At 41.0% G+C, this 62069-nt stretch overlaps 3 protein-coding genes and 2 long non-coding RNA genes across 7 annotated transcripts; 4 read left to right on the plus strand and 1 right to left on the minus strand.

Moving 5' to 3' along the window:
- The first annotated feature begins 6242 nt into the window (after positions 1-6242).
- LOC118157123 (cyclin-C) lies at positions 6243-23095 on the plus strand. 3 transcript variants are annotated; one of them, XM_035311364.1, is made up of 12 exons: positions 6243-6391; positions 6883-6989; positions 10749-10833; positions 11071-11140; positions 12553-12604; positions 15330-15385; positions 16657-16692; positions 17882-17973; positions 18615-18682; positions 19005-19084; positions 20974-21092; positions 21762-23095. In XM_035311364.1, exons 1-12 carry the CDS (start codon positions 6360-6362, stop codon positions 21814-21816), a joined length of 852 nt encoding a protein of 283 aa, XP_035167255.1. In that variant the 5' UTR covers positions 6243-6359; the 3' UTR covers positions 21817-23095. The 3 variants fall into 3 exon arrangements, with proteins under 3 accessions (XP_035167255.1, XP_035167257.1, XP_035167256.1); XM_035311365.1 differs by having other exon boundaries at positions 6374-6391; positions 10757-10833; XM_035311366.1 differs by lacking the exon at positions 10749-10833 and having other exon boundaries at positions 6360-6391.
- Positions 6997-10348, plus strand: LOC118157124. The gene is made up of 2 exons (XR_004746546.1): positions 6997-8166; positions 8229-10348. It is a non-coding gene; the product is annotated as an uncharacterized LOC118157124 (long non-coding RNA).
- A 4889-nt stretch (positions 23096-27984) lies between the features above and the next one.
- On the minus strand, positions 27985-31866 carry LOC118157126 (thiosulfate sulfurtransferase/rhodanese-like domain-containing protein 3). The gene is made up of 4 exons (XM_035311369.1): positions 31766-31866; positions 31485-31655; positions 30721-30880; positions 27985-28369 (listed from the first exon to the last, which is right to left on the minus strand). Exons 1-4 carry the CDS (start codon positions 31851-31853, stop codon positions 28306-28308), a joined length of 483 nt encoding a protein of 160 aa, XP_035167260.1. The 5' UTR covers positions 31854-31866; the 3' UTR covers positions 27985-28305.
- On the plus strand, positions 28699-29845 carry LOC118157127. Its single transcript, XR_004746547.1, has 2 exons — positions 28699-28748; positions 29772-29845. It is a non-coding gene; the product is annotated as an uncharacterized LOC118157127 (long non-coding RNA).
- Positions 31867-34897: 3031 nt separating the features above from the next.
- LOC118157125 (ubiquitin carboxyl-terminal hydrolase 45-like) lies at positions 34898-60183 on the plus strand. The gene is made up of 9 exons (XM_035311367.1): positions 34898-35056; positions 42824-42933; positions 44392-44561; positions 46154-46257; positions 47045-47145; positions 55975-56120; positions 57399-57494; positions 59713-59903; positions 59946-60183. Exons 2-9 carry the CDS (start codon positions 42834-42836, stop codon positions 60004-60006), a joined length of 969 nt encoding a protein of 322 aa, XP_035167258.1. The 5' UTR covers positions 34898-35056; positions 42824-42833; the 3' UTR covers positions 60007-60183.
- The last annotated feature ends 1886 nt before the right edge of the window (positions 60184-62069 follow it).

Below are 62069 nucleotides of genomic sequence, written 5' to 3' on the forward strand. Positions count from 1 at the left end.
AAAAAAAAATAGAACTTTAGCAAAAAATCCAACCATCAGAAACTGTTCATTACACTCTGGTAAACATCCCCTCGTGGTGAAATTGTTGGTGGAAGGCAGGGGAAGAAAACGCATCTTCTTCTAGTATAAGCAGCTCTCTAATTAATGAATCTGACAAACTGAAAGGTCTGCCCCTGGTTCCTGTTTCAAATGACTTGACTTCTTTTTTTCCTTCTTCTTTTTTTTTTCTTTCTTTTTTATTTTTTTTTAATTTTTATTTTTTAACCCAGTAAATATATTCGAAAGTACATACAGAATAACAGAGGTTAAACCCACGCTGCCTAGGACTTATTTTAAAGTACACCACGAAGTCCACCTCTTCCTTTCGACACTGTATATTCCGATGCTGAAATGTGCATCAGTTCCCACAGACTCGTTGTTACGAAACCGAAGAAACTTGTAGGTGTCATCTGTCGGAAACCATTTTTTCGTTACATTCATTGTTTGTGCTACTAGAATGAAATCTAAATAAAACTATTCCGAATTTTTGCCTTATCGCCCGTGGACCGCTGCCCTCAGCTTCCCCAGTGTCAGCACCTTGAAGTGTAAATATTCAAATGTGCGTTTAGAAGAAGACGACGGATTAACCTCAAAGTTTCTCTCTCACACGGAAAAAATACGGGCACACACACGTAGAAAGGATTCTCTCTTTCAAAACTAGCAGGAAAAAAAAAATCTCTGACTATTCCTATCACGGTTTTTTCCATTATTTTTTTATTATTTTCTGGTAGCGGTGTGTTTTTAATAAATTGACCTATTTAAATTATTGGCACAATGAATCCTTCTTAAAACCGGGTTTGAATAAGCGGCTCTCAGAATATCCGCGTCCCAATAGCTCCGAGTCACCTGTTTCACAGTCGCGATGCCTGCCGCATGGGTCCCTCTGCCCGACCACCGTGATTTGTCACTACTAAACCCTTGCTCAACCCCGTGTCCGAGGTATTAGAAGCCAAAATCGGGTGTGCACACTCAGAAAAAGCTTTCCCCCAGCCCATGTCAGCCTGAGCAGCTCTCGGACGTGCGCAGGACCCTGCCCTCCTTGCCCAGCAGGGCCCCCTTCTCCGGGGGATGGAGGAGCCGGTTTGGGGGCGAGCCTAGAAATCGCCCTTCCCCGGGGGCTTTCACGCCGGGAACCCGTCGTTTCCAGCAGGGAACGTGAGCCCGGTGGCCGCCAAGGGCCAGCCGGTGGCCGGCCGGGGCTCCGGTGCAAGGAGAGCACCAAAGGGACGGCAGGCTGATGGGTGCTCCCCGTGTTCCCGCTGTGTGCTGCGCTGGGAGGAGGTGGGGTTAAACGGCGGAGCCTTCGTGACCCAGAAATGAAAACCCTCTGAAATACTAGGCTGCTCTTTGGGGATGCTGCTTTGGTTTGTTTTATTAAATGACTTTAAGTGCAGGTCGGAAGGAGGTGGCTGAATTAGCAACCCGATCAAGGAGTTGTCGCAATAAAGCTGATAGTTTTAATCACACCTCTGTCTCTTGTTATTTATCCTCATGTCGTAAACTGATCTCTTGTCCTCACCTAATGAATTTATTCTGAATGCCTTCCACACAAAATACTAAATAGCTGCCTTTGCAAGATTCTTGTGTGTATGTGTTGAGGGTGAGGGCACTTCAAATAAAAAAATCTCCAATACAAATCATTTTCCCCTAAAATGTTGATCAAGAAAACCAGGATCCTTGTGTTCAGATATTACTGAGCAGCTGTATTTTCATTTAATATATATAAACATTATTTGTGGATACTTACTACCGGTTTGGCATGGGGTCACATCCAGAGTCACCATTACTCGTGTCCACCTCCCTCATTGCAAAACATAGCCTAAAAGACCACCGCTACTGGAAAAAATATCAGACAACTGTCACATTACCTAACTTGGTGAAATCACAACAAAGGCTTCCATTAGAAGTGACATAACATAAGCTGGAAGGGGTTTTCAATTCCACTTACACTTCTTTTGCAGTTCCCCTCTCCTTCTCTGAAATGTCTCACATTCTCGGCATGTTCTGTGGAAGCTTGATTAAAGTCAGGAAATCTGGTTTCGTACCACTCATTCATTTCCTGAGGGGATATTAAACAGAAGAGGGCAAGCACGAATGCTTATTGTCAGATCTGCGAGAAGATACATACTGTTTTCAGCTATTAGATGAATATGTAAACATGCAGAAAAACACGAGAGTATTGCTGACTATTTTTTGTGTACAGCTGAGAGAAAGGGCTAAAGGAAATGTTGTATGTGTTACTGTGGAAGACCTATGAACAGAAGCAGAATGTGCTTCATCCTTCACTCATTTTTATGCTATTTATAACATCTGGATTGGAAGAAGCACTTACTTTGTAAAAAAAGAGTCTGTCCAACTACCCCGTGTATATTTATATCTAGTGATGGACTAGTTAGTACATTCAATATGTTTGTGATGGGTTTTATTAGGGGGGGCAGAGAGGGAAGAGAGCAGCAAGAGCTGACAGATAATTTCATCTCACAGATACGATGAAGTATAATTTTACCTGCAGGTTCTTGGCTGTGATTTTTTTCATCCTCCATCTGACTGTCCCTCAGAGCAGCAGCCAGGTCCAAGGCTGAGCAGGAGACTTCAGCACACGCAGCGGCACTGCACATCTGTTTCATGAAATCTTTGTTTTCCTGCTTTGACAGAAACACACGGAGAGGACATGGTAAGTAATGTGATGCTCTGCACAGCTCCTGGAAGAGAAAGGCTACAAAGCAATGTCAAGGGAAAAAGCATTGCCCTGCGTGCCCCTCGCGATGCCCCTGCCCAGGAATGCACCTCCCGGCTGGGCCTCCAGGGAGACGGAGCCACAGCAGCATCCGTGTCCTCCAAGAAACACGGAGAGCCTCTGTACACATCTGTCAATCGCCCCCACACCATGTAACATGGCCCCACGGCTCCGCAACAGCCACAGGACTCCTGTCTAGCAGTGGGCATCCCCAGCACGCCCCGGTTGAGAGCAGACTTTGCTCCTTTGGTGGCAGGACCCCCCTAAGCACTGGGAGCCCCCTGGGTGCCATGCTGCAGGGAGGCTTTCCAGCATGGCAGGGTGTCTCTTTGTAGGGCAGCAGGAGGGTGGCTGAGGGGGGCAATGGGTATTCCAGGGTTTTTTTGTTTGTTTGTTTGTTTGTTTGTTTGTTTGTTTGTTTCTACTCCCTGGGTCTGTGGGGCAGGATCCTCCATAGCTCCATGCTGGCATGCTGTGAAATGGGGTGAGGCAATGCAAGGCTTGTCCTACTGAGAAAAGGAAAGTCTGGGAGAAGGGCTGGCAAGACCTTGCAGTGCCAAATATTCCTGTTCCTGCAGTATTATATAGCCCCTCCAAAGCCAGGTGCAGGGTAAGCAGAGCTGTCCCCTATGCCCTGGGTGCAGTGTAGCAGCAATATTTATCGAAGCTATGCTAAGCCTCCTGCCCAGTCGCTACTATTTATTTCCTGCAACACTGCAGCATGCAGAAGCACAAATCACCAGCATGAGGTAGCAAAACACAGGTATCGAAGCAGAGTAAAAGGCAACCGGGCAGGTAGAGAAGGACGGTGAAACAGAGATGCCTGCTTGACATGATAAGCAGTAGCATGAGGTCTGCTACAGTTCTGGTTTCTCTATTGTGCTAAGCAAAGCAAAGACACTTTTTGTGCAGTGGCTTCTCTTTCTGTGCTGTCTCCTGGGTGCTGTGCTAGCTGGGTGTGATGTAGCTGGGGGGGGGGGGGAGCTGTAATGAAAAGGCAGTCTGCTTCCCCTCATTGTAGCTGTGACACCAAAATGGTGGAATAAAGACTTTCTCCTTTGTGTTTGCATATGCTTAGCAGCTTCTGCAACGTCTGGATGGCTTTTTTGAGAAAGGTGTCAGGTCAGAGAGCCTCCATAGAAATCACACAGAACTTGTCCTTCAGACTCCACCATGTCTCCTTGCTCTGCAAGGAGAAGTAAGGTACACAAATTCTTACTTCCTCACCCCTCACTTCACATTCCTACATATTAATAATGCCTCAAAGCTAGACTCTCTCTAACAAGTCAAGAAGAGTGCCTCCTTCCCCCAGTGAAGCCCAAAATTTGGAAACACCACTGTCTTCATCTTATCCCATGCATCTTCATTCTTCACTTCATAGCTCCTTATGAATCTCCAGCATCTTAGCTATATCATCAGCAGCAGCAGATCACTGCACAGTACCATGGGACTGAACCTGAAATGCCTTTCAGGAGTAACTGGTCAGTCTATGGACAACCATTGGGTGCTTCTCACGGTTCCTGCTACTCAGTTCTTGGTTTACTGTTCCCAGTACCTAGCCCCTGTTAGTTCCAATGCAATGCCCAAACAAAGGACCCCTTGCGTGCTGCTGGGGCAGAAATGGACATCCATGGGGCATCTCTACTGTGACAGCATTCAGGTTCCTCTACATGAACAGATACAGGTATTATATATGTATTTGTATTTGCATCTATGTACCCTCTAGGCTCATCTTTGCTTAAAACAATACCAAACAGAAATATATGTATACACATATACATATATACATACAGCTATGATTTTCCACAAAATACCCAGAACTTCATTTACTACGTTCTCAATGATTTGGTCATTGAATATGTAGAAAGTTCCTAGGTTTTCTTGAATTAAGCCGTTTCCTGATTATAGGTGGTGGTGCTGTGGGTTACCTCGCAGTGGTGTTTACCTGTGGCTTTGCAAACAGCCTCTCAGATCAGGTTCCTGAAGCTGAGGGAGAAGTCTGAGGTGGTGGATGGAGTTGGAGAAAGCATGCTTACTATGAGGACAACCCCTCAGGTGCACGGACAGCCATGGAATGCTTACATTTTTGAACAAGTAAGTTTTGCCAGACCATGCAAAAATAGTCGTCGTGTGCTGACAGGTCTTTACAGCCATTAGCACCAAGCACTGTCTTCCTAGCAGGACAAACCAGGAGTTACACCGCCTTGCCAAGGCGCTGTCATGTGGGTGCCTCTTGCTGCCACCACCACTGCTGATGGAAGCTCTGATGACTTCTGTGGGCACGGGGACAACCCCTCTGCCAGGGGGTCATGGTGGCCTGGGGAGGCCATGGGGGTTCTCCCATGGTCTCCCATGGCTGCTGACAGCTGCTGTCTGTCTGACTTGTGTCCAGGCATCCTTCCCCCTTGCACCCACACTCAGCCCTGACACTTGGACTTGCGGGAGGAATGAGTACTTATGCTCAGCTGTGTATGACAGTGTGGGCATACATGCATATTGCGTGAGGAAGGAAATATCACACAAAATACTGGATATCTGTTCTGCCACGATAGGGTTCCCATTTGGTGTGACTAGGTCAGCCTTCATTTTACAGCAAAGGGTGTGGAAAGGGACAAGGTGTCCAGGAGTGGCCTATGCACCACGCTGGTGTCACATGCAGCTCCTGTGGAGGACGGTGCGAGGAGCAGGTGGATGCAGCATCTGGCACTGCAGGGCATGGGCAGAGCTCACCTTCTGCACCCTGAGAGTTCCTCTTTTTTATCTCTCGCTTAATTAGCCAAGTGTGAAACTGCTCCGAAGGTCTGAGACAACGAAGCGCAAAATCTAATGATTCAGAGAGCAGGTATAGTGGCAAACATGTTGGGGTGCAACACTGCATCTTGTAAAACTACGAGGTCCCTTCCACTGCGTCCACATTGCCACACGGGGCACCTGCCCCACCTGCCAGGCCCTGAGAGCACCCACAGCCCCCTTGTCCTTGTCCTTGTCCTTGTCCTTGTTCTTGTCCCTGTCAGTGGGTGAAAAGCAACAGAGTGTGAAAAGGAAGGGACAAACAACTTGGGGCCTGATCCTTAAAATGAGCTTGTCCCAGAGCCTCTCCCCAGATGAGGACAACTCCATCTCAGAGCAGGCCGAGCCCTGAGCCATGGGGACAGATGAGACACGGGGACACACAGCTGAGGCGGGGACATATTATTTATTATTTCTGTATTTATCACCCAAACACAGCGGCTTCGGCGCTCTCCCAGCACCCGCCGCCCTTCCCGGGCACCCTGCGGGACGGGAGCAGCGCGCTGCCGGCCGAGGGGCGCCCCCACGCTCGGGGCCCGTCCCTCCGCTCCGCACCCCAGAGCTCGGCGGCGGCGGCCCGGCCCTGCCCGGCCCTGCCCGGCCCCGCCGGGCGGAACCTGCGAGCGGGGGAACGCTTCGCAGCGCCGCGTGTTGCCGTCCGGCGCCGGCGGCGGCGACGGGCACGGGGCGGTGGCGGCGGCGGCCGCCTCCTTCCTGGGGCCGGCGGCGGCGGTGGAGGCGGCGGGGCCGGGGCTGGGGCAGCGTGGGCCCGGGCGCCTCCCCACGGCTCCTCATGGCCGGCAACTTCTGGCAAAGCTCGCACTAGTGGGTGCCGCGGGTCGGGGGCGCCTCCGCCATTCATTGCCCGGACCGGGGCCGGGGGGGGGCTTATGGGGTATGGGGGGCCCGGGGCATCCGTAGGGTGCGGTGTTTTTGTCCTTGGGGTGAGGTGGTTCTGTCCTGTGCGGTGTTTCTATCGTTGTGGGCGCAGCAGGGGTTGAGCTGTGTCGCCATGTCTTGTAGTGCGCAGCCTGAGGTTTAGTTGGGGACCCAGGGTGCTACTAAGTGTAGCCCCGAAGCCTGGGGTAACCAACAGTTTTGTACAGTCAGCTTCATTTGCTGCAGGGAAAGGCTAATCTGCCCTTACAGGTCCCTGCCAGCGTATTTTCAGGCATCCAACTCTGCAAACCCCAGTGGATTTGCTTGAGATGATCCACGGCTTGCTTAAAGGCTGCTGCCCCTTTAGTGCTGAGGCACAGGAGCAGCTCGAGGTAGTGTTCATACAGAGTTACTGAAAGTGTTTTCCCTCCCTGTAGTTTACAATGGATTTTGGATAAGCAAGATCTATTGAAGGAACGCCAAAAAGACTTGAAATTTCTGACCGAAGAAGAATATTGGAAGCTACAGATATTTTTTACTAATGGTAAACTTGTTTTTATTTTTATTCATGCATAGTATTCCTTGTATAGTATCTGCCATGTCTAAATGCCATTTTTCATTTAGAGAAGGTGGTTTTCTTTATTATTTTACATATATTTCCCTAGCACGCTTTAACAAAGAGCCGGACTGTTGACCAAGCCGGACTGTTGTTCAGTCAGTTGTACTGAGTTTTAAAAGAACTTGAAGACAAACTGGCTGCATATGTTAAAACCTGTGGTAGGACAAATCACGGTACATTTTCTTATTTTCAAGAGGTTCTTACCAACAAAGTAGAAGGAAGAGAAGCAAGCAGAAACTGCTACACTAGCATATTAAAGGCTCAGCAACAAGCACTAATGCTCAAACTGTGCTCTTTGAGCTTTTGGTGGGTTCTGGCGTGACTATTTTAGGTGCTGTGAGCTGTACTCTTAAAAGGCATGGCCTACAAGCTTGCTACCTGTGTTTGGTTATGTTATTTGAAACCCGCACCACAGCCTGTGTCTTGCCTTGCAACCAGTTCCCAGCAGTGGGTGGCTCTCAAATTGCGCAAAGTTGTCTGCAGCCTGTTCTCCCAAAGAGTCTGGGGCTTGTCTGTGAGGTTATCTAAGACTATCCTGCAAAGTATTTAAACAAATGAATGCTGCGTTGGATCATACCAGATTACACAGGCACTTAAACTTTTTCCTGTGCAATTGTTCAGTATTTAAAAAGTCTCCGTAAGAGAAGGATGTTGCAAAGTAGTAATTTGTTTGCAGGCAGCTATTTAAATATTTTACATCGCAGTCCTTTAAAGTAACGTTTATTTTTTTGGCTATCTGGTCAGACATGCTTGAGACAGAAAAGTGAAGTGACTTTCTCAAGGCCACTGCAAGATCTTTGGTCTGTACGGGAATTGTAACTGTGAAAGATACTTATCATGGTGTCTCTCTTAGGTTAGCTGTTCTAAATTGAGTATGCTGCAAATCTGATTGCTGTTGACATACCTGTGTTATTGCTTATACAGGACCAGCAAGTCAAGCTAGCAATGATATATCAATTTGATAAGTTCCTGAAACTCCTTGAGGTTAAAACAAAGCATCATAGCTTCCTAGTGCAAAAAGAAAAAGTGGGATGCTGATATTTCTAAAACCATATTTCTGTGTAATTTTCACTAGTATTAATTACAAAACAGGCCTTTTTATGTTTCATTTTAGCATTTTTCTGGAGTAAACAAGGATTTACAAAGTAGATAAGTTGGGTTCAGTTTGGTTCTCAGGATCTTTTTCCTTGGCATTCCTTTCCTGACCTGAAAGAAGGGTTCAAGACCTACGGTAGCTGGAGAATGTCTCTGCTGCTGTCTCCTCTGCATGTATGTGAACACAGCAGACCCTGTAGGGGAGAGTGGTGCTGGACCAACACCTTTTCTGTGGCAATGAGATGTACCTGCATGGAGAAAACAGTCTGGGGCTGTTCTGTACTGGTGGGAGCTCATACAGCATTTGCTGCGTTGGAGCCCTCAATATGTGCTGTATCTCTTCACCAGCCTCTAAATCAGGGGCTCTGCTTTGGATATATAGAGCCCTTTCCATGCCCTATGTTGTCTGGATATGGCTATGAGCCATGGTATGGCTTGTAGTGTTCAGTTTCTGCCCCAGGAGATGGTCGTTCCCCAAAGCAACCGGAAAGTTACCCGGAGAGAGGCAGTTTCTTGCTGCCTCCCATTTGGAAACAATTGCTGTAGATAGGCAAGTGATTGTGTGGCCATTCAAACTGTCAAGAGGGGAAACTATAATATTCCAAAATAGTTCAGAAAAGAGAAATGAATGTTGACTTCTGTCTTTGGATCACTGAGGTTTTAATTGAGTTTTTGGTTGAAAAGCATATTAATCGATTTCTCTTTCTGGTTTAGTGCAGAAGCTGTGAAGTTTGTGTCATAGGATACTCAAGACGTTTGGATTTGGAACAACATTTTTTTACTTTAAAAAAAAAAACAAAAAACACAGCAACCTGAAACTATTTATTTTGTAAACATAAGGGAATAAATAACCCAATAGCTTCTTTAAAAATATTTCAAAAATGAATTGTGAGTATTGGAATTTTTCCCAGCGTATAAAAGCTTCCATTTCATTAAGTCTCTCTAGGCTTTTGTCCATTTTTTTCCGTAAACCTCACTTGATTTTTCTCTGACAGCAGATGGCCTAACTGCTCCTGAAAATCCCATGGGAGTGAGAAACATATTTGGAAAATTCTGTTTCGCTTGATATTTGGATTTTTCTGATGCCCTAGTATTAGGACAGCTTTTTAGCCCCATCATCAAATCAAAGAGAAAAATTCTTTCAAACCCCCCAAGACACACTGATAGATATTTTAATGCTTGTGCAGACACTGTTCTGGACGTGACCTCCTTTCTGGCAGTGTTGCCTGTGAGTCCTACAGTTACTGACTGGCAAACTGGTCCCAATTTGGCATTCTTTATCTGTAGGAAAAGAGTGATATGACATGGAAAGGGACTTAACAAGGCTTTGAGTAATCATAGTGGGTGACAAATTAGCTACCTTTCTGTGTTTAAAAACAAACAAATAAACAAAAAAGTATGTTGTCAGTCATCAGTGCTGGTCAGAGTTGTTTTCTCCTGCGTTGATTTGTTTTCCAGCCAGCTTTGTGTTTGCATGTTTTTAAAATGTTCATTAAAAGGGAGTGCAGTGTGTACCCTGGCTATTCCCAAGGAGGAAGGGATGGGAAAGAAGCTGGACCTTTAGAAATTCTTGTATACTTAAGTGGAGACGAAATACTTAGTAATTACTGATAATAGAATTGTTTGCTTTTCTCATCAGTGGTTGCTGCCTTGGTATTGCTATATATATGCTTAAGTATATAGACACTTTCATTTTTATATGTATAAAGTGTGTGTGTATATATATATATAAGTATGTATACTTACAGGTAGGCGTATATTAAATGATCATTTTGGACATCCCAGATGAGGGAGGAAAATAAGAAGAGGGAGTCTTAACACAGCCAACTGAGCCTTGCTCAGGATAATGGCTGTGAAGAAATATGGGGAAAATACCAAGTAACAACCTTATGTTTCACTCTGTCATTCTCTATATCCAACCCCTGCTCTTAATCCCAGCTTGATGCATCTAATTTGCTTGGCACCTTTCCTTTGCCTGGGAGGCCAAACAAGAGCTACCTGCACAGATGACACCAGGGCTGTTTCTTGGCCAACTGGCAGAGGACCACTGTGATGGAGCAGCTGACTGCATCCTCTGGTCTCCCACCCCCTCTCCCTGGACTAAATATGTCGTTTCTTTAACACCTGCTGCCTCTGCCAAATGTAATGACCATGTTTGTGTTGGCAGCTTTAGTTGTTTGAAAAAAAAATCCATTTTGCATGGCCCAGAAAAGCCATAGAGTTAGATTTCAAGCATTTGGGTTTCTTTTGCTATAAAATGGAATACCCAAACTTTGCCCTTTGAGATTTGTGTTGTCATCTTCCTAAAGGTCATGCTCACTTTGTACATGATGAAGTCAAGTAACCGTCCCCTCTTTGAAGGTGTCCACAAGCCTCAAGATGCAGTAGTACTTCTCACGTCCAGGGCTGTAGGTTTACAGCAACATGTTGTCTCCCCGGAGCGGTGTATCTGAACTGAAAGAGAAGGCTGTGCTGCTGCTCCTTAGAGTCCCCAGCACTATTCGTGTTTTGAGATCCTTTGCTATTTGGTGTCAAATTGATGTAAAAACTCAATTCAAGCTTCTGTTCATTTTATTTTATTTCTTTAAGTTATCCAGGCTTTAGGTGAACATCTTAAATTAAGACAACAAGTTATTGCCACTGCTACAGTCTACTTCAAGAGATTCTATGCCAGGTAGGACTGTTTATTATGATGGTACAAGAATAAAACATTTGTTAGGCACATTTTGGTAGCCCTTTTAAAGTCTGTATTAAAAACAGTGCCACTGTTGTTTTCTGGATGGCGTAAAGCTGTTATGCTAATAAAAGTTAACTTAAGCTCTGCTTTTCAAAAGGAAGTGTGGTGCTCTTAATAGATTAATCGTTCTACGTGTGTGAAACAACATATTATAATTCTGTTATAACATTTCAGATATTCCCTAAAAAGTATAGATCCAGTATTAATGGCTCCTACGTGTGTGTTTTTGGCATCCAAAGTAGAGGTATGAAGTATTACAATTTTTTAATGTAAAATTATGTGATGTGTAAGAGTGAAAAAACGTTTAGGACTTCTTAAAAGTTTTCATGCTGTGTGGGTTGAAACCTTTTTTTTTTTTTGTATGGATTTCTATAGCAGTTCAGGAAAAGGAGACAGAAGGCCTTCAGTCATATTATTTAGTATTTGATCTTTCTCAGTTTTGTCTGAATTACTAACACTGAAGGGCCTCTGAAAATTTTAAAGAGTATTTAAAATGTCTGTTCACATATTTACATGGACTATATCTTAAATTGTGCAGTTTTGCTTGAGTATCTCCTTTCTGGTGTGTTTTTCCTTATGTTTACTCAAACTTTTTTTTTAAAAAAATGTTTTTTTCCTAATTATCTTTTTCATTAAAAGCATGTTGTAGCTGATGTGCTATCTTTGGAAAGGAACTGACTTGTTAGGATAGTGGTGAGAAGGCCTCAATCCTCCACCATTAGAAAGTCCACTTCAAAGGTGGCCAAAAGTTAGCATCAGCTAGACATTGTTCTTACATTTCTGTAATGGAAGACATTTTTTGGGAGTTTGAGAAGTGCCTGTGTGATAGGACAAAAAAAAAGAGCAAGTCTATGGTATGTTAGCATTCACAAATTTCATGGGAGGAACTCAAATACCTAGAAGTAATCCTAATGAACTGATGTTCATATGTGATACTGCTGTCTATACAAATATTGTGATACTGTCCAGTGTTTAGAAGAGATAAAGGAAAGGAGAAGGACACAGAATATTGGAGAGAGTATTTTTTAATCAGTCTGTTAATTAAGCCTTTAAGAAAGTGCAGTGCAGATATAATGCATATATACAGGTTTACCTTGTATTTTAGAAAAAGTACTAGAAAATAAGTATAGCCTTCCTTATGCTAAGGCTTCTGCAAATTTAGAGGGCAGCTGTAGAGGTAATGATTCTGCTGTGCACATCTCTGAAAGACAGCTTTAAATAAAGACCCTTAGTAGAAAAGCTAAGCACTCATGGAAACATAATAAAAAAAGGTAGAAAATGACAGGTTTATAAGCACTATTTTCTCTCCAAGTGGGATGGGAAAAAAGGCACATGTTATTGAAGCTCCCTTGTCTATTTTATATGTAGGGTGTTACCAAACTAATCTTCAGGTACTGTGGCTTTAGTACCTTTTATAAATGTTTACTTTTCCTCATTCTTCATAACTCAAACAACAAAGTAATAAATGGAAAAAAACTCTTTAGCTAAGATCATGTAATTTACTCCGATAACCTTTAAAAAGAAAAAAGAGAGGAATTAGAAAGGGGTGGGGAAAAATGTAATACTGCATAAAGAAAGCCATTATTTGAATTTGATAACAATGTGAATAAGTGGTATTTCTGGTGGTTCACCTCATTTACCGTTCTTTTTCTTCAGGAGTTTGGTGTTGTTTCAAATACAAGGTTGATCTCTGCTGCTACTTCTGTATGTAAGTATTAGTGATTTTCATTGTACTGTGTTTATTAAGTCATTGGTGGTTACAAGTTGACTGCTGGGAGCCATTTAAAGCTATTTAGCATAAATAACTTCTGGTTTTAAATATGGAATCAGAAAGCTTCTTTCTCTATTAGTTTTGGTTGATTCTGGTTGGAACTTGTGACAAGCATAAATAAAAACAAAATGATAAAATTAAACTACCTGAGACTGCTAATAAGTAGTAAATTGATTTCTGAACTGCTCAAAGATAAAATTGAAAACCTAGGTCTTTATTCATCTGTAATAACGGGTATGTTTCCATGGAAATACCTGTTTGCAGAATTTTTACTAGACTCCACACCTTCTAATGCTTTAAATCCTTTTTTAACCATCATAAAATTAATCTTTATACATGATACTTATTTCTAAGTGTACATTTTAAAACCTAAATATTGTTCACAAAGTTAAAATGCAATAAAATCATACTGTAGCTATTTCATTTTCTGACTTTCCCACCTGCCTTATATTTCCCAGTTCCCATAACTTGCATCTCATCCATTGAGTTCTTAAAGTGATGGCTTTCCTAACTAAATGCAATAATTTGACCCAGAAGGTCCAGCTGCTCTCAGTAGGCTGTTTGTCACTATGCTCTTCAAAATGTAGGTCAGTGCTTTCAAAATCACTCTTAGCTGCTGAGGGGACAGGTGACTGGCTGCATCTGTAGCTTCCGCATGCATTAAGTGTATCAGTCCATGGGGCTGGCCATATGACAATTCCACCACCAGGAACTGAAACACATCTTCAGTGCCAGCTTGACCAAGACCAGTACTGGATTTAGCAGTGAAAGTGCTATTTTTACTACGGAAGCATCTCAAAGCACAAATCTGTGTGGCTGTTTCAGTACACGAATTAGAAGCTTAGATGGATTTTGGCAAATATGCAGCAGTTGATTTTGCTTTGACTTCCACTCTTGAGCCATGCTATTTCTGAAAATCCCATGGCTTGGAATCCCACAGAAAATTACCCTCGTGGTTCTTCCTTCAGGTGGAGAAATCCCTGCATGCTCCAGAAAGCGCTCTGCATTTCAGGGAAGTGGGGGATAAAAAACAACAGGCTTTCTCCTAGCATTTGTGTGTCTTTTAATCTACCTGGTCTCCCTACACGAGGTCCTTTATCAGCACACATCCATTTTTTGGAGGTCTCAGTGCAGAAGGAGAAAAAAGATGAGATGTAAAGGAAAATAGCGGTACAAACTGAATAGCATAGTAGCGTTCGGTTTGTTTTTTCTTACATAGAAATGTTGGAATTAGTACCACAGGCTTCCTCTGTAAGGAAGATACCTCAGACTGGTTTCTTGCAAACTCTTCAAAAGCTTCTCTCTCCATTTCCAACTGCTGACTAAAAGGACAGTTCCATATGGTTGTCTCCAGTATGCTTTGTGGAAACAAATGTTATCTATCCATACTTTCCACTCAATTTGTTTTTTACTATGTGTTTCTTTAGTTTGCGTGCCTCTCAAGAAGACTGTCTTATGCATTCTTCTCTCTCTTGAAATAATTAGAATTTCCAACCAACAGCCTAACCTTACTGTCCTACAGCAAATATTTTAGCAAAGTCCACCACAGGTCTAAATGTTGAAATGCTTTTTATCCAACTCACTTGGATAATCTTTTTTTCCAAGTGAGTTTCATATGGATTTTCCAGCAGTAGTATTCATTCATAATTGACTGTCTGCCATTAACATCCTGGAAGTGCACAGTACCACAAATGTTTGATGTTACCTGTTTTTCTTTAGAGAACAGGGACTTAAAATAGTTTTTACACGTTTCACTTGTAGAAATCTCAAATTCACATCTTCAAGGATATTTAAGTTTTCTTTGCTCGGCAATTTAATTTCAGATCACTCTTTTGCTGCTTAACATAATTGTTAATGGTGCATTGAATACCTGTTCTTGTAAAATGCACAAGGATAATTAAGTATCTATATCAGGGATCATCATAAACTAGAAAACTGAGTATATATTTGAATATTCTCTTGAAGACAAGAGCGTCTTGGGTTGTATCATGTTCCTAAGTAGATGCTTTTAAGTGTGAAAACTCAAGGAGAGAAACACCCTTGAAAAATCTGATAATCCAGTCCCTAGGACATGTATTTGCAGTGTGGTGAATTGACTTCATGCTTTTAATTTGAGCCTTGTTTTTGCATATCCAACGTCTTTACAAGTATGTTTGTACAAGATCTCTTTCCCACCCTGATTTCCCATCTTTCTTTCCTAAGTGTTCATTATACTGTTTAAAATCTTGCAAGTCTATCTAAAAATTCCATGAAAATGCCATTTGGCTTTAGTCTAGGAAGTGAGATCCTAAAATGATCTCTAAGAGTGGAGTGACATAGGTAGGTAGGCAGCTCTGTGAATGACAACTTGCAGGAAGTTAGGTACCCACCCATACGGCTAGAGGCAGTTCTCCAGAAGATTTAATTGTGCCCAGAGCATTAGACAAGTGTCTGGCTGAGTACCTGGGGAAAAAGTGGGTTTGGGGTATATTTCTCTTGCCCTTTCAGGATCTTAAATCTTACAATTTAACTTTTCTCTTTTAAAACCAAGCATTTTCATGTTGCAAGTAGTTTTACTGCCAGCTGGATTCAAAGGGCCCTGTGTAGATTAATTAGTACAATGAGAAATTAGTAAAAGTATTAATTGCATCACTTTTAACATTATGGTTTCTTTTTACTGTAGTGAAAACTAGGTTTTCGTATGCCTTTCCGAAGGAGTTTCCTTATAGGATGAACCATGTAAGTATGCTCTACAAACTATAACTTAATCAAAATAAATGAAAAGGCAGGTAATTGTTAGGAGGAAATACTATCCTTATAAATTCTAGGAAGGAAATATTTTCACACTGGTATATTGGGTTGCTCATAATCTGACCAAAATTAATTATTAGAAAAGGTAATTTTAGAAGTAGTAAATCTCGTATAACCGCCTTTCCTTAAATTGGTGAAGGGAATGCTATAAGGAGAAGTGAAGTGACTGAGTGACTAAAATACCAATTTTTATGCAGTATGATAATAAAAGAGATTTAACTTTTTTTAAAATCATCTTTTTTACATTGCTCCAGGGAAGATAAATAGTCCTTGCACCTGGGATACTTACAAGCGTACACATAAGAGCAGTTGGCCTACAGAAAGCAGTTTTATTTTTGCCTGTAAAATGTAATGGCTTTTGAATTTTTTTTTATTATTTAAAATTTAAATTTACTAGAGGTTTTCAAGGCATTCTCAGTCTCAATGTTAAAGAATTCTGTAGACTTTCTTGAAACCAGTATTGCTTTATGCTGTAGTATTTTGAAAGTAAATGCATCTATTTATTCTTTAGGTTGACTATGACAAGTGCTACTTTTTTTGATTTTGCTTTTTACCAAATTTAGAAAGCCAAATTATATATCAAAATATCTGTAAAACAGCAGTGCAATTTTATCACAAGCACTTATAAAGTCAAATGAAAATATATTTTGGAGTACTTTTTCTGTAGCATAAAGAGTCGAGTCTTTATCTTGATGTAACTAATATATCAATGCCTCTATGGAAAAGGAGAGTTTTTTTGTTAAATTGCTATGATTGTACAGAATATTTCATATGAACATAAATAAGTACATGAAAAGGTGATTTGGCATGTTAGTGTCATGCCGAAAAAGCTCTAATTCGAGGAAAGGACTTTTGTATTTCTTTTAAGTGCTTATAAACTGGGAACAATTTTCTGCTTTCTTCTTAAAACATCTCGGATGAGTACTGCCAATAAAGTAGTCTTTGATACTAAACTTGATTCAAATGGTTCAAATGCATTGCTGGTATGACTGGGGTTCATTTATAATGGTGGTAAGGCAATGCCCAATAGTAGTTTGATTTTTGCTTGGTTTTGTAGTTTCCTTTGAAATGCAGTCAGGAGTGCTGAAAACACAAGTGTTGAGAATTCCTGTGCGTTCGTGACGTTAAGCTGGATGCTGTTAATTCGTTCTGCTGTCTGAAACATGCTACTGTTTAATTGTGATTTTACTTCCTTGCAGATACTAGAATGTGAATTCTATCTCTTAGAATTAATGGTAGGTGAGGTTTTTTGTTTTTACTGCCGTCTCAGTTTACCCTTTACCTATTTAAAATGTTTTGAATTTTGTGCTATGGAATATGTATTGTGCTGTCGTCTCTTTTTCACTCCAATTTTAGAATGATGTTCACGTAGATCTAACATGTACATTTTCAGCAGTATGCCATCATAACTGTGCTGTCATCTGGGCTGAGTGAGGGCATTCTCAACAGTTTGCATTGAAGTTCGCATTGCTCAACAGAAATAATGCAGATTGCGGGAGCAGTGGGGAGGGGAAGCATGTACATCTCTGTGTCCTAGTGTCTGGAGCACTACTGGGACACTTAGGGCTAAACCCTAAGCTCTTTTTTTACCTTTTTTTTTAATTTATTAAATTTAAATTTAATTTATTTAAATTAAATTTTGTACATTACAAAATTCTAAAACAGAGAGTAGGATGTTGGTGTCCTTACTTGCTCAGATGAATGACCAGTCAAGAACACAGAGTTGTATTCCTGTTGTGTTGAATGTCTACTGATTTTATAATCCCGTTTCAGATATCCTTCTTAGATTTAGTTTTTGATACCCCTGGTATACATGGCAGTAGCTCTTGTGTTTTGTATATTGGAGTTTTACAACAACTAATTGCATTTACAAAAAGTTACATTTTGAGAATTAATTTATTTTTCCAGTATGCTATGCGATATATAGTATCTGCAATTGTCTCTGTGTCCAGCTTTTCCCTGTAATATCCATGTAGTTGACTTGTTTCCGTGAGTTATTCCTTGTATACATTGACCTGGGCCTGGAAAAGAGGGATTTCAGGGCCCTGGATTTTTTTTTTTCCTCTTTCCAAACCAGTGTCAATTATTTTGGCATGCTTTCCATGTATGGTATTTAGTGACAGACTGTTTTCTGGCAGTGTTTTTTACTTCCAAGTGGGAATTACGGGTTTGTAAGCAAATGAGGTTTCACTGTGCTGCAGATGTGGCTTTCTGTGTCTCTTGGGGAAAAGACATGGACAGACTGGCAGCCATGCTATATAATGGTATTCTAGGGAGAGCAATGCCCTCATTATAGCAGGGTTAGGTGTCATAATGCTACTTCAAAAATCAGTAATTGATTTGTGAATCAAATGTTTTTAATGTGAGCTGACAACACGCTCTGTGTTGTAATCTAACTTTTATCCCGTTGACATTTTTTCCTAGGACTGCTGTTTGATAGTGTATCATCCATATAGACCTTTGCTCCAATATGTGCAAGATATGGGCCAAGAAGACATGCTGCTACCTCTTGCATGGTAATGCAGACAGTGATTAATAATAGTGCCTCCTTTCAGCAAGAAAGCAAGTGGTTAACAGTTATGCCTCAGAGGTGGTTAAGCAATAGCAGGCTTAATATTACAGAGGGTACCCAGAGGGTACCCTTAATATTACAGAGGGTACCCTAGTTACGCTCTGCAGGTATATGTTACTGGATTAAATTATCATCTTTGGTATCTCTTAACTCTCTCTAATGGTTTTAAATTGAAATGGTCTAGTTTTTATTATTAAGCTAGTTCTAATAGCAGTTTTTTACACTACTGCGTGGTGACTATGAGTAGACAACTTTTTTTTTGTTAACGTCTGCTTTTGGTAGAAGTAAGCTGTTTCTTAGCTAGGTTAAGCAGAACTCCTGAAATACTTTAACTGTTTCTCAAATACAGATAGGTGATAAATATTGCCTTTATGTTTGCCTTAACTCGCTTATTTGTGAAATAGGGATAATGATTTTATGGTATATGTGAACACGCTCTGCAGAATGACATTTGTGATTTTATAACGTAGTGCTTCCAAATAAATTTCTGCTGTGGTTACAAGGAAACTGACAAAATATTTTAAAACTGACAACAGTTTATGAATCACATAGTGTAAAGGTGAATTTTTGCTCTGTTTTGCACAGGAGGATAGTGAATGACACATATAGAACTGATCTTTGTCTGCTGTACCCTCCTTTCATGATAGCTCTAGGTAAGTAATACAAGCAACATCTCTGTTGTGTTTAAATGGATGTCTCCTGTATGCTGTTTCATAACAAGCATTCCTTAGAATGCCCTCATAAGCTTCTCCAGTCTGTATTTTGTACAGTAGTGACAGTGTAGTTTTGCAACTTAGAAAGTCTTGAAGAAAAATTGGATAATTAATCAAGAGTCTTCTCTGTTGAAAACTGGATGAGGTTGTTTGCAGAGAAAATGAAGAACCCTGAACTCCATAGTATTTTGCCTGGCATACGATGTTTCTAAATGTTTTGAGTGGATTTTTGTTCAATATCCATGTCACCTGATCTTTGCAGCTTGCCTACATGTGGCCTGTGTTGTCCAGCAGAAGGATGCAAGGCAATGGTTTGCTGAGCTATCCGTGGATATGGAAAAGGTATTCTTTTTACCTCCTGCCACCAGTTATGGACTGATCAGATATGTTAGCTGTGGTTATAAACCGGTCTTGCATGTGTGTGATACTGACTTGAACTTCATTCAGCGATCATGTTACGCACTGTTGAAATTAGGTAGGAGAGAAAAGAGCTCAGGCCGTTCAGTTATCACCCTGCCCTGAAAGTCAAGACTGAAACACTGCATAATGACCAAGTGCTGCTGGTGGTGCCATTTTTCAGACTGAAATATAAAACCAATATCCCATGCATTTTTTTTCCAGAAAAAAAGATTTCCTAGTTTTTATCATTCAACCTTGAGTGATACTCTAATTTTAAAATTCTAATGCATGTAATTTTCTGATTCACCTTTCAGCATCTTGCCTACATGTTGTTCTTATTTGCTCCCTATCAATATATGTATAAAACACTCTTGACACTTCCAGGATGACAGGGACTATGACTTTAGTCAATGTTAAACGAGGGCATGCCAAGATTATTCAGATAATTTTCCTGCTATTGCAAATTTCATGTCAAATAATCCACTTCATAAATTTATCAGACTTTAAGGTGCAGTTGTTCTGATACCAATAATATTCTTCAACTTAACTAGTTCCTTTTGCCTTTGGTTGACGTCCGAGTACATTCATCCCTCTGTAACCTGTATTTAGCTCAGGCAAGCAAGCTATGCTCACATTCATTCCCCTATCACACTGTGTCATTCTGCACATCTTTTTCAGTCTGAGTTTACCTTTTTTGAACTTGAGTGTCCCAAATGGAATAGAGTATTTCAGATAAGACTAACCATTGCCCTCTGTGCCCTCAGTATTACACTTTATCCCACTGATGAGATCCTGGAATTGTATTTGTATTCCAGAATGTGTCTTCAAATATAAGCAGTGTGGATGCTATGCTGAATCAAGATCTCTGAATTACAACTGTCATGCATGCAAAAGCAGAGTGGTAATAGATTGGCAGCACAGGAGAAACTACCTGTATTTGACAGATCAGGTTACCATAAGCTTGATGTTAAACATGTTGGAATGTTTAAATGTCCCTGTTCTCATACCAGTGATACATTTTTTATTTTTTTTTAACATTAACACATCAGGGACCTCTTAGCTAACTGTAACTTTTGTTTCAAGGATAGATAGTGACCTAGCATTTAATCAAACTCCATGAATTAGAAAGAAGAAAGTCTACTCTATTAATTCAGTGAATGGTGAAACAAATCATGAACCAAGTATTACCACCTTTTGTGCAGCATAGTGCATTAGAAGTTTAGTAGGAAATTAATATAGCTGAGGTGCAGTAGATAGAAAACTTCAACACTGGTAGAGAATATTTATGCTTCTGGAAACAGAATATGAAAACTCAGTAATTCTTATTTTAAAATACTTAGATACTTCTTGGCTCAATTTTTGGAAGTAAGGAACTTAGACCAATGTTGTTGCTTTTTTTTTTTTATTATTATTATTTACACTGTGCCTCTGATACATGTAGATGGTCATTAGATTCTTAACTGGTAATCTGTGGTTATCCAGCTTCAGTCGCGCTGCCAGGTGTCCGTATTTTCCCGGAGGCACAAAGTATAAGCTGTAGCAGTGGAAACAAATAAAAAAGCATTCAGCTCTTGGGGCTGAAGTGGACAATACAGTGGAAGGAAAATGGAATGGGAAGGAGTGAAAGCATTGAGGCTTCCATTCACAATTAAACCAAAAACTATTTACAGAAATCGTTGTTTGCCAGACTGGGTTGTATGTGAGACAGGCCTATTTCTGATATGAAATTTGCATTTCTTAAATTAAGTCTGGGACGTAGTTAATTAAATACACACTTAAACTGACTATGATAAATACTGTCTGACCTTAAAATCTATTTTCTTTCAAATCAGATTTTAGAAATAATCAGGGTTATTCTGAAACTGTATGAGCAGTGGAAGAACTTCGATGAGAGGAAAGAGATGGCTTCTATTCTTAGTAAAATGCCTAAACCAAAACCACCTCCAAACAGGTACTGTACTTCCACATACTGCACTTAATGTCCCTTCCATACGGAAAATCTGGACTACTATCTTAAGCATGTCTAAATGTCTAATTCGAGGTATAGTGTATGCTTTTACAATGCAGCCCTTTCTGTTAAATTCACAGTCTGATTGTTCAAGAGCAAGTGAGAAGCAGAATATTTGTTGTTTCATGGAAAGCATTAATGTAATTACAGTGTGATCAATACAGCTTGGCAAATGAAAGAAACAGCATTGTGAGGCCCAATGGAGGGGCCTGATTCTCTGGAACAGTGCCTGTTTGCTGTCGGAGTTAATTACTGTGATTAAATATCGCCATTAGGGATCTGCACGTGCAAATTCCTATGCATGAGCTTATGTAATATGAACTGTGAAATGTTGATTTCAGAAGTAAATTCAGTGTACTTGAACAGTAATTTCAGTACATTCCGATACAGCTACGTGCTGAAGTTATTTGTGCACGCTTAGAATAATCTTTGCATTTTTAATGAGGCTGCACAGAATATCTTAATCTATTTGCCTATATGTCTACGTATTTTCCTTCAGAAGGCTTTTACTGCCTTCAGAATGCTGCCTTTTTTCATTTGAAAAACACAAAAATGCAATATGGTACTTCTTTTTCTGAAGACTTTTTTTTTCTTTTTTTTTATTTCTAACAGTGAAGGAGAACAGGGTCCAAATGGTAGCCAGAACTCTAGTTACAGCCAATCTTAAGACATTCCAAAGAATTTCTTTATGGACCACTTTGACTCAAGACATCCTGGGATCTTTCCTGTGTTCATGAAATGGACAGAAGGTTTTAGTAACATCTTTTGACAAAGAACTTGAAGAGTAAATAGCTTGTTTGTGTCAAGCATTTTGAAAGCTTTTTCTTTAAAACTGTATCATTTTCTCTGACGCTGGAGTAAACGTACTAAGATTTCTCAGTGTAAGGAATCAAATTTTAAACCAAGCTGCAAAAGATTAACACTATCCACTCAGAAGAAATAGCTCATTACTGGTTTTGTTTGCTTTGAGAAAACTGTAGCTTGCCTTTAAAGTGAACTTTCTTTTAAAGAGGCAGTAACCTTGAAACCTAAGTGTAACTATATTAATGACCTGTGTTGTCTTCATTTTGTTGGTGACTGAAGGAAGATAGTGCACTGTATGTTAAACCAACCATTACCTAGGGTTTTGTTGATTTTTTTTATTTTTATTTTTTATTTTTAATGAATCTGGATTCTGTAACAAGTGAAACAGCAGTCCTTCAGAAACAAAGCCTGGAAGAGTCTGCAGAGAATGTTGTTAGAATTCTAATGAAAACTGCAGGAAAGAAATTCAGTTCTTTTGGGGGGTTAGAAAAATGCTTGTTTTATTCAGTAGATGTGTCTGGATGTATTTGCCTTGAAGCCTAGTAGCCCAGCTTACCAGAAAAGTGCAATATGTATAGTGATTCTGCAGTTTTCTTAAACATTTCAAGTGTTAGGAATTAAAAAACAAAAACCACCAACATACTTTGATTATTTTTTTTGCAAGTAAATGTACTGTATAGTACAATTGGAATATTTTTACAAATACAAATCTGGGTATGATTGCTATTTTTTATTGTGGATTTTTTTTTTGTACAAAAGATATACACTGTTAGTCTGCCTTCACTGTTAAGTGTGAATTTACGTGGCTCATCATAGAGGTTATTTAAGAGGATCAAGCTTTTGGTGAACTTCATACTGGCTAATTTTAATTGTGATTTTAGGAGCAACTCTTTAGAATAACTGAAATGGGATTCCTTGGTTAACTGTGTGCTGGAGAAAATGAGATTCTTTCAAACAGAAGGCCATATCCTGTGTTCCTTACTCAGGCAGATATCCCACTGAAGTCAGGAATTGGCCTACATCAAATGTAATGATTTTTAGGTAACTTTGTTTCTAAATAATTTCTGTACAACTTCGTTTTGAATGAGAATGCCGACTTGCCCAAGTATAAAAATTGAACAATAAAATAAAGTGAGGTACCATTGCTGTCCAGCTTCTCTTTTCCTGAAGCAACACATTTCACTGGTTTAAAATATTGGAGTTCTTGAAAACCCTTGCTCTGTGATGTGTCATGGTTCAAAAAACAGATCCCTTAAAACAAAACAAAAAAACAAACACCATACAGATCCTGTTTTTGTAGATAACGTCTCTCTGTGATTAGCTGGTCATTCACTGATATACAACTGAAGTGTACTTGTATGTTTACTGTGATGTTGAAGGAAATCTGTAAAAAGGTGATGCTAACATGAACAAATTTAATTTCCCCCATTTTTTCATACCTGTCACACAGAAACATGACCAGCTTAATTTTTAAAATCCAGTCAGTGACAGCTTCATAGGGTAACTAGTTAAAGATCACACAAATTTCTCTAGGCAAAAAGCATCTACGCTTGGGCTTGAGTTTGTAAGACAGAACCCGCTTCAACAACAACAGGAAATGGAACATAACTTGAGTTCAACTGCTTTGCCAGTTGCCAGAAAAAAGTCACCTTTTCTGTGCTTCACTTTAGAGAAGAGAAATGCATAAAAATGAGGAATTTCATTAAAAGATAAACTAAGGTAGCTGAAAGTCTTTGTAGATACGGTATTGGGTAGAGATGGTTGCAGACTGTCAAAGTAAACAGGCCATTTAGTCCAAAAAAAGACCTAAGAAAAAAAAGAAGCAAAAATGGCTGAACTAGATCAGAGATGTTATGAAACTCAAAATGCCTCATTTGAAAAGCAAGGTATATTCAAATAAGGAAGATACAGATGAAGTGTGATGCATGGATTAGGTACATGGCAAGTTTAGACCTTACAGGAGGAAATAGTTTTTCCCACAACACAGGGTTAAATCCTGAATCCCTGCTCCTGGTACAGCCTGCTGTGACTGCTAGAAGTTTGTGAAGTTTGTGTTGATTCAAAAGCAAATGGACAAGGATGTAACAGTAAATTTTAAAAGATCCAAATATACCAACATGCAAAGCCTGAAGGAAGTATCAAGTACTCTCCCTTTAAATGAGAATAACCTGGGTATGGTATCACTACATGCTTACCCTGTTCTGTGCTTTTCCTCAAATGTTTGTTACTGGTTGCTGCAAAACAGGAAACAATGAATGAGAGAGATCACGGTGTGACCCAATGTAACTTGTTAATGTTTTGTTGACAGTGTACTTTCAGATGTTTCCAACAAACCCAGTTGTAGTAACGAAAAGAAGCGTTGGCCATCTATGACTGAACCACGATGAAGTGTAGTTGATTAGATCTCCCTGCTTTGTTCATCTGTATGCTGAAGGTTCGTGGTATGGTCAGTACAGCTAGGCATGATTAATAACACACTTTGCTTAATGTTTTCAGTCCATCTCAAATTTTCCATACAAATGACCTTAATGATTTAGATCAAAAGGCAGCATTAGTCCTAGTGAGGCCTGGCAAGACTCCGCCAACAGTGGGCTTCAGCTGCATCTTTGATTATGTGCCCACAGCACTGTGAGATTGATAGTCTAGGTCATGTTGAACAGACAAAATTAAAAGATTGTAGGATTTGGACAAACCAACAAATGCAGAGGCATCTGTTACTCCTCCCAATCCTATCTGAAAAAGATGTTTCAGAGTAAGATACCAAAAATTGCAGAGTAATTGACTGCAACAAAGTAACACCCACACATCCTGACACTTTAGTTTCATCTTACTTCCATTATTTATCATAGAATAACAGAAAAATTAAGGTTGGAAAAGACCTTCAAGATCATCTGGTCCAACCACTCCCCTACCACCAATGTCACCCACTAAACCATGTCCCTAAGCACCACATCCAACCTCTCCTTTAACACCCCCAGTGACAGTGACTCCACCACTTCCCTGGGCAACCTGTCCCAGCACCCTACTGCTCTTTCTAAGAAGGACTGTGTCCTAGTTGTTTTAACTGTTGAAGAGTAGTGCTCTTTGTCCAGTTCTTTGTTTTAATTGTTGAAGGGTAGGGGCATGACGTTTCCATTTTTTCACTCACCACGGACATCGCCCGACTGCCAGGACTTTTCAGCTATGATGGAGAGAGGCTTGGCAACTCCATCAGCCAGTTTCCTCAGGACCCTGGGATTCATGTCATCAGGTCCCACAGACTTGTACCTGTTTAGATTCATCAGGTGGTCTCGAATGTGCTCTTCACTTACAGTGGGTGGGACTTTGATCCTGCAGCCTCCATCTATGGGTTCACGGAAATGAAAGACTTGGGAAGCCCGTCTAACAGTGCAGATGGAGGCAAAGAAGTTGCTGAGTACCTCAGCCTTCTCCACGTCTGTCGTTACCAATTAATTAATCAGGTATAGAAACTCACTCCTGATATAAGAAATTAGCCACCTATAATCACTTACAAACAACTATTTTCATCTCTTGATCTATTTTAACAAATGTTAAAGGTGCATGGTGGCCCTTGGGGACTCCTCCTGTCACCCCAGCACAGCAGCCCAAAGGAAGCTGGGTCCTCTTTTGTGCTCTTCCTCGAGGCTCTGTGCAGAAGGGCTGCCACCTCTTGCACAAGGGCTGGTGGATGGGAAAGAAGCACTCACACAACCCCCGAGAATTGCCAAGAGTTCTTTATTGCTGGGTGTTTGGTGGCTCCAAGCTAATGCTTGGGATGGAGCCTGAGCAATGATGAGCAGGGAGCTCGCTGGGCCCTGCTGTGAAGCTGTTGGTGTTCTCTGATGCCACAGAGCAAAGACCTACTGGGGTAGTCCCAGGTCTGATGTGACCGAGGTGGATCCACTTCCATGGGTTCCTCCACCTCTTCTTGTGGACCCACCTCCATGGGCTCCACGGTGTTAGGCAGGAGGACAAGCCAGTCCTTGCCTGGGACTGCCCACACGGGATGCCTTCCATCAGGAATATTTTCAGGCCAGGGTGCCGAACCAGGGGGTCGCCAGTTCTACGTTTAGGCCCCATGCCGCTGTCCAGTTCATATAGTGGACTTATAGTGGCCTTCCAGTACCTAAAGGGGGCCTGCAGGAAAGCTGGGGAGGGACTCTTTGTCGGGGGGTGTAATGAAAAGTGAGTAAAGCCATTAAATGGGGGAATGGCTTTAAACTAAAAAAAAAATATAGTAATAATAATAATAATAATAATAATAAAAAGATAAAGATAGGTTTAGATTAGATATTGGGAAGAAGTTCTTCACTGAGGCTGGTGAGGCCCTGGCACAGGTTGCCCAGAGAAGCTGTGGGTGCCCCATCCCTGGAGGTGCTCAAGGCCAGGCTGGATGGGGCTTTGGGCAACCTGGTCTGGTGAGGGGTGTCTCTGCCCATGGCAGCGGGACTGGAACTAGATGATCTTTAAGGTCCCTTCCAACCCAAACCATTCTGTGATTCTATGGTTGCTGCCTCAAGCGCAGAAGTCCGTCCAGGACAGGAATACATGTCACTGCTAGCTTTACCTGATCTTTATGCTTACACACTATGCAGTCACATACTTTGATGGCCCCTGTCCACTGCTGCCAGCGTCATCTTGATCCTAAAAGAGCAACTAGACACAACTGGTTGTAAACTAGTTGTATTGTTTTGTGAATTAGCTTTCCAGATGCACACAATTCAGTGATCGATCATACAGAGTGCCAATACAGATGTTGAGGGTTAAACAGTCTCCAGTCTGCTGTACCGGACTACATTTCATCATTTATTGAAGATTTAGGAATATATTGTGCTTCCACATACCAGCCAGAAAGTCCTCTGAAGAAAGCAAAAAAAAAAAAAAAAACAGTTAAACTAATCCAGTATTTTGGAAATTAGACTTAATTCTGGTTCTTTACATAGTTTTTTTTTTTTTTTTCCTTAATGGTTTGGAAATAAGATAGTGCAGTAAGACTGATAAAAAGTCAATGATAACTTTGAAGAAAAGTGCGTTACTCACTCTTATGACAGCTTTGCTACTGGGTTTCTAATTGTTAGAAGACAAGAAAACAACCCTCCCCATAAGATAGTCAGGGCAGCACAATTAATGGTTGGCTGTACCATGTACAGGTGCTCTCCTCCAGAAACCCACTGCATAATTTATTGGAAATAAAATTCTAACAGCTAGTTACTTTTTCTTGTCTGTTACCTAAGCTTGGTAGGGTATATTTTTTTATGTCCCTTGCTGTCCATGCAGACTGGCCTGTCAGAATACAAGAACTCTATGATAAATGAATGTTGCAATACTGATGAGAGCAGAATCAGAAATTTTATTTCCCTTTTCAAGGCATCCTGCCTAGTCCTGGATTTTTGTGTTAGGAGCAAAGTTTTCTATAGGCCAGAGCAATTTAGCTTTGCCAGCCCTTTTGACTGCTAAGAGCATTAAAAAAATGCTTAGAATTATGACTATGCAAATTTATAGGTGTGGATGTGGTGTGTTTGCTTTTTTTTTCCCATGATTAAGACATACAAATTAACGTACACAATAGGAAGGGAGTTAAGTAACTTCTTGGACACCTCAGATGTTCCAGCCTATCTTCATAATAACTTCAAACATAGGCAAGTTCTGACTCGATGCTGAGCTACTGAGGGAACTGAACAAGTTGACTGAATGCTATTGCATCTTGTGCGCAGAAGCAGACCGGTGTATGTAAATGGATATTCTTTTAAAACAGGAAATCACACAACATCTTGAAAAGCAGGTATTCTAACATCAGGGCACTTTCTCTTTGTATTTTGTGACAGGTGTTGGAGTTTTGGCCTTGCAATCACATAGTACAAACCTAAAACTTTTCTTCTCTATTTATAGTCTTGGTAACAGCAAATATTTTAACATTATAGCTATCCATGAAGAATAATAAATCTGTGCTTAGGACAGATTTCAATTCCATATTTCAATTCCATTAGAACAGTTAAAACTACAGTTATTCTAAACAAACTATCCAACACAGTTATTTGGAAAGGATAACTTTATGTGTGCTATCATCATTAGTTTAAACAGTCATAAAGCAGATCATACAAAATTCTTTTCACATACTTCTAGCACCATCATAGCACAAATTAAAGGTCAAACAAATTTAACATCTGTTCATGTCATAGTCCTTAAATATAATTTTAACCAAGTCATTAATGTGCATTACTATTTAAAGGTAAATGCCCATTTACACAAGAAAACAGAAGAGGACTGTATTCTGAAAGTGGAATGCAGGTAGCCTGAGTGCTAAAATCTACAAAGCATTCTGAAGGTAGGGCAGGGATGGAGGCGGTCATCTTCACTTTTTCTCTGGAAGTTCACGTTTTGCCCATTCCTCAAAGCCACCAGGATAATGCTGAACTCTGAAAGTTTGCAGAAGATAAAATGTTACTAAGACTCTTCCTCATAAAGGTATGTAAAAGGATGCAAAAAAGAAAAAATAAGAGAAAAAAAAGCACACAGGAATTCTCTGAAATCAAATACACTAGTACATTGTGCAGCCAGCCAGCCAGAGCACAAGGAGCGCCAAATGCTGTCTGCATCCAACTAGTGTATTCTGTAACCCATTTCTTCCAAATGACACAATGCCGGAGATCAAATACCAAGCAAGTAGCAACAGCTACAAACAGTTTGCTTTTTTTTTTTTTTCTTTTTTCAAGAAAACCAACCAACCAACCAACAAACCAACCAAAACAAAATGCAGTGGGAGATTTGCATGACATTATGCCCAATACTTCAGATGTTGTTGTAGTGGGTTTACGTGGCAAGGTTTTGGTAGCAGGGGGCCATAGGGGTGGCTTCTGTGAGAAGGATCTAGAAGCTGCCCCATGTTTGGTAAGGGCCCCACTGCTGACCAGAGCTGAGCCAATCAGTGATGTTGTTTTGTGCCTCTGTGAGAGCATATTTAAGACAGGGAAAAAAAAATGCTGCACCACACAGCAGCTGGGAGAGTGAGAGGAGTGAGGAACAGCCTTGCAGGCACCAAGGTCAGTGAAGAAGGAGGGGGAGAGGTGCTCCAGGTGCCGGAGCAGAAGTCCCCTGCGGCCTGTGGTGAGGACCATGGTGAAGCAGGTTGTGCCCCTGCAGCCCATGGAGTACCACGGTGGAGCAGGTGGACCTGCACCGACAGAGACTGTGGCCTGTGGAAGACCCCTGCCAGAGCAGATTCCGGGCCGGACCTGCAGCCCGTGGAGAGGAGACCACGCAGGAGCAGGTGACCTGGCAGGTGCTGCTGCCCGTGGGGGACCCAGGTTGGAGCAGTGTGCTCCCGAGGGGTGGACCCCATGGTACAGACCCTTATCTGGAGCAGTTCTTGAAGAGCTGCTGCCTGTGGGCAGCCCACGCCCGATCAGTTCAGCAAGGACTGCATCCTGTGGGAGGGACCCCACAGCACAGGGGACGAGAGGGACCGAGAAGGAGCGGCGGCAAAGAAGCGCCATAGACTGACCATAACCCCCATTCCCCCATTCCCCTGTGCTGCTCGGAGGGAGGAGGTGGAAGAAGGTGGATGGGGGGGAAGATGCTTTTAGTTTCTTTCCTTTGTTTCTCACTTCTCTAGCTTGTTAGTAATAGGCAATAAATCTTACTACCTCCCTATGCTGAGTCTGTTTTGCCTGTCATGATAATTACTGCACAATCTCCTCGTCCTTATCTCAACCCTTGAGCCCCTTTCATCGTATTTTCTCCCTGTGCCTCTTTGAGGAGGGGGAGTGAGAGAGCGGCTGTGGTGGAGCTCGGCCGCCCACTCGAGTAAAACCACCACAGTTATGAAGGTCTTTAATTCCTTGCACACTTACATGCTACATAGGCCTGACATATGCCTGTGAAAAAACAGCCTCGAAAAAACAAAAACCCACCATGAAAAACAATACTGACTCCTTCAATATGAAAAACAGGTGATAAAGGATATTTTGCACTTATTTAAAACAATGTATTTATAAAACAAGGACATAGTCCCCTACTTTTGACTAGAATCGGCAGGGATATTCCAATTCTTGATTTGCAGTTTAGTAAAAACCTATTTTTGAAATTCTACCCATACATAGTCTTCAATTCAGTAAGGCACCTTCTGTTATGGGCATAACAATTCTAACAACCCAATGCTGGTCTTGCTTTCGTGCTATCAATCTCGTTGTCTTTGTAGTTAGTTCCTTCACTGTTTTATACCTGGCAAACAATGCACTGCTTTACTGAAAGCAAAGGCATATTTTGTAATTGGTGAACTGTACAGGTGAAACTGCAATTCTACACACAGTGTGGTTTTATAAACTATTTAATAAAATTTAAGATTGTACATCTACTAAAATGAGCCTCTTCTACCTTTCCAATCGTCATCCTGCACGTCAGAACTAGCGTTTATGAAGCTGTACAAGCAACATCTCGGCAAGGGAGACAAAAGAGCTTGAAGAACCCTTCAGCATCAGCGTGGTCCTGCAGCATATGGCATCACCTGCAGCATATAAGCAGAGTTGCTGTGTGGTTGCTTTACAGGACATCTTACATTCCCTTAACACCAGACAGCATCTTTCAAGGTTCAGTGGAGACATAAGGAGGTACTGTTTATAAGTTGTTTAGCTCTAATATTAACCTCTTTGTTCATATTACACATCAAAGTTTTTATCCATACCTGTAAGAAGCTCAGAGAGAGTTGTAGTTTACTTACTGGGGGAACTCATATTAATTCCACGCTTACACAAGGAAGCCATATGCTTACCTGCTGAAACCCAAGGATGTGGCAAAATTCAGTGCTTGTTTACTTCTTGATCCTGCAAAGCAGGAGAAAACCACATGGTCTGACTTGGCAGGCATCTTTTGATTGTACTGCTCCCTGAAATCCGTTGGGTTCATTTGCAGAGCTTCCACTAATTCGTTCACTGCAAAATAAAAAGATAAATAAATAAAGTCTCACATATAAGCTTAAACCTACATTTTAAAGTTTCAAATTCCTCTGGGAAGAAAGAGAAAGGGCGACCTTATCAGGGGCGACCTTATCGCACTGTACAGGTACCTTAAAAGAGGCTGTAGCAAGGTGGAGGTTGGTCTATTCTCCCTATGTGCCTGGTGACAGGACAAGGGGGAATGGGCTAAAGTTGTGTCAGGGGAGGTTTAGTTTGGATATTAGGAAGAACTTCTTTACCGAACGGGTTGTTAGGCACTGGAATAGGCTGCCCAAGGAAGTGGTTGAGTCACCAGCCCTGAAGGTCTTTAAAAGATGTTTAGATGTAGAGCTTAGGGATATGGTTTAGTGGAGGACTTGTTAGTGTTAGGTCAGAGGTTGGACTCGGTGATCTTGGAGGTATCTTCCAACCTAGCCCATTCTGTGTTTCTGTGATCCTGAGAAAGAAGTTTAGTCTCCCACGGTACTGGACGCCGTTTAGTGCAGCTCCTCCTTGCAGGTCACCACCCCTTGTCCACAGACCGGACCACCAACCGGACAGAAAGAGCAAACATTTCTACAAAGCAGCACGAATAGCTTACGTGGTATGTTGATGGAGGCTGGGATCTTCCCGTATCTGTCAACCTCCCACCTCTCCCGCACATCTATGTGGACGACGCTGGATTTTTTCAACTCTTTGAGCTCCTCGTAGGAAACGCCGCGCTCCCCCTCGGAGCAGAGGCCGCGGGAGGTGCCACCCACCGCCCTGGGCTCTGCAAGAGAGGCGCAGCCCGTGAGCCCCGCGCTCCCTTCCTCCTCCAAGGAGGGCCACCGCCGGTAACAAAGCTCCCCCGGGATCCCCCCCGGGGCCCCCCCGCCTCACCGGGCGCCGCCCGCCGCCCCCAGCGGCTGCCGCTGTCCGCCCGGAGGGCCCGCACCGCCTGGCGCCCGCACCAGCCGCCCGCCGCCATCCGCCCGCCCCCCGCACGCAAGATGGCGGCGGCCCGGCCCTGCCCCGCCTCGGGGCGCCCTGCCCAGGGCAACCTCGCCGTGCCCGGCCGAGCCCTGTCAGCACCTCGTCCCCAGCTCCAAGGGCTTCGTGTGGGATACGGCCGCCGTCCCGATAAAAGGGAGTTTCAGAGTGCTTTAAGCTAACTCGACGTGCTTTCAGCCTCTATGTACAGCGTGCTTGCTACATACTGGTGATGCCAGTCTAAAAGCGACCACGCTGATCCTCTCCTAAGTGCATTTTGAGGACTGCGTCGTTGAATCTTCACTAACGAGAGTTTTCTTTCTCAAAAGGAGAACAAAAATATTTCTCAGTGCCGGAAAGTGTGACAAATTGAAGCTGGCACGTATAGCTGGTTCACTAGCTGCCCTTCTGCCAGCCTCTCCATATGGCCTCCGTGACAGACATTTGCAAACTGTCTCTTTGAAGCAGTATATCTATACATGAGTCGAAGTTTTATGTGTTTTCCATTTGTAACGAGATACAGGTAGATAGAATACCTCCTCTTCCGAGTTATCTTTTACTACATATTTTACCTGTTGTAAAGTAATGACCAAAGCTTCTCTCCATTTAGACCAAAGCTTCTCTCCATTTACTGCATGTATTGCTGTGAGGATCTTAAACGTGAGCTGTGGTGTGTCACAATGCTTTTCACATGAAATGCATATTCATATAGGGTCCTATTTTTATAAATTAATTTATGGTATTAATTTGACCCTAAATGACACACATACAGAGAACATACTACCTTGCTTGCAAAAGTAGGAACAATTCACAAGGCATCTTTTGCAAGATTTGGCTAAGTCAGTAGGCAATGACTGAATGCACAGATAGGAGAGAGAATGATGAGCAGCAATATTCCAGTGAACAATCCTTGCTATGGTATCACATAAATCACTGTTGCTAATAACTCTTGCCCGTCTTTTCTTCTGAAGCAGCACATTCTATTCTCCTTTCACCAATGGGGTATTGCCATTTAGGCTCTTTTCAGCCTCTCCTCAGCAGCTTTCTTCATTTCACCTTTTGGGACTATCAGTTTCTGCACAGACTTCCGCACTCATACCTGGTGGCTTCATTTGCCAGCTGACTGTTCAGTCACATCTACTCTTGCATGTCATCATCTTCTCATATGACTTGAAGTCACCATCGATCAAAGGTAAGGTTCACAGACCTAGGCTTTCACCAAGTGTCACTTCCTTTCTGTTTTTTCTATTACTATACTTCCTTCTGACTGCCATTTTTTTTTTTTTTTTCCAACCAAACTGTCAGCCTTCCCATACACTGGCGGTTCTCTTTCCCACAGCATCCTTCACCATGCTTTACATATCCCAGTTTTCCTAACATGTTGAAAGTCTGTGCATAGACTTCTGTCCTCACTCTGCACAGGATTCAGTCCATTTCTTTGGGGAAACTTCCTCATCTTTTCCACCTCCTCTGCTTGCCTCCCTTCTCTGCCAGTGTCCTGATATTCTTCTACATGCTCCAGATATTCTCTCTTGCACTCAGTAAATATATTCCCCTTTGCATCACACACTGTCGCTCTATGTTCAGCTTTCCTTCCTTAACTTTTTTTTATTGCTCTTGCAGTGCAAGAAGTCTTTAACCTGTCCCATGAAGATGAGGAAGAACCTCCTTCTTGATCCAATTTGTTTCCCAGTTATTGCCCCATATTCTTTCCCCTTTTCACATTTGATGAACATGGTGTTCACAATAAGGCCTGGTGCTCATCTGCACATGGCCTGCAGTCTGCCTTCTGACCCTTGTGCTCAGTTGTCACCGCTGTCATCAAAGTGCCTAAAGAATTCCTCCTCCCTAAACCAACCCTTGCTTGGTCTGTCAACCTCTTTCAGCAATACTGTTCTTGCTAACTTTCCTTTGCTCAGGCCCATGGCTTCCGTGTGGTTCTCTAACCATTCCTAAAGCCTGTTTGTTGGTAGATCCACTACATGTTCTCCATCCTCGTTTTCTGGTGAGTCCCACAGCAATGCTCCCCTTCCCCCCTACCCCCCTCCGCCTTTTTTTTCTTCTCCATGCCATGCTCTAGGTGGCCCTGTGAGAAAATAATTTTTTTTTTTTTTTTTTTTTTTTTTTCAGTAGAGAACTAATGTTCTGTATTCAAAGGCAGTTGTGTACTCATAACAAGGAGAAATGCCAAGTAGATAAGTGGACAGTAGAAGGCCTCACTGTTCCAGAATAAGGTGGAAGCTTGAGAAAAACAGATGAGCAGTGTGAGAACAGTAAAACAAAGATCACTAGTTCTCAAAACATAAGAAAGGGAGAAAAAAAAAAAAAAAAAAAAAAAGAGGAGAAAGGAGAAATTAAAGGTTTAAAGAAAAAAAAAAAAGGTACATATATGGTGTAGAGGAGCATCGAGGAGCTTGTGAACCTGTAGTACTCAGCCAATGAGGAAACAGTGGAGGTGTCGGGTAATAGGGAATAAAAGGTTATGATTTGTTAACTAAAATGTGCTCCTGATTGACAGGACGCCCGCCATTGCAATTGTGAATAAAATAGCTTCACAGAAGATTCTGTCTGAAGAAAAATTATTTGAGATTTTTCTCACAGCCCTGCTTGGGCAGGGGGGTTGGACTAGATGATTTCAGGAGGTCCCTTTCAGCCTCAGCCACTCTGCGATTCTGTGATAAGGGTATTCTGATAAAATGAAACTCCAGGTCACTACTTCAGATTTGCTTCCTGTCCAAACGAAGGTGCCCCCCGTGGTGCCCGGACACGTTTTGGGGTTTAGCCTGAAGACCCTGTGCGCTGCGCACCCGTAGCTCAGCCTGGGATGTGCTCTCCCCCTCATCTCGCCCTGGAGCACGCCTGAGGCGCACCGTCCGGGGACGACCCTTGGTGCCCGTGGAAGGCGGGCAAGGACACCCCCGTCCTGCCGCCGCCCTCGGCCGACAGAGGCAGCTCCTTCTCTCCCTACCCGCCCCCCCCCCCCAAGCCGCCCCATAGCGCTGCCTGCCCCGGGCCCGCTCCCTTTCCTCCCTCCCCTCCCGCCGCCCCGGCCCGGCCCCCTGGTCCCGGGCGAGGCCGGGGGCGGGCCGCGCCGGGCGGAGCGGAGCGGCGGGGAGCGGAGCGGCGGGGCCCTGGCTGCGGCCCAGCTTCCTCCGCCGCTTCCTGCCGCCGCTCCCTGCCTGCGCGCCCCGCCGCCGCTCCGTGAGTGCGGGCCGAGCGCGGGGGGGAAACCGCGGTCGGGCCGGGGCAGGGGCCGGGGCCGGGGCCGGGGCCGGCTCCGCTGCGGAGCTCGGGGCTTGGAGCCCGGCAGCGCATGGCCGGGCCGGGAGGGCCGAGCCGCCGCGACATGGCGGCGGCAGCAGCGCGGCCTGCGGAGCCGTCCGGGGAGGGACGGGGGGACGGGGGGAGGCCGGGGACCCGCTGCGAGCCCCGGGGGGCGAGCAGGCGGTGCCGTACGTGTCGGGTGAGGCTCCCCCGAGCGTCCCGGTGAGGGCTGGGAGGGGACCGGTGGCCCCGCAGTTGGCTGTGCTCGGCCGTTCGCTGCCTTCGCCGTGCGTTAGCAGGCACGCGTTGAAGCGGCTGTGCCGTCCCGTGTCACCGGGCTGGCACGCCGGGTCCTGACAGCGCAGCAGATGCCAGCCCGGTGCCGCCTGCTCCCTCCGAGCCTTCAGCGGCATGTGGCGGCGGTCGGAGAGCAGGGACGGCTCCCTGGTACCCCGGGTGGGCTTCCAGGGAGCGAAAGCTAGCGTGGAGCTGGTGGCGATGCCTCTCGTTCGTCAGAAATACGGTGTTACAGACCCGCAGCAGCAGCTCTGCACGTTGTACTTGAGCTCGTACATCGGTTTGCGATGTGTGGATTTTTGTAGGGCTTCAGTCTCCTGCTGTCCGTACGCCTTTAGGAGTCCATCCTGCTCTTGCTATAGATCCGCTGCTACTCGCGCAGTTAAACGGGATGTGTGTGTGGCTGCCTGTTAAACACAAGCACGAGAACAAAAACGTCAGGAAAGTAGAAGCGGGTGGCAGTGACTTCAAGTGTGTTGCTGCATGATGTCTTTGGCTACAGGTGTCTCCGAACTCCATTAAACAGCCCTTTTACATGGGAAAACTCATGTTTTAAAGGGTTCCTTCCCATCTCGTTTTCACGTGTTTTAGATGGAGGTACAGTAGCAGCACGCACGTGTTCCAGGTTGATAGCAGTTTTACAAGGCATATTCTACTCTGCAGCTTACTACACTTGTAAATATTTTGTCAGATTTTTTCATGAAATATTGAAGAACTGGTATTCTCTAGTTTTGTTTCCGCCAAACTCACAGAAATACAGCTGGCATCTCCCTGTGAACATCAATCGTACATCAAGGACAAGTTGTTCTACTTCAGACATGTCATCAAAACAAACTGGGGCAATTTGTGCCTAGGAAGATGATAGAATGAAATTCTCTGCTCTCGGCGGCAAGACTTTGACTTTCAGAAAGCTGAGGCTAGTTTTTCATAGTCTTTTGTTTTTATCTGTTTTACCACCATTAATTAGGTAAGTCCTGCAGCTTCCAAAGTAGGTGGAAGGCTTTGCATAGGATCTGCTCCGACCCAGCCCTTTAGGTGGGGGACTGCATGGGTCTCTGGCACTGAGTCTCTCAGCTTAAGTATTATCTTGGATGGGCTTCAGTCTGCTATCTCATGCAGTATGCTACAACCACAGTTCATTTTCATTACTTGCTATTACTTGACTTTAAAAAATAAAAGGATTTTACAATTTCTTTCCAGTTCATCCTTTGCTGATACTGCCTTTTGTTTTCCCTTATGACATCTTGAACCACTCTTTTCCCAGTTTTTGTCCCACGGCAGTTCTGCCAGGGTGCTGTTGAGTTCAGTCTGTTCTCCAGCTGTTTTGGTTGTTACTCCCCCGAATATTCTGTGGTGACGGCACTCTTTGCATCACTGTTCATGCCATGTGACTGCTTAGTCTGTCAGCTCCCTCAGCCAACTGCCTTTTCACACGTGAAGTTTTCATTTGCAGGCCAACATCATTACTTACAAGCTATGGCTCTTCTCATGGTATCTATTTCACTTTCTCAGGGATATCTGTGAACGTGTGGGAAAATCCATGTTAGACCATGAGCACGTCAGCCCATATGTTTTCCCCTCTTGTTCATGTTTCCCTCGTGTTTCATGTTTTTGACAATATGTTTAAAGTGGGATACAGAGCATAAGCAAAAATTGGATTTGCTTTATGAGTTGGATATTGAGAGGAATCCCTGAATTTTTCCATAAGACACTAACAAAGCCTTTGCTATAAAGTGCCAGCAAAAATATGTCATCAAAGAACTACTCCTTTATCTACTCAATCCTTGTGTTTGCTTTAGTCATAAAGCCAGCTATGGGCTCTTTCTGTTCCTGTTTCTGGACACATCTGGTTTCTGTTCATCATTAGAAGTAGTTTTTGCATGGTGAGTGGGTTGCAGTAGCAAACACAAAGAGGATTGTGTAGGATGCAGACATGAACAGACCGTGTGTAGCATGGGCAGATGAATAAAGAATGATTAATAAAAGTACATAATGCTGTGGGATGTTTAATCTCTCTTGGAAAGTTGTATCCAGTCATCTGAAGGCTCTGTCTCATTTCTCGTGCAAAAAGTACGTGAGTGTCTCACCCTTTCAGGACTGCAGTACGATGTCAGGGCTGGCGTTTGAGCTCTGGTGATGGTGTAGGATGTGTGATGTGCCTTCGGGCTAGGAAATCTGGAGATGACACTTTCAGAATTTCAGATGACATTTTCCAGGGGAAGAAGTGTGGCTGCCACTACCAGTCAGGAGTTCTGGTCCTTTTACTGCTCTAGCAGGCAGCGAGGGCTTGTTTGCAGCAAAGGTTTTGGTGGCCGTCAGAGCGCGGAGCGCCCCAGCCCGCTGATTGATGACACTGCCCAGTTGCTGACCATGATGGATGTGGTTCTTGCTGGGATCGGATGACATTTGATCTAGTAGCGAGCAAGCCAAAATGCCACAGGTAATGCTCTGAAAAGACATCCAAAATATATCAGCTTGCAACTTGCATCAAAACATGTGGCAGTTCCACAGTAGTCACAGAGGATCTGGCACTTCTGACCTGCGCGAGTCTCGTCTCTTTCTACTTTCACAGTTAGAAGGAAGCTCATAAAGCCGCATCACAAATATGCTACAGAGCATCTTGACCTTTTGACTTAATCTGCACATCTTTTCTGTTCAACAGCCCTGTGTTTTGGTGGTAGTCTGCTCTTGGCAGCTGTACAGTTCTGTTAAGATACATGAAAGCCCTGTGCTAATTTTTGGAATGCTAGATTCAGTGTTCTCTATTGCTTTTCCAGCCTGATGCAATTCTATTTTTTTCATTAGCAACATAAAATTGTGTAATTTGAATTGGAAAGTTTGACTACAAATGGCAGCTGGAATTTAGCATACCCCAGCTGAAAAGAGGAATTAAGGTAAATGTATTTACACCAGCTCTTTCCAATTCAGATGCCCACTGATGAAATAATTAACCCTACTGGTTTCACAGTTAATGACCAGTCCTACTGGGAGAGTCTTTCCCATATCCAAAGTAGTACCTGGAGACCATCTGGAGACTCATTTAGCTATATTTCATAGGGTAAGCATGCTTAGATAAGCTAATGGTTATTATGCCATCTTAATCTTCCCGTTTGCATTCTGGTAATGCAAATATAATCCTCCCAGTTAATCATGAATTAGGAAAAAATGTTGTGATAAGTATTATACAGATAAGAGCAAAAATACGGCTCTTGCCTGACAGAGCTGGCACCCTAATTATAAGATGAGCGAAGAAGTGGGTCTCGACAGCTGGATTGGAAGCAGCGATATGGCAGCCGTCAGGGTGGCAGGCTATTCCTCTGCCACGCTGGTGCTCTGCTTCGCGGTTCTTACAAATACCACAGCAAAGCTGCAGCATGGGGAAGCGCTCCGAGGTTGCACGTTTGGAAATTTAGCAAGTGAGCTGTGGGGTTGTGGGAGGAGGGACTTAACCTCTGAGTCAGGTGTGCAAGGTGGGAATGGGTTTTGAGGGGTTCAGGCAGTAAAGGCTGTTGACTTCTCCACCTCTGCTGCAGAAGGATACTGTGAAGAGGAAAGACCTGCTTATTTATTTATTTATTTATTTTCCCCAAGGATAAGTGATTTCAGGTTCACTCTAGCCTTGTATCTTCTGTTGGTCCTAGCTCTACTGAGTTTCAGTAAGACATAAAACTTAAGAAATAACAATTATTAATTTTAGGAACTATATCCAACTCTTTGTAGCTTCTAAATGTATACTTTACTAAGAGGGTGCATTTTTTTGTGTTAAATACAGTCTATTTCACGCATACTTTACATTAAAGATAGACTGGGCATGCCTTAGGTTTAAGTCAACAAATTTAGCTCTGGTATCTGAGGTTGATTTTTGGCACTTTGACAAATTTGAAGCTTTTAAAATTAGGTAGGCAGATTGTTCTGCTGCTTTTGAAGTGTTTTGATCTTTCTAGAAAGCTGGAAATTAGCAGTTACAGTGGGGAGCTTTTGATCTTAATCAGCTTTTTGTAGGCAGGCTGCCATTAGGAGTCTTTTAAAAAGTAAGTAAACCAAGAATAGCAAGTGATGATGATTACAGTTCAAACTCTTGTATGCTGAGCTCAAAGAGTATGAACAAGTTTGGCAAATACTAGTTCTTAGTTTTGTATGAAATGATCGTTTAAATGGAAGAGATTCAGCTCTTTCTTTACATTCTTTATTTTTTCCATGAAACTGAGTAATTTTTATTTAAGATTTATTTAAGATCTGGGCACAAACCTACGGACAACACTGTGTGCTGAGTAGAGATCAGGGTGAAGGTAACATGCTGGATGAACTCAGCTTTTTCTACCTCAACAATCTTTATTTATTTATTTTGATCAGATTGATTAGACAAATACAATTGTCTAATCAATTGCCCTGTGACTTGATTTTGTGCATAGGAAATGGTAAGTGTACTGTATTTGTTACTCCATCACAAAAAGAAACTTCCAGGCAAGGGTTTACAGAGGCTTCTTTCTGCTTGTGCATTTGGAGGAAGTCTTTCTCCTTTAGTATGCTCCTCAGTTGATCACTGTAGCCACAAATTAGCCTTTGAATGTATTCAGAAAAAAAAAAAAAGAAAAGAAAAGGAAACTGGTCTGGAAAGAGACAAATCATGGGGATATTGCCAAGGTATTTAATCCTCAGTGTATCAAGTTCATTTCATGTAAATTGTCTATTTCCCCTCTGCCTGCTTGTCCTGAATGCATTGCTCCTATGGCCAAGAGAAACCTAGGGAGTTTCTTATTTTTTCCTTAGCTATATTCTGTGTGTTTGGGGGGGGCTCTATTTTTGTCCAGGGGTTTCATTTCAATAAACTATTAATATTTTATTTCACATAAACTGAAACAGGTCTGAAAAGTAATTTCTGAAGCACCTTACATTTCTTCCTCATTTTTCTTGACTAAATGTAATAATCCTATGGCTGGCATAAGCGTGTTGAGTCTGAATTGGTGGCCGTGATTTTAATAATTAAATTAAAAATTTTACTTGTAATGTCTTCTGCCCCTGAATGTGCTGGAAGAGGTCAAATAGTGCCATGTCTATACTGTGCTACTTGCGTCCTGGATGCTTGCTGAGTAGCTGCCACGTTCTTATAGCTTCATCCCACTTCTGTGCTTTTTAAAGTCAGGCACAAACCCTGGCTGGCTAGGTTCTTGATATTCTGTGGCTTTTCTGAGAGCTCTCAGGTCAGTAAGCATTGTCTGATGGATGCCTCCGTGTGTGTGTATTTATGAAAATCGATTAATCATCCATGTTATCTTTTGCTGTGCCTGCTCTTACTCAAAGACTGCAAAGTCTCTGGGTTGGTCGGTGGATTCCCAAGCCTGCGGTGTCAGCACTTGGGTTTCCTGCCAGTGTTTGTTTCTAATGCCACGTTGATTACATTCAGTTAGAAATGCCACATTTCAGATCATTCTTGGTACTAACTGACACTCAGTCTTCTCCACGTGTCCTCAAGGCTTGTAGAGAGCGGGTTCTGCTCCTGCCCTGTTCTGATAGTGCCTGCTGGCCACGGGCTTTCGGAGGTGGAAAAGACTTGCTTGCATTTCAAGATCTCAGATAACTTTACAAAAGAATGCTTTTGCCCCCAGCCAGCTGAAATGACTTTCATTTGGGTGAAAGCTGTGGTTTGGACAGCTTACGTAATCTGTCCAAATAGATAAAGAATTTTCGTGCTGAAATGAACTGGTAGATCATTTACGTCAACGCTGAATAACCTAAACACAGCTATGTTGTTCCTTTAGGGAGGACGTTTTGCTGCCTTTGCTATTAACTCTTTACATAATGTGGTATAAAATCCTCAGTTTTCTAACAGCAGCTGTATCAGCCTTGCTGTCTGGTGAATGGCCTGATGAATCTTGTGCTTGGTTAAGTTGCAGTGCAACAAGTGGCGATGCAAGCTTTCACATGAAGCTTATGTGTATACGTATCATGAGATCCCAATGTAGAAATAAATATAAGCTTGACATCGTTTGGATCTGAAGCACCTTTTACTGTTTTGGGGTTGCTGTGTTGCATGGCTATTGATGTACATCAGGGATTTGAAATGTTCTTGAATATAGGTAGCCAAGAACTGGAATGTTCAGATCTTCACACTCATGCGGTAAGGAAGTGCAGACCTGCAAAGTCAACAACCCTGAATTCAGCAGCGTTATTTACTTGAATGTCTAAGCATATGAAGCTTTACACCCTTAAGTACAGAAAATTTGGAAATCTATAATTTAAGAATGTGACGGTATATAGTATACATTGACTGTGATGTCAACGTAGCATTTCACAAAAAAACGAAGTGCAAGGAAGCAGAGAGCAAAGGTTTCTTTCTTGCTCTATGGAATGTGTAGAATATTTCAGAGGTTTCTTTCTTGCTCTATGGAATGTGTAGAATATTTCAGAGGTTTCTTATGCAGCAGTGTGGTAGCACGGTTAAAAACGGTATCTATCGGTGGCATTCGGTGACATTATTAACTTTGATGTGGTACTGCAACACTAAGTCATTTCTTTTCCAAACAGAATGCAGTGTATGAGTATTTGACTGTCATATGTTCATATGCTTTTGGAAAACAAAACATTATTTATTTATTTATTTATTTATTTTCTGAAGCATATTGTTGAAAGACATCCTGTAAACTAAACCACAGAAGCTGTGTGATGCACAGCTGTAGTGATTCAGTGAATTCAGAATTGTTTTTTGATTAAATGCTGAAATCTCTGAAGGATTTTTTTTTTTTTAAGTTTGGTGGAAAATATTTATAATTTAGTTCTGTTTCTATTAGGACTCCTTTATTGATTTCCTATGAGAGCTTTCATTTGTATGGATTCTCTGGTGTGTAATAGAGGAGTCAACTCACACTGCAGTTTGTTCTTACTTGTAGTTGAGGACAGTGTCATAAGAATCAGAAGACTTTTGTATTTTATTAAACTGTCTGAAATTACTCAAAAGGTTTTAGGGAATGTGCATGGGTGAATGGTAAGAGAAACCTTTACCAAGGGAGATATGTTAGAGAAAAGAAGCTTTTATTTTAATGAAGTTTTTCTTACCATGAAGTTACCAGTAACTTACCAGAACCTAAGGCTGGAACTTTGTAGTAGTTAAAAAAAATAAAGTAAATTGCAGTCTCCCGGATACTTATCACTGCTGCCTGGAAGAGTGTCCCCTGTAGGTGCAGATACAGTTTATAACATCATGTAATAAAACTGATCTTACAGCATTCCTAAGAGTTCATTGCTGACACGCTCATATTTTTTGTTACAAGATAGGTGACGTTAGTCAAAGTCTGAAACTGCATTCATGAGACTTGAATATGTGACTCGATCTTATGCTTTCAGAGTTTAAACTCAATAAACCTGACAAAGTGATTAGACAGTAAAGCAAATTCTGTTTCTCCTTCCTAGTAAATAACAGATGCGGGTGAAAGATCCATCAAGAGCCAACCCTGAGAAAACAAAGAGAAGCAAAAGGCCTAACAGGCCACAGGATGAAGACTCTTCAGATGATATTGCAGGTAAATACACTGAAGTGTTATTTTGCCCCAAGGTTGAGGGCTAACAAAATCCATGTTGACTGGTGAAAACCACAACTCAGTGGTACCAGGTAATACTTTTCCTGTTTGACTTTATAACAAAATATCCTCAATCAAGTCTTTCTGGCACGATAGGCTGTTACACTACTCGACTGCCTTGAAGGGCTGGGCAGCTGGTTGGTCTTCAGTGGCAAGCTCTTCAGAGCACAGGAACGGTCCTTTCCAACGTGCAGAAGTTGAGGTGTGCATGGCAGGGAGCTGCATGGTTGAGCAGGGAGCTTCTGACTGAGCTGAGGCAAAAAGGAGAGGCATAGAGGGTAGAAGCATGTTTGGACTGTCCTCAGAGGGGTTCTGATTATGTAGGGATGGGATTGGGTAAGCCAGCTCCGGAACTGAATCTGGTGGGGATGTGAAGGGTAAGAAGGGCTTGTTTGGGTACTGTGACAGCAAAATGAAAGCTAAACCTAATTGTGTGTGTTGTATACCAGATGGTATTAACAGGAGCACAGATCAAGATGATTTTTTCCATCCTTTCAGCACTTGTGAGACTTCATCTGGAGAACTGTGTTCAGGTGTGGTCTCCCTATTACAGGAAAGACATTGAGTTGTTGGAGTGAATCCAGCAGCTGGTCATGCCCTCTGGGTGGTTAAGGAGACAGACCATGGCATGTGGAGAGGGGCTGAAAGGAATGGGTTTGTTTAGCCAAAGGGGAGAGAGCAAAGTTTCTTCCTTCAACCATCTGATAGGTAGTTACAGAGAAGGCAGAACCAGACTCTTTTTAGAGATCCGCAAAGGAAAGTACTAAAGACAAAAGTCAGGGCAAGGAAAATTTGGCTAGACATAAGGAAATTTAGTTTATTTTCACTGTAAGGATGGTCAGACAGAAAACTGATTTTCTAGTAAGGGAGTGAAATCTGTCCTCAAAGCAATTCGGTGCTCAGTTGAACAAAGCTGTGGCCCTGCTTTGAATTAGGCTTTGGACAAGGTGGCCTTCAGATGTCCCTTTAAACCTAAGTTTTTCAGTGATGAATTCTCATGTTAGGAATCAGCAGTTGTAATAATATATAGGTATTTGTATTTCTTTTTTAAGATAGGAGTCAACTGCCTGTGTTGTTACGTGCAAAAGCAGATTTATGCAGCATTTCACTGATGACAAAACCAAAGCAGGGTAATTAATTTTGTACAGTAGTAGTCCTATTAATAGTCCTAATACAAAGAAGCTTTTTTGTTTAAAGAGGTGGTGGTTATTGACTTGAAAGTGTTTTTCATTGTAGGAAGACTGAAATAGATCCTTTATTAAGTTCAGTATATGGGGAGCAACTGGCTGATCTTCACTAGTTTTGTTCTTTCCTAATGCTGAATTGTCGAATATTCTTCCTCTTTAATGTACATGTGCTCCCTTTTGTAGGTACTGTCTTTAATTGTGTCATGTTCTATAGGCTTAACCTGCCAGCATGTGAGCCAAGCAGTGGATGTGCATCATGTGAAGAGGGCGGTCGCTCAGAGCATTTGGTCAGTATGTTCAGAATGTCTGAAGGAGAGGCGGATGAGTGATGGCGAGCCCGTGGCCCCTTCAGACATCTGGCTGTGTCTCAAATGTGGCTCTCAGGTAAGTCTGTGTTTTAAATTCAGAGGTGGATAGGCCATGATTTTCTGAAGGATGTGACTGGTATAGATCCTGCCTGTGTGGCATCTCATTACTTTCAGTGAAGTGTTGTGACATAAGTACTTAGTTGTGAGAATCTGTGCTTCAACTTTAATAGAACGGGATGTGGCCTTGTGTTCTTCTTGTTTGTTTTTTGGCAGTATTTTAGGTTATTTTTATGCAGTGGTGCAAGTTTGGCATTGTAGGTAGTAGGTGATGGTTCCACCTTTTCTCTGCTCTTCTGTCTCTTGCTACATACGGAGAAGTAGCTCCAGGAAGTGTTGCGAAATGCATCAGTTCAGCTGGCTTATCTGGCAGAATAAAAATAAAAATGCATGAATAAATGAATATGTATATTCCTGAATCAACTTATACTGTGGACACTCAATTGCTAGATTTGACTGAAACCAGGGAGAAAGGACCGTGCAGGGGTGAGAATGCTGCTTTCTGTGGCAGCTAGCCATTAGTCCGGATCAGTTATAATGTCAAATTGTGGTCTCAGTTTAAAATGGCAGGTCCTGACCCCAAGGGCTTGTGCAGGTTTCTGGCTTGTGAGTGAAGTAAAGGCTGATGCAGAAAAATTCAGTTTACAGGCAATGTCATGCTTAATTCAGCTAATAGTTGCCAGAAAAAAAGCATTTCATGTTTTCTCTTAGACTTCCTATAGGTCTTACTACAGTAAGGACAGATACCAGCTTCTACCACGATTATCTAATCAGATTTAATTTTGCAAAGAAACATGTTATTAACAGGCTTCAGAAGATAGTTAAGTAGATTTGAGAAGAACTGAGATGATCTCTGAAAATTTGCAGTTAAGGACAGCTTTTAAAACAAGTTAAATCTATGTCCTTTTTCATGTTTATGTGGTCAGTAGCCTCCAAAACCCATGCCTTATTCAGAGATCAGTCTTTACTTCTAAGTTCCGCTCTGTAGATACTTGAAAAACTGCAAATGTTTTCTCTTGAATTTGCTGTACATAAATGGTGTATTCTGAGTATATTTTTAGTGAAAAAAAGAATTTATGTGCCTTTTGCATTTGCTGTCTGGAATGCATGTAGCGTTCTTGAGCAGTGAGGCTTACCTATGCTGTCCTGTCCTTGATATTCCATTGTACAAATAAGCTACATAGTCATTTCCTTCACTTTTTTTTAAAAAAAGGAAATTCTTGTCTTTGTGAATAGCATGATTGGCTTTCTATTGGCAATTCTTATTCAGAAGGTAGGAATTAGTTCTGTTAAATCCAAACAAGCCTAATAATTTTCTGTACTTCTAACTGATCTTCCCAAATAGAAAAGATGAGATGTTGTTTTGTGTTGTAATGGGTTTTACTTTATTAGAAATAATGTGCTTATTTTTGAAGAAAAGTCAATTGATATCTTTGTAATACTGAATTATAAAGAATGTTAAACCCTCTCAGTCACTGTGAATGAACATTTGGGCACTGTAACTTTGTTCAATTTTAAGAAGTAAAGTTTTTGTAGTTTATTTGCTAATAATGTAGTCTTTTCTACTTCCATTTCTTTTTCTCCTTATTGTGTTAACATTTCTATTTTTAGGGATGTAGTAAGAACTCAGAAGGCCAGCATTCTCTTAAACACTTCCAAACAGTGCGTACAGAACCTCATTGCATTGTTATCAGTCTCAGCACATGGATCATATGGTAAGAATGAGTATGCAGGTGTTCATTTATGCTTATATATAAGGATTTCTTGTACCTTAAAGCAATGTCTTCTAATTATAAAGAATCATTTTGACAGACAAAATGAATGCGTTATATAGATCTAAAGAGGAGAGAGGCAGGCTTTCTGGAGTGAAAATTAGTTTGTCCTTAGGACTTTCAGAGAGGTCGCAAATCAAATAAATGGTGGTTTTGGTATGCTCCCTTCCTGCCCACCCTATTTGCTTTCTGTATCTCCTCCATTGTCCAAACACAGGTTTCTTCCTGCTAAGCAACATTCAGTCACATCACCCACCTTTTTTCTTTGATATCAGTTGTTTTTAAGTAGACAAAATGTCTTGAATTGCTGCTGAACTATAGTTTTGACAGCAGCCACAACACTATTGCCATGGAAGATTAAAGCATACCAAGATAACTGTGAGTCCATCGTGTACTATAGAGAGTTGGCTGGTTATAGGGGTTTGTCTTTTCTGCTTGTTTCTGTATGGTTATTTTCAGGGCTACAAACTTACTTTAATTAACTCTTAATTTTGAAGTGCATTAGGGCTTATCATTAGGTGTTCATGCTCTTCATTAAGCATGAAGAGCATGTATGGGATGATGGGATTCCTTTTTAATTCATCTTTTTAGTACTAAAAATTGAAACCTAGAGCTTAAGTAATTTGTGTAAGTTTTTTTTAAGAGTAAGTTGTTTTTTTTTTTTTTTTTTTTTAAACCGGGAGGTAAATCCAGATATCCTGATTTCCAGTTCATTTCCTCTTTTGTTTAGGTGTTATGAATGTGATGAAGAGTTGTCAACACATTGCAACAAAAAGGCTTTGGCTCAGATAGTTGACTTTCTTCAAAAACATGGTTCCAGGGCTGAACCAAGTAAGTTTACACAAATAATTTTATCTGGAACATCTGTAACATACTGTCTTTAAAAATGAGCATTTCAGATTTTGAGTCATATTAATCATATAATAGAAAAGTTATATATGAGTGTGTATGTAGTACAGTTTGTAACTGCACAGTTACTTGGGCAAGTAGTGATTATCGTAGTTTTTTTATAAACAATTTCATTTTTTATACAGTACAATTAAGTTTTTAAAATATTTTGAGCACTGTAGTATGGTTTTCACAGATTTTGCCTTTAATGAAGATAAAGTTGTTTATTGTAGAGAAGTTGATATACCTCAAATAAAATGCTCTATAAATTAATGCACAAAAACATTACAGAATAATTAGTGAATGGATTTTTTTCTAGTGTGGATGTGTCACATCTTAAAATTTTCAATTCAGATTTGTTTTCCATAGTTAATTAAATTTGTGTAAGGGGATCTTCTCGTACTCTGGTGTTGGATTTACTGCTTTCTGTTCATTGATGTCATTGGGTTGTGACATAACGTTCATTTCTGTTAATAGAAAATTCTCTTAAATTATTTTCTTACTTTAGGAACTTCCTGTATCTTACTAGTATATGTGGTAGTAGATAGAACTTCGTACGTGTGGCCCTCAACTGTCTATATTCTTGATAATGCTGATGTTATTCATTCCTACCATAACACATACTTCAGCATTTCTGGCTTGTAATTTATGCTATACATCAGATTCCAAGTTTTCTTCACAAAATAAAACAAAAAATGAACAAATGAACAAAACCACATAACTAAGCTTGTAAAACAGTTGGTTGCAGATTTTAGCAGAGGTTGGTAGTCACCTGGTTGTAAATAAAACTGGAAAATAATGCCTTAGAGGATTGGACTCTGTATTCCTTTAGCTGCATGTGCACAAATCCTGCTAGTTCTAAGAGGTGGTATGCATTTTTTAAGGGAGGAAAAAATAAAAGGGTCACTCAGAAATTCATATTTTATATTCTGATCTAGTCACAAGTTGTGTGTTGTTTGTAATACATTGATGAATTGCTACTTTTTGCATCTTTTTGCCTGAAACAATGAAAATACAGTATGTGATTTCACTCTCGTTCACAGTTTCAGTTTCAATTTACATGAGGTCATAAACGGGTGTTGTAGCTTACTTGCGGATTAAAAAGTTGTAGTATTTGTTTCAGTTAATTCAATTTTTGAACTTCTGGATAAGATTTTCAGAAGGTATATGATTCATTGTGCGTCATGCTTTGGATTTGTACTTTGTGAAACCTGAAAACCTTTAAAGTTTTCTGAGTACAGTGCTTAGAAGTTTTTTGTGAAATGTCTTAAATTAAGCAACTAAAATTCTAAACTAATTTAGAAAAAGTAAGCTTATCTTTAAAATCAGGTGTTTATAGTAGAACAGGGCAGAATATATTTCTTCTATATATGTATTTGTGTTTTGCTTTGATACTCTGGAAACATGTATTTCATTTAAGTATCTGCCAGGTGTAACTGGAAACTCCTTTCTGTAACTGGAAATTAGAATGTATTGGTTTTATTTAGGGATTTTTTTTTTCCCCAATTGATTTAAAATGGTTTTATCTTGAGTTTTTAATATCAGAGATTGAAATTACGAGCTAGCTGTCAACCAGTTTTAGTTTGTCGTTACGCAGTTAGTGACAGCGTATATGGAGTTCACCCTGCTTGCTGTGGTGCCTCGAGAAGCGAGGCTCTGTGGCAGTGATCCGCAGTGTAGCAGTAACTAAGTGCACCCAGTGACCCAGAGCTTTTACTGCGGACACAAGGTAGTGAGTGAAGCAATACAGTTGTACATCGGTGACAGACTAACAAGTCCACCTTCCCAGCACCTCACACTGTCTGTGAGGTTTCTGAGGCAGTGCTGCCTTAGAATCAACGTCCCTACAGCTTGTTCCTGCTCCTTCTTTCCTGGTCGTTCTCCATCGAATTGCTTTGGGAACTGTGAGGGGCAGGATTTGCGCTGGCTTTTTTCTGCTCTGGATCAGCTTCCTGGAGTGATCCACTGCTGGTGAGAGCAGCACCGTCGTGCACCAGTGCTGCCAAGTGCTCACCCCCTCAGCAAGATGGCTCGGTAAGGCCTGCGCCCATCCAGGCGGGCCGCGGTCCACCTGCTGCCGGTCGGTGTGCGCTCCTCTGTGCCGCTCTGCGAAGCCAGTGGCCCTTGGTCAGGAGTCACTGCTGCTCTCGGGACCTCTGGGAACAGCCACCCAAAGGTGTTTTGCTGGGCTTTTTTGTGTGGCGAGGAAAAAGTAGTTTGCCTGTCACAGCTGGTTGCTTTGGTCCTAGCTACCTACTGGAAGAGGCTAAGAAACATCGATGCATTGATAAATAAATAGGTGTGAGCAGAATTTTCCAAACAGTACTCAAGTTCTGTGGATTTTTTTTATATTTTTTTTAAGCTAGAATGCCTTTTAAATGTTTTTTAAAAATTAAATCTGAAATCAAAGCGTAATTTGTGCTGTTGTCTGGAAACCAAGGACACAAAGTATAACAGTGAAAATTAACTCTACCATTGACAAATTATCTTTTCTTTTAAGCATAGCATTTCATTTCATGTTATCACAATATTTTCAGTATAACTATCATCCTTTAAATTCTTTGTTGGCTTAGATTTTAAAAAAATATTTTGCATATAAGTTAATAAACTATCAATTTTAAACTGGAAAATATGAATTATTAGTTGTCAGTTTTATGCTGCTTGTTTCCCATAACTTAACTTTCGTTTATTTAAAATTAATATCATGCTTTATTCTATTCCTTTCCCATTTGCTCAATTAAAAAAAAAAAAAAGCAAGCATTTACTTAATTTTTATACCCAAATGTGGCACTGTAAGAAAGATTTATCTTATATCTGGTTTTCTTTCTAATGTAACAACTGGTCGGCATGGTGCTTCATCACAATTCAAATAGCATTATGTAGAAATTTCTGCAGAAATGCAGTATGAGCATGGATATAAGTAACAGATGAGAGCTGTTAGGACTTTTTTTTTTTGATTCTTGAAAGTGTAGGAGTCATTTAAAGATAAAATAATCAGCTTAAATATGTAAGGGAGGGTTATATAGATTTCCTAATTAATGCATCTTGGAAAATAAACAAAAGCAAAATGCTTGTCATTTGGTACTAATGTGGTGGAATAGTGTGGCAGCAGGATCCCTGCTTTTCACTCAGTCTCTCATAAAGATTCAACTTCACTTCAGCTGTAAAAATGTGCAAATTACATTACTACTACATGACTGACTTTTGTAATTACATTAAGCGATTGAGATAAATCCCAGTGCTGGGTTCCCAAAAGAATGCTTGCAGCTGTGTGATTTTCGCATCTGATCCTATGGTTTGTTGTACCCAGCCATGCCTGCTATTTTTTTTTTCCTTTTTTTTTCTCCCCCTTCTCTGTAGAGGAGTCTGTTTGGTTAAGAGGTCATGTTGGGCACAAGATGGAAGAATAAAGCAAGACTGCCTTCTAGGGTGTACCACCCAGAAATTTGTTTTGTGGAAAAGGTTAGCAGGCCATGATGATTTTCACAGAAAGGCAGGTGCAGTATTGTCAGTGTGGCACACTTGTGAGCTTCACATGGACATAATGCACATGTAGTACACAGGAACCATGCTGAGACATTGCTAGCTGGGTGTCTGCTCATTTGCTGGAGAAAATAAATTGTTTTGTGGTCTTAAAAATGCATATTTTCCTTTATAAAAGCCAAATTAGACATTGTTTGAAGACATAAGATTGCATACTGAATTTGTTTATAGAGCAGTTAATTTGTTTGTGTGGCAATAGAATGAGAAGGAAGAATATCTGTTCTCAAATTCTGTAGTTAATTTTATTATTGGGAAGTTCAAGCAGAGGAATGAGATTTTGCTAGTAAGTTCAGCTGCCCAGCTTTTGCCAATAGGTGAAATTTAGAAACTTGATTTATGGCTTAATGGGTATAACTAATGTAAAGCAAAGATTAAAAAATATATTATTTTACAGTACAAGTAATGGGTGTTAATTTGTCTGGAAAAACAGTTTGAATAATTTAAACTTAAGCAAAATAATCCAGAATATGTTGACTATCCAAATCTGAGTTACACTTCAGTGAAAAGATATTTCTGTTTTCAGTCATAAATTTTCTTTCACACTTACTGTTAAAAAATAAATAAAAATTAGACATTTTGTTGTTTTAAGCCACAGGTTCTTCCCTTTACTGTCCACATACTTAACTTGTGAGGTGTAGCACAAGTCTTCTAAGCATAGAGCATCAACACCAGGGGTTGAATAGGTTGCTTTTTCACACTATGCAGATAAGTTTTTTAGTTTGTAACATACTGACAGAATCATAGAAACAAAGTTGTAGTTTGTAATCTTTAATTTGGTAGGACTGCAGCACCATAAGAGGAAAGCAATCCTTTAAAATATAAAATTAGCGACTGTTTAAGATGAGAACGGTGCTGTTTTTTGAGGGTTAGCTAGACATTCTTGTACAGTGTTGGAAAAAAAATATATATTTTTTTTAAATAAAAAATGAGTGCCTGACAACTTAGTACCATTTTGTAATATAGCATGATGAGAACTTAGTAAAAGAAATCTATTAACCTTGCTTTTGCTATGAAGACCTTCAGCTGAAGTATCTGAGCTCTATTCAATAGAATATGCTTGACCTTGGAATAGAAGTGCACATTCCTGGAACCCCATTTTTAATTACACACAAAAAAAAACCCTACACAACAGCAACAAAAAAAAAAACAACAGTCACATTGAAAAGATGAGCAAAAATGCTTACTCCCTCAGCTGAAAGAAAAATTGGATGTCAGTTACATTTTTGCTTACATACCATCTGCACCCCCAGTCACATTTCAGTTTCAGCAAGGTAGGTATAGAAGTCCAGGTACACTGCAAATGTTTGCAATACTGGCAAAACAAATAGATACAGAACCAATGGTTTTTTGAATGTCTTCTGCAAGTGGGTGTGCCAGCACTGTTTGCTTTTACACCTGGTCTGGTGACTTCTTGTGATTCACAAACTGAATCATTCTCTGTATAAAGGACATTTAGTCGCATATCTATACAGCTGGTGCTGTGCAACCATCATGTTCCCTGCACTCGGAGCCTTCAAGACAAGACAAGCAGGAGAAGGTAGAAAAGCTCAAGAAAACACTGGTGCGATCTTCTTCTGCATCACAAGCAGTGCTGTAGCAGAAGAGCAGCCTCTGACTGCTGTGGGTGTTGTGGACAGGGGTTGCCAGCACTGGGGAGGAAAGGGCAGCGATGGGTGGCATGGCCGAGCATGAGGGCTGTGCTGAAGCACAAGTGTAGTTGTCTGGGAGTGCAAGAAGTGAGCACTGGAGAGGGATGTTGTTGCAGACCAGAGGCAAGTGATGAAAGGTGGTCAGAGGGGCATCCTTACTCAACTCCCCTGTGGAGAGCTGGGAGATGGTCTTGGCAGGGAGCCTGTGGAGCGAGATAGCCTTTGCAAGAGAAAAGGAGGCTACGCTGACTGAGGCACAGCTTGGATGAGGGTTTTTCCTACATGACTGGATGAGAAAGGATACCTATACAGAAAAACTGCAGAAGGAACTTGCCAGAAGAGTGTACTTGGAATGTGAGACCCCTCTCCCCCCCCCCAATTGTCAAATACACTGTCCCAGTTACGGAGGCATGGGCCTGCCTGGGGCTGATGCCCACCCTCTCTGAGAAAGGCAGAGAAGCCAAGGGGCACCATGTTAACTCTGGAAGATGTAATAGTGCATTACAGACAGAAATTAAGCTATGAATTTAATCATTTCCTTGCTTTTCACCCACTTTGCTCCTGGGAACACTAACAAGAGTTCCTTTATAACATCTACTGCTACGTGTGGCCAGGTGGCTGAAAGCACTTCTTTTTTCAGAGTGCTGTTCAGCCAGGAGCTGTAGGCCCTCATGGATAGCAGTAGCTTATAAACATTTTGGTAGTCCTTTTGATAAAATTCTTCTGGTATTTATACTGACTTAAAAGTCACTTTTCATATCCCAAAGCACTGCTGTGAAAATATTACAGAACTACAGGATTCAGTTGGGAAGAGTCTGAAACAGTTCAGTGCAAATTCACTTTAAAAAATTACGTATTACTCTTTGATTAATAACAGGCTGGTAGCCTTGGGTTAATCTTGCAGAAGGACCCTTCAGCCCCAAGCTGTAAAGTATTAGCTATCGCAGTCATCACCAGCATCTTCTATTAAGACTGACCAACTCTTCACATGTCAACTAAACATTCAGCTTTAGGCCTGTCTGTCATCTATCCCCAATCTGGAGATGCTGAGCAGAGTTAAATTTAACACCGCTCTCCTTCCTCTGGTTCTGTATTTGTCCTTAAAAGTGTTTGCATAGGGTAAGCTAGAGAGTTGATAGTGGTTGTAGTGGCAAAGCACCACTTCTGTCAAGATTTTTTCACAGATACAAAAAAGCTAGGGAAATATCATTTGAAAGGAGCTTGTAAAATCTACTGAAAAATCAAGGGACAGTAATTAAAACCTTTGTAATGAAAGGAGGTTCCTAGACTCCTGTAACAGCACACAGGCCTTTTCTTAATTTACTGCTGCTTCTTCTCCCCATGCTAATTACTAATTTGCGACAGTCGTATGTCTGGTTCTCATGCTCTGCGTTTTACAACTGCGTATTCACTCAGCTCTTATCACAAACCTGGATGCTTTTGCTTTGTTTTTCCTCCCTCAATATTTTATATGTAAGGCTCAGCAAATGGAGCCTTGCTACTTGTGTGAAGCTGCCATTTAACCATGAAGTGAAATGCTTTTATCGAGTTTGCCCTGCAGATACGGTCCGCTGTGGCAGTGCTGTCCTTATTTGGTGGCTGTGCAAGGAGAGCCAGGTGGTGCTGCAAAGCGTAGCACAGTGAAGCGTGGACAGATCTAGGTTTGACATTTGTCATCCTGTACTGCTAAAGGGAAGACAAAAATCTGCTTTTCCATATGCTTATGCTTTAATTTTTGCCTGCAGTTTTGTCCAGATGGCCTTGTGAACATTGTTTACTTTAAGATGCTGTCCCAGATGTTTTTGAATGCCGATGGATAAATGCAACAACTGTGGTATACTAATACACAAATTATTTACACAATTTTGGCCTTTTTTTTTTTTTTTTTTTTTTAACTCTCTCTTCTCCCCAGCACTTCTCTGTATGGCACACTTTTCTGACGGGAATAAGTCTCCAATTATATTATTAAATTTATTTCTAAGCGTGAGCAGTGCCTTCAAGTTGCAGATACTTGGACCTCTCTTTCTGCTGATAAGATTCTTTTGTAGTTCTGTGTGGATGGAAGTTTCAGATGCTGTAGTATATCCCTTGTAAGCATGTCAAGTAAAAAGTGTTGGTGCACATAGCCTGTAAAACAGTGATTCTTAGGGTGTGAGCAGCTCCCAAGCTATTTCTCATTTATTGCGTCCAAAAACACTTTGCTTTTTCAAAGAGAGTTTATTCTTTCTTTGCCCTTGAACAGTCTTCGCTCTCCACATGAGTGGAATGGAGAATATTTTAAAGCTGTGTAAGCAGTTATTACCAAGAACATTTTAAAATATTTTCAAACAGCACAGCACCTCTCACTGCGTTTTGAGAAACTCAGATGCAATTTGGAAAAATAATTATGCCTTGATGGCACTATAGGGTGCAGACAAACTGCGTCAGAGGCTTGTTGCAGATAAAATAGATATTTTAATGACTTCTTTTTTATTTAATTATATTTTTATCTTCTAAGTAAGAAACTATGCAGGAATGTACATGAAAGAACCTTTCGGCATGAGCCTTTCATTAATGTAAATAGGCTGGTTAGTTATTTCTCAAGAATGCTTTAATGAGACTTCAATGTGAAACTCACTAGAACAAATATATGAATTCATATGTCAAGACATAGATTGCAGCATCACAATTCTTGGCATCTATTAAGTCCATAACTCGTTTACATTGACATGCATTGTTAATCAATATTTAAGACACTGCAGATGTCAGTAATGTTCATATTTAGTCCTGCAACCATGACAATATGAAAGTTGCTAGTAGAATTCCAGGCTAAATATTGTTATCTCAAGTCTTTCCATTACCTCTAGGCTACAAGTTAATGACTGTCTACCTTTGCTGCCTCTATCTATTTAAATAATAAGGGAAATGGGAAAACCCATGGATGTTATACTGGTAGCATATTCCATTGCAGTTTTACCATTTTTTTTGTGGTTTAAAATTAAAACAACATTGTTGTGTGCATTTGGGTTGTGTTAGCAACCCCTCAGGCTGTGACAAAGGGAGGTAGGTGGAGGAGTAAATGTAGCATTTGGGAAAACTGTTAACAACTCCAGTTCAGTTACCTTGACCAAGCTGTACAAGACAGTTTAAACAAAGCACAATAATTTATAAAGACTCGCACTATTCAGTTGGTAAATTCTGGTCACCTCTCCTTAAATGCACCAAGGAGCAGCCTTTGTGTGGTGTCTCTAGTGTGTGTAATGACACTATATATAAAAAAACTTCCTATTGTTAATAAACTAACAGAATCTATTTTACTTTATTTATTGCTTAGGTAGTTGAAGAAGTTAGTCTTATGGGACAATCTAATTGTTGTGGGAAGTATTTACTGGTATTTACTATGTGTAGCTGGGGGGGAGGATTTTTTCCAGGGATTTAACTGCTGATGTCTCTTGTTTTTTAAAGACTATGAAGAGCAGCTTAGAGTACCATCAAGGTATCCTTAAGTACATGTCAAAAACTATAAGTATAATCCACAGAAGGACTGAACTGGTTAAACTATACAATTATCTAGTAATGTTAATCTATAGTTTAATTACAGGTTCATCAAAAATCATACGACTCCGTGAAGAAAACAGTGAAACAAGTGAGATACTGAAAGGCAAAAATTCTGGTAATGGTGCATCAGTTCCAGTTAAAGGAATAAATAATTTAGGAAATACATGCTTTTTTAATGCTGTCATGCAGGTAAGATGGAAAGCTCATACAGTTTTCGCTTTATAGATTTCAGAAATAATTAATCTGTTTAAAGAGTGGCCTTCTCTAAAAGGTACTGAATGTTACCAGTTTTCATTCTGCTGTCTGGAGGTCCTTTAAAAATGCTTCTCACTTCTGGCTATCCAAGCACTATTTCCTTTTATAACAGAAAAGAGTTCCTGGATCAGTAGCATTTTTCAAAGTACTGAGACAAATGAAAATGTCAAGTATGTTACACGCTGCATATGTGTGTGGGTTGTACTCTAGCATATGGTTTTATTTGTAGTTCAGCATTAGGCAGTCATGAGTAATGCATGGTATTTACCATACTGGTGGGTGTGAAAAGTGGTACTTTATGCATAATTTAAATTATCAAGCACCAATGTTGTCTGCGCAGTGAGTTGTGATGATTTTAAGCCCCTACATGCAGCTATAAAAGCACTTTTATTATTCTATATATTTTCTGACCAGATTAAGAGAATGAATTATACCAATGCACTTTTATTGATTTGAGCCTATAAATAATCCAACCTCCTAAAAATAGCAGCAACCCTACTGGATTTTATATCAGAACATCCTAATGCCTGCTGGTTGAGCAGAGACACCTGTATATCTGCAGACCGGAGTGAGCAAACGAGACAAAACTGCTACAAAGGTGTTCTGAACTGTCGCGCTTTACTTAGTGTTACTGGTGGTGGTGACAAAACATAGCCACCAAAGAGTACGTTTGTAAGGAGTAGCGTCACTACAGATCATCTATGCATACTTAGAGCACTGTAGAAACTGAAGCGATCTGCAGCAAAAAGTAACTAAAAATAATAATAATAAAAAAAAAACTGAGATGTGTTGAGTTGATTTCTCTCTTAAATTCAGAGAGGCGGTACTTCACAGTACTGCAGAGCCCCCATGCTTCCCGGAGCACTGTGAGGGAGGCTGCAGAGTTCAGAAGAAACAAATGCTTTCTCATATTAGTGTCTTCACCATCCAAAACAAATAAATAAATGAACTTTGTTGTACAACAAAAATAGCAAACTTATTACCAGGAGGCTATTTTGGAATTACAAAAGCAGAAGTACATACAGTTTTCAAAACAGTCTAAGATTAGTGATAGCTTTTACAAGGATGATATCTGCTTTTTCTAGTGGTCTCACTTAAACCTCAGTTTTATGTTATTGAATATGTCTGTTTTCGTCTATCCCTGAATTTAGAACTAAAGGAAACTGTGTAGTTGAAAGATCAGTGTTTCTTTTTATTTTTTTTTCCTTTCAGAACTTGGCACAGACTCACATACTGAATGAACTGATGTATGAGATGAAGGAAAAAGGAACAAAGTTAAAAATCTGTCACACTTCAGACTCGCAATTGGTAAGTGTGCAGTGGCAAATACAAATTTGGGCAAACAAGAAACAAGAACGGGAAATCACATCTTTGTTAAAAATACTCTTATTCTCTCATTTGTTTTTATGTCTTTATAGTTTAGCCAGTTTATGATATAAATGAACTCATTCCTATTACAAGGCTAATTATTCAGCACTGAAGGAGGGGAAATAATCACTTCCTTTCACATTTTGTAACACTGAAGTAGCAAATAATACCTGACCTTAAGGAAGAGTGGCTTATTTTTGTTTCCCATTTCATTTCTTCAGTGTGCATACATAATACAGAGAATAGTATTTTTAGCTCTGTAAAGTGTTTATGAAATATTTTATTCCAGTCTATTCTAGCTCCTCGTTGATGAGGCTTGTAAAATTTACTGCATGCTTCACAGACAGAGGATTAAACTGAGAGAAACAAAATTCTGTTGAAGACTAAATTTCTTGTCCTCAAGTTCATTTGAGGCATATGGGAAAGAAACTAGTTGTTATTATCAAAATAATATGCTGCTGTTCCCAGTCACTTCTTACAGCTTTGGGTTTTCACAATAAGTTGTTACCAAGTGGGGTAAAGGTAATACCCTTTCCCCTCTGCTAGCTAGTAAGGCAGTTTTCAGATGCTGGTTTTTTTTGTTGGTTTGTTTGCTTTTTCTTCTTTTTCTGCTGTTTACTGGGACCTTTCTAGTGATGGTAAGGATTGAGAGGATACCTGTTTCAGATACCTCTGAAATCATAAAGAATTCTGCATGTTGTTGTCAGTGATGTTGTTAGCTTCTCCAGGCAAGAACAGTGTGAAATTCACTGCACTGTTACCTGTATTATTACCTCTAATGGCAGTTCTGAACAGCAGCGTGTTTCACCAAGTTACTCCTGAGCTGCAACTGAGGTCTGGAGCTTGTTTGTGCCTGGAGGGTTAGGAAGGCGGTGGTACGTTGGTTTATGCTCAATGTGAACCTTGCACAGCCAAAAGGTTGAGAGATTTATTTTCTATTTAATGACAATGCTTACGGTGTAAGGTCTTTGGAGCGAGGAATGCATTTTCTGGTCTCTGTATGTCAACAGAGGATTAGAGGACTACAGTAGCGTAACTGATAGTAATGGAGAAACTCCTAGCTTCATGCTTGGTAAAGGGTATTTTTCAAGTTTTGATAGTGTATGTAATGTGAATACTTTATATTTGTGTGTATCCACAGAGCTTACGTTTTGTTCAGTTGTTTTTTGGAAGAGGCAGTCTCTCTCTCTAGTTGTTTGTCTGGAAGCTGTAATCTGTTTTTGTGAGACTCCAACGAGCTAGGAAGTAAGCCCTGTGATGAGATATGAATCCGGCCACATGTAAGGGAGAGCTGTTGATCTTGGAGCACAAGTAGCAGCTGAGGAGCGTCTCCTGATCTAAGTCTGTGTGAGATGGCCCCTGGCCAGGTCCCTGCAGCCCTGAGGCCTGCTGGGTGGTATGAGCCTCAAACCAGGAGGGGCTGGCTGAGACATAGCATGGCTCTAGTTCCGCCTGCTCCCACCAAAACCTCTGGCCTGTCTGCTGCCGGCCTCTGCTTGTGAACAACTGCCCGTGCCTTCCCGGCTCCCGCAGGAGGAGTGCTCCTGTGGCTGTCGGATGTGTGAGGATTTCAGGATGCAGCTCTCGGCTCAAGGCACACAGGAGTAAGACAGATAATCCAAGAGGTGTATGATGCGAACTTCCACTTGGCATTTACATTCTGAAAAACAGAATTTCAGCTTTCATCACGTGTTACTAATTGGTTTCAGAGAAGAAGCAGGAGAAGGTTCCCTTATGGCTAGCTTTCAAGTCCTGTAGCCTGGCAAAATAAAAGAAGTCCTTGTTTAAAAACTCGTCCATATTTCTTACCTTAACCGTTACTGCATTTCACTTTGTTCCAGTAATCCTGTCTGTTTCCAAACAAATCCTGTTTGTTCCAGTAATCCTGCCTGTTTCCAAAATTACTGTTAACCACTTGTTTGTTCATTGAAAAGTGCTAGGTATTGTGACTATTGCTGTTTAATTAATAAGCTTGCTCCTTCACCTTTTCAATCATGTAGGTGACATAAAACTTTTTTTTTTTTTTTTTTTTAAAAAAAAGTAAAACATAATGATACCAAAAGTCACATTGTTCTTTTTCGTAAGTATGTTAACCTGAAAAAAGACTTGTTTATCACTCATTTTGAAATCTGATGCACAATTTACCTTTACTTTGAAGGATCCTTTGGTGGTAAACCTCTCTAGCCCCGGGCCCTTGACTTCAGCGATGTTCTTGTTCCTTCACAGCATGAGGGAGGCTGGAAGAGGTCCTCTTTCTCCCAAAGTACTGTTCAGCCAGCTTTGTCAAAAGTATGTATTATATCTTTTTTTTTTTTTCAGTGATGTATTTCTAAATATGCCATGTCTGTTGTGCTTTCTAGCGTGCTGTTAGATTTTTACTGAGCAGCCCAGAAAATGTTGTAAAATTGCAGGGTTTCTTGTTGTACTCCAGGGTTGTACCTGTTTTTCATGATGTGTATGTCCTAGCCCATAACTGCTAACATGCAGTGTGGGCTTTCACTTGGGTTTAAGAGGGCAGAAGATGACGTAAAACCAAAAGAAAAAATACCATAACCTTTCAGGTCTTGTTGACAGCTGTATATTAGCTTAAAGCCGTGCTAATACTGCAAGATGTGTGTAGATGTTATGGGGAAAAAAAGTAAGCTTTTAAATGGGAAAGCTCTGCTATGATGTCTGTCCTTGGCGTCAGTTCAGAGTGAAAAAGAGTATAACAAGTAAGGACTTAAAGCAGTACTGAAAAGGCATATGGCTCTGGATTGCGAAGAGCTTACAAGCCCTAGAGAAGCTCCTGTTTCTTGGTGTGGAAAATGTTTACAGTGGTGCTTTGTAGGTGTCTTCAATTACGATGCAAACAATCTTGCTTTTTAAAACACCTATGGAAGACCTATTTAAAAGTTGATACAAATATTTAAATATTGACTTTACAAGTAAAAGAAGCTGTAGAAACAGAGTAAATGGGGGATGTTACAGCTGAGTCTCACATTTTAAAAGCTGTGGAAGTTAATAATGCATGTTAATTTATTTGCTACAATATTATTAAAAGGAATTGTAAGTGTTCAGCAGCAAGAAAGTTAGGAAAATTCCAAGGTACCTCTACAGAGTTCCATGATAAAAACCTTGCTGTGCAAGTATGCTATAAAGGAACAGAAACTTACAGACTAGAGTGAAGACCATTTAATTCTGATACAGAAACCAGTTACTACTTTTTCTTTATCCTTAAAATTTAACTTCAGAAACTAAATATATATATATTTTTCTATTGTATTTGACTTCCTTTTGGCTCTTTTGAGCTGTAAAAGGAAATGTGTATAAAAAGTCCTATAATAGGGACTTTGAATCAAATAGCAGTGTTCTCTGTTAAGTATCATCTACTTGAAAGAAAAATACACAGGGAAGTTAAAAGATGTTGTTTCCTCACTCCCACTCTTGTTTCTAGAAGGAGTCAAAGAAGCGATTATAAGAACAAAATCTTAGTAGAGAAATAGAAGGGAAATGATTACATAGGAGTAGTAGTTTTTTCTCTGTAAGTATTAAGGGTGGAAGGGAAAGGATAGTATTGAACATGTTCTGAAGCCCACATTAGCAAACTCATTGCAAAATAATCTCAATGCACTGCACTTCAAATGGCATTGGCAGCTTTGAAATGAGAGCTGGTTTGTATTTGCCTTTTGTGTATGTGTTTATCTATTTTGTGTAGCCATCAGGTGATGCAACAATAATAAATCTCAGATATGTAGTTCTTGTTGTTGTATTTTTATCTTTAAGATAGGCATATACTTAAGCTACCTGCTAAAAGTTCAGCATTTTTAAGTGGGCAGCAGACTTGCTGTTTAGAGATGTATCTGTCAGCTTCTGCCATCTCTTACTTTCATCCATGCTTCTTACTTTTGTTAGCCTTGCAGAACACACGAAACTGACAGGAATCTTTTTCTGGCTTGGCTTATGTATCAGTGATGAAATGTCAGCCCCAACCTGTTAGCGTGAAGTTAAGCAATCAGGGACAGTAAGTGGCTGCACAGTTATGACAGAAGGTTTTGGTCTTTTGAGTCTTCTGTTGATGGTGACATGGGCAAGAAAGAAGGAGAATTTCAGCAAGTTCAGCAGTCTGCAGTGGTAGAAGTGGGAGAAGGGAGAGTCATTGCAAAGTGAATACGTTTACTACATATAAACTAAAACAAAATAAATGAAGTGCCTTTTCATTTACTTGGCTTTCTACTCCTTAGCAAAGATGAAATGAAAGAGCATAGCAAGACTGTGGGAGTCACATCTACGAAGAAGTCAGTGTTGCTGCAGCATTCTTCTCAAGCTGCTTTTTGAATCCTATCAAGATGTCATGTAAACAAAGCAATCCTAAAGACATCTTTACTTAACGAGCAACTTTGTGAGCATCAGAACCAAAACTACCTTTTTTTAGTGTTATCCTCCGATGTGGATTCTCTGCTGTTTAGAAAGCCCCAACTTTTCTGTGGGGGGGGGCAGGAAAAGGGGCACATTGTTTATGGTCTCCTTTCTGTT

Source organism: Oxyura jamaicensis (assembly GCF_011077185.1).
Source record: "Oxyura jamaicensis isolate SHBP4307 breed ruddy duck chromosome 3 unlocalized genomic scaffold, BPBGC_Ojam_1.0 oxy3_random_OJ101376, whole genome shotgun sequence".
NCBI lineage: Eukaryota > Metazoa > Chordata > Aves > Anseriformes > Anatidae > Oxyura > Oxyura jamaicensis.

Bases quoted from the DNA above. Each gene is read 5' to 3' on its own strand.
- LOC118157126 (XM_035311369.1), bottom strand. From the start codon at position 31,853: ATGGCGGCGGGCGGCTGGTGCGGGCGCCAGGCGGTGCGGGCCCTCCGG. The intron at 31,656-31,765 runs GTGAGGCGGGGG...CCTCTCTTGCAG, and splicing joins GGGGCGGCGGGCGGCGCCCG to AGCCCAGGGCGGTGGGTGGC. The intron at 28,370-30,720 runs GTAAGCATATGG...GCAAACTTTCAG, and splicing joins ACATCCTTGGGTTTCAGCAG to AGTTCAGCATTATCCTGGTG.
- LOC118157125 (XM_035311367.1), top strand. From the start codon at position 42,834: ATGCGGGTGAAAGATCCATCAAGAGCCAACCCTGAGAAAACAAAGAGA. The intron at 47,146-55,974 runs GTAAGTTTACAC...GTTTAATTACAG, and splicing joins TGGTTCCAGGGCTGAACCAA to GTTCATCAAAAATCATACGA. The intron at 56,121-57,398 runs GTAAGATGGAAA...TTTTCCTTTCAG, and splicing joins TTTTTAATGCTGTCATGCAG to AACTTGGCACAGACTCACAT.
- LOC118157123 (XM_035311364.1), top strand. From the start codon at position 6,360: ATGGCCGGCAACTTCTGGCAAAGCTCGCACTA. The intron at 15,386-16,656 runs GTAAGTATGCTC...ACTTCCTTGCAG, and splicing joins TTCCTTATAGGATGAACCAT to ATACTAGAATGTGAATTCTA. The intron at 21,093-21,761 runs GTACTGTACTTC...TATTTCTAACAG, and splicing joins CCAAAACCACCTCCAAACAG to TGAAGGAGAACAGGGTCCAA.